Consider the following 72,089-nt stretch of genomic DNA (forward strand, 5'->3'; position numbering starts at 1 on the left):
GGCCAGATGGCGGGGGTCCCACCGGGGGCCAGGCCCAAGATCAGCTTACACCAGCACGCTCTCTCCCTGAGGAGCCAGCCCCTGCCCCTCCATGGCCCCCACACACTCCCTGGTTGTGTTCCTTTCATTTTAATGGCAATAAACAAAACACTCCTCCACAAAGGCCCAGTGTGTGGAAAGAAGGGGCTGCACGTTTCTCAGCGTCACACCCCATTTATCCCACGCGAGAACTGCACCCCCATCTGGAAGTGGGGAGCTGGGCAATTATCAAGAGAATGTGATCGATGGAGACAACCAATTGGGAATAATTAGGTCAAAAGCCCCTCTGTTTCCTAAGCACCACTTGCCTGTGGTTGAGTTTCTGCCGGAATCATCTGGAGATTGGCCTGGGCTCTGCAGGCCCCTGGGCATGGGGGTGTGGGCAGGCCTGGGAGCCCACACAGACCCTGGGCCCCTTCTGGCTCTGGGGAGGCAAGGGTGGGGCCTCTGAGGTCCAGTTCGCAGCAGAGAAGGCAGCTCCCCCGTCCAGGAGTCAAGTCCTAGGGGCATGTTTGGAAGTTGCCTCCTCTGGGTCCCTGGGCTCTTCAAGGCGCTATGGTGGCGGGAACCAGGCTGGGTTGCTTCTCTGGCTCTTAGTGCTACCCGGCAGCTCTTTGGGTTTTCTTATAGTCCCTCCCTGTAGGATGTGGTGTGAGGGATGCGCTGGAGGACATGTCTACGGGACAGGCACCCGGGATCGCGGCTTCCTTAACCATCTGGCTCTGTGTTCAGGAGTGGGTGGTGCCCAGCTTCCCTGAAGGAGATGCTTCTTTCCAGGGAGGATGCTGGCTCCCCAGCACTCACCCCATCGGCTCTCCAGATGCAGTCTGAGCAGGGTGGGCTCTAGCTGGAACCACCAAACTTACACAGATCAGTCTCTGTTCCCTGGGACCGGCTGTCTTTGTCACAACCACACAGGGAGGCTTTTCTGCCTGGGAAGGGATGCCACACATGCCAGGCTGTGGGGTCTTGGTGGTGTTTGCCCCCCTGTGAGCAAACGGGCCACCTCATTCAAAGCACAGTTTTTACAGCCCACAGGCCAATGTCCTAGAGACTGGGGTATGAACACAATTGAAACAGAGTCCCAGGCCTTCCAGAGCATGGAATGACGCTGGGGATGGATGTGCACACTAAGAAGAAGCAATGCAAGTTGGCGAGTGTTTCACAGTGCAGTGGGGGCATCTGCCCACCTGGGGAGTCAGAATCGGCACCCCAAGAAGGCAACCTGCAGGTTGCCTGAAGACAGGGGAGAGGAGCCTCCCTCACAAAGAAGGGGGCATTCTTGGAGGAAGGGTCTAGAATTGCATCTAGGTGGGAAAAGGATTCATGAGTGCCTGGAACAGGGTGGGGCCAGTGGAAGGGGAGGGGTAAGGGTAAGCGGACCATTTCCCATCTTGGAGTCCTACCACCCAAAATTCAGATTTTCAGGAAAGAGACTGTGGGGGGCAGGCTCTGACCCATCCTGTGCCCAGCTCTTGGTCCAGGAGTCCCTCTGAGCAGCAACCAAGCTTGCATGTAGAGGCAGGGTAGTTTCCCCAGGAGAAATAATCCAAGGTGATGCTGGCATCCTGGAGATGGAGTGCTGGTTGTGGAGAGATCAGAGGGAGAAGGTGATTTGTCCCCCAGGCTATGATGGCCTGGGGAGCAAGAAGAGGTAGAGAGTGGGCAGCTCGTTTGGCCACACTAACAGGAAAGCCCAGGAACTCAGGAGTCAGGAGAAGTTGGTGGTGACAACGGCCTGCATCTTTCATGGAGGTCTTCCTTTCCAGGATGGCTGTTGGTGTTGGCTATCTTGTACGGAGCATGAGTCCCTTTACTAAGGACCCTTAATATATTAAGAAGACTCACAATTCTGTGAAACAGGTGATCTTTCCTCATTTAACAGATGAGGAAACCTGGAGACTCCAAGCTGCTCACCCAAGGCCACATGGCTCTAAGGTCCTCTTGATGCCCACATGTCCCTGTTGAGCCTACTGGCTGTTTCCCTGGATATGCCACTGAACTCATAAAAAAGTAATAAATCAGCAAACTCAAATGTTCTTGAAAATGCCATGTTACCCTTTCCAGGAACAGTGATGGGTCCAGGTAGTACCTTAAAACCAGGGCTAAGACCCAGCTCATCTCCCAGGGGGAGCTGCTCTTCACCCTGATGACCCCCAGTGATGCTTGTGGGTATTAACAGGACTTAGCATCCCGTTGGCCAGGGCAGACGAGGAAAATCAAATACGTGGCCAAATAACCAGCTGGGTTGGAGATGCAATGAAGAGTATCATACTTATGCTATTTTGAAATTATTTCTTAGTCTTTTTTTAAAAAAGATTTTATTTATTTATTTATTTACTTATTTGAGAGGGAGAGAGAGCACAAGAGCAGGGAGCGGGAGAAGCAGACTCCCCACTGAGCAAGGAGCCCGATGCGGGACTCGATCCCAGGACTCCGGGATCATGACCTGAGCCGAAGGCAGACGCTTAACCGACTGAGCCACCCAGGCGTCCCTATTTCTTAATCTTGATACTACATTCACATGGGTCAATAATCAAAAGAACACAGGAAAGTACGGAGTGAATGCTCTGGCCTCCCTCGTGCCCTCTCCCTACTCCCTCTCTTCTCATGTATCTTTTCAGAGTTCCTTCAGAAAGCATCATTTACAGACATCCCACATTCACCCTCCAGGCTGTAGATCACCTACTCAGGAAACCCAGCGTGTTTAGTGAATGTGGAATGCACTCTTCAACTCAGAAAAGTCTCTTTCTCAGCCACCCGAAGGAGTTTTAAAACCCTGTTCTGAAGAATCTTTGCTCCGAGGGAGAAACATTTAACTTCATACCTTTGTTCATCGAAGAAGTTGAAGGGAGATCTAAACTCTCATTCTTAAAAATGCAATCTATCACCTAGGAAAAGACTCTTTCTTTGGCTTCGAAACACTGCTGTTTTGTCTAACAGCCAGAAAATATATTAATGAAGCCCAAGGGATCCTTTGCATTTCCAACTGCCTCTGTCGTAACAAGATCCCCAGATGCCCAGTTTCCTTCCCTATGATAGACCCTTCTGTCACTGGCGTAGCCATTGGTGCTGGTCCTATGTGGGCCACTGAAGAAGCACCAGAATGGAGGAAGGCACAAGAGCTCCTGAGTTGAGAAATTGGAGATTGTTCTTTCCTATAAAGTAAAATGACCAGAATCTCCCCTCTCTTCATCTTTACAGGCTTGGCACTCTCTCAGCAAGAGGTAGTAATAAAACATTCTCAAAACAGGGCCAGTTCCTGAGAATTTATAAATGACACATCAGAGAGGAGTGCATTCCTTTGGGAGGTTCTGGGTTTTTAACGAGCAGTGGGGTGCTCTAAAGAACTTGTGGGGAACGGGGAACAGCCAGTCTTGCCAGCAGCCAAGGCTTGGAGGCCACGGTGACCGGCAGAACAGGTGAAGCACCATCTGCCTCCCTTGAGGTATAGAAGTTTGGAAGAGCCCAAGAGACCCTATTGGAAAAGTAGAAAGGGAGTCCACCTGGCTTTGTTCCGGGACTCCAACAGGAAAGCTTCTGACCTTTTAGATTCCTTAACCTCATTGGCCAGGGGTTGGCAAACTATGACTTGTGGGCCAAATCTGGCCCACTGCATGTTTTTATCAATAAAGTTTTATTGGAACAGAGCCACGCCCATTCACTTCTGTATCAAGCAGCTGTGGCAGAGACCCCTGTATGGCTTGCAAAGCCCAAAATATTTACCATCTGGCTCTTTACAGAAAAAATTTGCTGTCCCCTGTTGTAGGCAATAAAAAGGGGGGGGGGGCATTGCCTGTAAAGGAAAGATACGAGGCATTTTCCTGGGCTGTGAGATTACCTGAGGAGCACAGAGAATGAGAAATATGGTGGGTGATTTCCCTTCGGCAGACTCCCCAGCAGGACTGGTTGGAGGACGCTCCAGCCCTGGTTTGTGGTGTGAACTTTACCTGGACGGGGCAGGAGATGGGCCTTACGGGGATGGAGGTGGGAGTTAGAAGGAGAAGGGCACCAGGGCTGTCTCAGGGACACTTGGCGTCAGAGAATCCTCCGAGCTGTTTTGTCTCCAGCAGAAATTCTACAGATGTGTGGCCTTTAACCCCAGCTACCCGGGGGTCCTCAGAAGATGGGGCTCTTAGCACCAATGCCTCAGGCACAGCCATCCCCAGAGAGCTCCTCCTCATCCAGCCAGTATCCTTGGTGTCACTCTGAAGGGAAGCGTTCCGTCCACGGCCAACTGGGGTGCAGTGGGGCCTAGGAGGGTTTTACCCCCTGCCTGGGTCAGGAGGAGGCGGGCCCTTAGGCAAAGAGGGGGCTGCAGGGCTGGCCTGGCTCTCCTCCAGGAGGGAAGACACACTGAGTTGAGCTGAGGAGCCTCTGGTGCTGGGTCTCCCACCAGTGAAGAGCACCCTACATTGGTGTGTCACACCCCAGGCTCCTAGTAAATACTAAAGGAGTCCTTCTAACCATCGGGGTGCACATATGGGTTTCTGCCCGGGATGGGGAAGAGAGGAATAGGACGAGAGAAGAAGGAAGTGGGAGGGAGTGGGGGAGGATGGAGAGTGGGAGAAGCAAAGAGCCTTGAAGGGTGGGGGAGGGGAAGAAAGCGTGTCCTTCCGCCAAGGGCAGCCTCGAGAACCCCACTGTCCAAGCTGTGACGCTCTCAAAACACCGAGGTGATGATTTCTGACACCCTGAAACTCTCTTGGTTATGAACAAAGCAAAATGGAGTCTTTCCTCGATTTACCCAGTGGTTGCATTCCTGGAAAATACGGCACAAAGTTCACCTTATACTCGAGTTAGAGTCTAGGCTCAGACACTCATGAGTAGGTTTCCACGTACACGAATGGTGCGTGGGACAAAGGACAATTTTCCGTGGAGAGCTGATGCTCTGTACGCCAGGTCCCCGGCCGCTGTCGCCTGGATGCGGGAGCCCCTTCTTCCCTCCACCCTGAGGGTGCCAATCAAGCGTGCCTTCGCCGGTCTCCCAAACAGCCCCTAGGGGGCAGTACCGCCCCTGCTCAGAACCCCGATCTACCGGCTCCTCCCTCCCGTGCCAGGCCCCGGGCCAGGCTGGGAGCACAAACGAATCAAGTTTGGTGCCCAACCCACGAAACATGTACTCTCATTAAATGAGGGTTGCCAGATTTAGCAAATAAAAATATTGCATGGGACATACTCACACCAAAAATTATTGGTTGTCTCTTTGAAACTCAGATTTAACAAGATGCCCTGTATTTGATCTGGCAACCATCCTGATCACACAGAGACCAGGGGGCCTGGTGACAGTGCTAGCATAGGGACCGAGGGGACTCAGAGGAGGGGTCTGCGGGACCGGAGCCTTGGTGACCATTTCTGGCATTGGCGATCCGTAGTCGCTCCTTGAATGCCCGCCTAAGCCAACGGGGCGCATCCTTTTCCCCGGCTGGCCAGTGAGGCCACCCAGGTGCTAGGCGGTCATGTGACTCCTCCAAACACACATTCAGTAGGGGCCGGGGTTGGGGGGACACTGACACGGCTCTCCCCATGACAGGCCGTGGGAGCCCCTACACCCCAGGGTTGGGTGAGGGGGGTGGGGAAGGGCAGGCACAGGAGAGGCGTGGCGGGAAAACCTGCCCCTGGATGTGGCCTCCTTACAAGAGAACTGAATGTCGGGAGCCCGGTTTAGAAGTGGGATTTAGGGAGAGTTCTAGAAACCGGGGTGAAGATCCGCTGGGCCGCAGAAGCCAGAAGCTGCCTAGAGTGTGAGAAGAAAATCGTTTCAAGTGTTCTTGCACCAAGAAGTGCGGCCCACCCCCTCCCCCTGAAGAGAAAAGGATACAAGGTGTGTACTTGGCCTGAGGGGAGAAGGGCAGGCCTCCCCTTGGCAGGTGCCTCCAGCCCAGCCCAGCACCCACGGTGCTGCACGCTCAGCTTCCCGGCCCTGGCACCACCTCCTTACCCACCCCTTCCTCTTCAGGGACGAGGCCGGGACATGCTCCCGAGATGCTGTGGGATGAGCCGGAGTGGGAGGACTGTTCAGGAAGCCATGCACCGGGGCAAAGTTTCTCCCCTTCAAGGCTAGGTCTCCTGGGTATACAGCTGGCTTCTCACAGATAGGGTGCTCTCCTAACCGTGGGGTGAACGAGGGCACTCGGTGGGGTCCCCAGAGGCCTGTCTTCAGGAAGGGAGGAGGAGGCCCTGCTAACGCCCTGTCACACAGGCAGAGAGTACGGGGAAGCTGCTGGAATCAGCCGGCCTCATTCCTAGCTGAGGCGTGTTCTTATTTGCACACGGCTTAACCACACCAGCTTCCACTGAAGCTCAGATGTCACATCTTTGGGGGATGAGTTCACAATTAGTCCTGGAATGTTCTCTCAAATAACAGAAGCCGAGAACTTGTTCTGGGACCTACCGTTTCCTCACATGAGAGCTGTAGACTGAGGTCTCTGCTGTGAGCAGTTGAGGGCAACACTCAGGACACTGTGTCCCGGCCCATGGGGACCCCGCATTCTCAGAATGGGGTGGGGAATTCAAAAGACATTACTCTCAAAAAATCCAGAAAGGAAAGCTGAAGGAAGTTGAAGCTACAGCAAAAGCCTCCATTGCTCTCTTTAGGATATTCAGGGGAGAAGCCAGACCAGGTTTGCCAAAAGCCCGGGTGTAGAAATAGAATTGATTTTGTCGTCTTTTTTATTAATGCCAACTTTTCCCCGATTATAAAGACATTTTTAGAGTATATGCCAGGGGCGCCTGGGTGGCTCAGTCAGTTAAGCAACCGACTCTTGGTTTTGGCTTAGGTCATGATCTCAGGGTTGTGAGATCAAGCCCCGTGATGGGCTGGGCGGTCTGCACAGAATCTGCTTGAGATTCTTCCCTCTCCCTCCTTCTCTCCCCCTCCCGCCCTCCCCTGTTTGAGCTCTCTCTCTCTCTCTCAAATTAATTAATTAATTAATTCTTTAAAGTATATGCCAGCATTACAGCATTATGCTTGCTGAAAGAAAATTTAGAAAAAATGCAGGAGTAAATCGCAGTAAGTGAAAATTATGCATGGTCTAGCTACCCAGAGTAACTTTTTTTTTTTTTTAAGTAAAAGGAATAACTTAAACTAACCATTTAATAACTGAAACTTCTATAACATTGCCAGTCCAGTCAGCCCTCTCTTTGTGAGGAGCAAAGAGTCATTTGTCATGAATACATAGGTGGTTTGTATAAACCGAGATACAAAGCTGGCTTTAAAAGGTTCTCGAGAACATAGACATCTCCTCCTTAATCTTGTTTACCTCTGAATTTCCTTTTTTGGCCCTGGTTTTTCATGGACAGCCTAAAGGTAAACTTCACTTCAGCTTTTGTTAAAATAATGAAAAAGGAATGAGGTCTTGCTATATGGGTCCTAATACAGGTCTTGATTATTTCAAAAATAGACCCAAAGTTGCCCATAACCAGAGTGGAAAGAGTGGGAGAAGAAACAGAAGCTAACTAATCGTCATCCCCCAGCTTGGCCAAATTGTAACCAATAGGCAGGACATTTAAACGTCTGACCCTAAGTTTCCCTTTCTGTAAACTGGAGGGTGAGCCGCATCGGTGTCTCACTTGAGGATATTCATTAAAACCACCCTGGTGAGCTTTATAAAATATACATGTGCCGTCCCCACTCTGGGGACCTCTGGCAATTGTGGGGTGTGGGGAGAGAGAGACGGGTCTTGGGTATTTTTAAAAAGCTTCCCAGACAGTGATATGCTGGAGTGGCTTATTCTAACTCGAGCCAATTTTTAAATTTTCAGAAATTTCGTGAGCTCATCGTTGGAGAGTCATTATTGAAAATTAAAATATATCAACTTACAATTAAATAAATTACATTTAAAGCAAAGGTAATAAATCTTTAAACCCATCACTTCCTCATTATTTTAGGACATTTTATAGCTGGCCTTTGAACAACATGGGTTTGAACCGTGTGGGTCTACTTATGCGCAGATTTTTTTTCCATAAATACATTGACAACTTTTTTTTTAAAGATTTTATTTATTTATTTGAGAGCGAGAATGAGAGAGAGAGAGCATGAGAGTGGGGAGGGTCAGAGGGAGAAGCAGACTCCCTGCCGAGCAGGGAGCCCGATGCGGGACTCGATGCCGGGACTCCAGGATCATGACCTGAGCCGAAGGCAGTCGCTTAACCAACTGAGCCACCCAGGGGCCATACTGACAACTTTTTTGGAGATTTGTGACAATTTAAAAAAAATGTTAAAAAAGACAAACCACGTAGCCTAGAAATACCCCCCTAAAAATTTAAGAAAAAGCTAGGTATTAGTAAGAATACAATACATATAGGGCGCCTGGGTGGCTCGGTTGGTTGGGCGACTGCCTTCGGCTCTGGTCATGATCCTGGAGTCCCGGGATCGAGTCCCGCATTGGGCTCCCTGATCAGCAGGGAGTCTGCTTCTCCCTCTGACTCTCCCTCCTCTCATGCACTCTCTACTCTCTCTCTCTTTTTCATTCTCGCTCTCAAATAAATAATTAAAATTTAAAAAAGAATACAATATATAATACATGTAACACAAAATATGTGTTAATCAACTGCTTACATTGATATATCAGTGAGGCTCCAGTCAACACTCGGCTATGAGTAGCTAGATTTTGGGGGAATCAAAAGTTATACTCGGCTTTTCCACTGCACAGTGGGGCGGGGAGGGGGTGCCCCTGAGCTGCACTATCACCTATGCTCAGCCATGGTTGGGTGGAAACAGTCTAAACAAGCAGTGTGCCACTTCACATCTTTCCACGTCCCCCTCAGTGAGTCACACTGTAGCCTGACATCAGCTGCTGTGGGAGGATTTACACCACAGAGATGGGCAGATGCTACAAATCAGGGTTATTTCCCCGCCACACCCCGCAATCCAGCTGTTTCACGCTCCCCAGCAGACCACTGTCCCCAGCCTGATGTAGGGTTAATTCTGAACCCCACTGATAGAGTGAGCCTAGGTTCATTTCTGAACACTTTGGTCTGAAGGTTGGTCTGGGTTTAAAGCTTCATTGGCCCGACATGCTAGCGCCTCCGGGGGGACTGGCTTTGTGGCTACCTGGGTCTCTTTCTCTGCACGTTTCTTTTAAAGGAGACATGTTTGCTCTGTTCTCCCCGGCACTGAAGAAGCAGGTGTGTTTGTGCAGGTCTTTAAGGTACCTTTAAAGTAAATAGGCTTGATAAAATCTTTCCTTTTCTCTGTTCTTCATTCTTCTGTTACTTGTATTGATCCAGGTCTTTCCACAGGCACAGAGTATGCTGGCTGTGTTTGTACATTTCTGCAAATAGATAATTGTGGAAGCCTGTTCTATAGAAACAGGCTCTGTTGCGATGAACCGGGGCCAAGGGGGTGGCCAGCGACTCTCTCCTTTGAGATTTTGGTGTTTGGAAGATTTTCACTTAAGCTCCTTTCTACAACTTGGCCTGGCTCCTTTGTGGCCTTATTTGGAATGCATACCAGCTATTGTGTGGGAAACAATACTGGAAGAGAAATCAATTCACTCCTTGGCCTTTTATGGAAAGTTCAAGCTTGCCTTGGGTTGGGCACTCTCCTTTTCAGCCTCAGGTATATATTTTTTGGCCCCTGGGGAATGAGGCTGGCATGAATGGATGGCGTGTAAAGTGCTGAGAACCTAACTGGTGCGAAGAGGGGGCCCTGCACATCTCTGTCTGCGGTGCCCGATACATGGCATGCTCTTCCCTGCCCTCCCCTGAACCAATTCAGAACTGAAATGAGGGAATAAGGTGTCCCAAAGATCACCTTTATAACTGATAAAGTCTATGTTGGAAGATATGGCTTATATCTGTAGGCAAATAAACTCCCTAATTCTGAAGACCAAATTTAGGCGAGGGTATGTGGGGCACCTGGGCATGCTCCCCCCTCCCCCTTCCAGAGCTCTCCTGGAGGTACAGCTCACTCCCAGTGGTAAACCAAGAAGCTGGGGCCTCTCACTGCTCTTGTCTGGCTTCTTCTTTCCAATGTACCAGTCCAGAAGTTGGGAGTGACGGGCAGAGGGAGCCAGTGTTGTGTTAATGCACCCCCTCACTTGGAGCCAGGAGGTGTGTTTTTTTTGTTGTTTTTACATTTAATATTTACTCAGATGAATTTTGTTGTTTCACAGGATTTACAGTCCCTTTTAAGATTAGATTAGGAGGTGTGTTAATGCACTCTGTCATTCTGAGGGGCCTGGCCCGGCCAACAGATGCTGATAGCACGTGTCCTTGCCTATAGGGGTTTTGGAAAACTCCTTTATTTGAAAGCGGAGCCCTGCCTGTATTAAACCAGGTTCATGGAATGGAAAAAGGAGACCCATGGTCATTTCAGAGTGCTTTTGGGAGGAAGACGGGACACTGTAGTTAAAGTTGGCTATACCTACCAAGTCAAAAGTTCTGGCATTCTTTATCCATAAGTTACCGTGCTGGGTTGAGTAATATCTCGGCAAAATTCATGTCCACCTGCAACCTCAGAATGTGGCCTGATTCAGAAATAGGGTCTTTGCAGATGGAAGTTAAGATAAGATCATCCTTGGGGCTCCTGGGTGGCTCAGTCAGTTGACCATCTGACTTTTGATCTCAGCTCAGGTCTTGATCTCAGAGTCGTAAGTTTAAACCCCATGTTGGGCTCCATGCCGGGCATGGAGTCTACTAAAAAAAAAAAAAAAAGATCACCCTGGATTAGGGTGGATCCTAAATCCAATATGATGGGCGTGCTTATGAGAGAAGGAAAATCTAGACATGGGGAGAATGCCATGTGAGTACGAAGGCAGAGACTGGAATGCTGTCATCAACACCAAGCAACGCCAAGGATTGCCAGCAAACAGCAAGAGCAAGAAGAAACAAGCAAGAATTCTCGCCTCGAGCCTTCAAATGGCAAGGTCCAGCATGTGGCCGCCTAGTTGGCCTCTCCAGGCAAGGGGAGCTAGAGTCTCTTTGGTGGAGAGAAGATGAAGGAACGGCAAAACCCAAGTGTTCTTGGACTATAAGGTGGTGGCCTGCGATGGGGTGTCCTATAGCTTAACGTCCAGTGAGACCCCATGTCTCTGTGAAGCTTGCAGCCTTTCCAGTCTCTCAACCACATCCCTGACTGGTGCAATTTGTCTGCAGAAACAGCTAGATTGCACCTGGGCTGCTATGAAAGGTCCCCAGGCAGGCCCCACAGGTTAGTCAGGACTCTTGGGGTAGCTTTCCCTGAGTTTCACGTGTGATCAGAAGGGCTTTCTCCCCCTCCCTCCAGCCCAGCATCCCCCACTCTCCTCCCAGGCTTGGTGGGAAAGGAAACCTTGCTGAGACTCCGTTAACTCCTCTGTAGCACAGGAGGGCTGGGAAGGGGTTGTGGGGGGTGGTCCCATGTGGGCCAAGCAGGTTGGGGATCACTAGACAGTTGTTACAGGATGCCCGTGTATCTTCCAGAAGCTGCTGAGGACCTGACTGCTCCTTCAAGGCCTCGGCCAGGGGCTCTGTTGTCATTCTTGACATTAAGGAGGGCTGGGGGCAGGAGACCTGAGCTGCAGGTCTTGCTATGTCATTACCAAGTTTAATTTTCAAGGTAATGGAATGTTCTGGAAAGAGCAGCTTCCATTCCTGGAGATTTAAGACCCTTTCCCTATAGCTGGTTTGTTGTAGGTAGAACCTGTGTCAAATTCTTGGTCTGAGACAAAGCAGTGCCTGTTGGATCAACAGTGGGACACGCTGGTGGGCTGATGAGCTGCCTCATGGAAACCAGTCCTTGTGTGGACCCAAGGCAGAGATTAGCAGACTGAATTTCACCTTGGATGTTTGCCTTCTCAGCCCCCGGTGCTGGCCTGACTCCCAGCTCAGCTTTCTCCTTTGTCCTCTGGGGATTCAGTGCCTGCCCACGGCATCTGTTTTCCCTCCTACCTCCTGACCACTGAGATAGAAATCATTTATCAGGTTCCCCTCCACAAAGTGTTCTATTGCTAAAAAATTGCCATTCTCAAGCAGAATAGATTTCCTTGGCAGGTTCTTGCCTCTTTTGGTTAAAGGGGGAAAGTTGCATTTTTCTACCTAATCCTGTTGTGAAATGTTCCCCTTCATTTGATGGATTCATTCAGATAACACCTCTCAGCCTTCCCATGTCTCACTCCTAATCTTTTCTCTTTTCCAAGATTTATAACTTACATATGCATCTGTCTCTCTCTTTAATTTATTGTACTGCCTCCTTCTCTTTCCTGTCACACCTCTGCATCCACCCCGCCTGCCCGTTGTGAGTCCTTGGTGGAGCCCAGATGCAACAGTATGCGCTCTGCTGCACCCTCCCTTCCTTGGCCTGGCACAATCCATCGTTCTGATCAAAATGCACCACCTTTTAAAATGTCTTCACTCTGCTCAAAGACGATGTGCCTTCTCATATTTACAACTTCTGGAATGGACTGAAAACAAAGCAGATTCTAACCTTCATGAAATAAAAACCACTTGCTTTTCCTGCATCTCAAATCAAGGACATTTACTTGAAACAATAAATATATGAAATAAGAATGATCTTGGCATAGTGCCTTTTTTGAAGGACTTTGTCATTTGGCTGGTCCCAGTAGCCCCACCGTCAGTGGGGAAGGTTGACACAGCAGATGTACAGGACAGGTAAACACAGCATAGCCCAGGATTCAGGCGTGTGATCATTCCACCCCATGGGCACCTATCTTAAATGAGTCAGCCGGTCCCAGATCTCTCCCGTTGTTTCTTGCTGTGCATTCTGAATTGATTTAATAAATCGTGTGATTTGAGCATCTTGACTTGGTCTGTGAGCCTTTCTGTTCCATGACAGCCCACCTGGTGGGGCACTTGGAGACTAACAGGGCATCAAATACAGGATCATTCATCTGGCTGAGACCGCAGCCATCGCCCTGATGTTCCCCCGTTGTGTTCTGCGGATGCTGGTAGGGGGTGCATTAGTCAGGGTTCTCCAGAGAAACAAAACCAACAGGATGTGTATTTATATGTTGTGATGGTTAATTTTATGTGTCAACTTGACTGGGCTAAGGGATGCTCAGATAGCTGGTAAAAGATTATTCTGGGTGTTTCTGTGAAGAGATTAATTAGCATTTGAATTGGTAGCAGAGTAAAGACTGAGTAAAGAAGATTGTCCTCACCAGTGCAGGGGGGGTACCATCCAATCTGTTGAGGGTCCAAATAAAACAGAAAAGCAGAGGAAGGGTGGGGCGTCTGGGTGGCTCAGTTGGTTAAGCGACTGCCTCTGGCTCAGGTCATGATCCTGGAGTCCCGGGATCGAGTCCCGCATCGGGATCCCTGCTCGGCAGGGAGTCTGCTTCTCCCTCTGACCCTCCTCCCTCTCATGCTGTCTCTCATTCTCTCTCTCTCAAATAAATAAATAAAATCTTAAAAAAAAAAAAACAAAAAGCAGAGGAAGGGCAAATTTACTTTCTGCTGGAGCTGGGACGTTCATCTTCTCCTGCCCTCCTGCTTGGACTGGGACTACACCACTGGCTTGCCTGGACCTCCAGCTTGCTGATGATAGATTTTGGGATTTCTCAGTCTCCATAATCTCATGAGTCAATTCCTATAATGAGTCTTCTTCTATATATCTTATCGGTTCTGTTTCTCTGGAGAACCCTGACTAGAGCATAGGTAGATGAAAAATAGAAAGATAGGTAGGTAGGTAGGTAGATAGATAGATATTTTTAGGAATAAGCTTACACAATTATGGAGGCTGGCAAGTCCCAAATCTGCAGTGTGGGCCAGCAGGCTGGAGACTCAGGAAGGGCTGATGTTGCGGATGAACTCTGAAGGCCATTTTACTCGGGAGAGGTCAGTGTTTTTGTTCTATCCAGGCCTTCAACTGGTTGGGTGAGGCCCACCCACATTATGGGAGGTTAATCTGCATTACTTTCTAAGTCCACCAATTTAAATGTAAATCTCACCCAAAAGTATCCTCACAGAAATATCCAGGATAACATTTGACCAAATATGTGGGTACTGTGGCCCAGTCAATTTGACACATAAAATTAACATTCACAGGAGGAGCATTTGTAGATGTGCTGGCACCCAATAAAAATATTCTTTGTTGTTGGGGCGCCTGGGTGGCTCAGTCATTAAGTGTCTGCCTTCGGCTCGGGTCACGATCCTGGGATCCTGGGATCGAGCCCCACGTAGGGCTCCCTGCTTGGCGGGAAGCCTGCTTCTCCCTCTTCCACTCTCTCTGCTTGTGTTCTTGCTCTCGCTATCTCTCTCTGTCAAATAAATAAATAAAATCTTTAAAAAAGAAAAAAGTATTCTGTGTTGAAGGGAGTTTAGGAAAGGATGGGTTAAGCAGAATTATGCAGGGCCTGTTTTACTGAAGGACTTCTCAGAACCTTTAATGGGCAAGATAGAGTACACAATGTTTCATAAACTCTGCCCATGGGATCCCTTTTTGCAGGGCATTCTTGGGATGGGTGTACCTCTGAACACAATCTGCAAAATGTAGGTTTAGGCCACTCATAGGCAGGCAAGAGTGTCAGGAAGCCACAGAAGGAACCAACCTTGGGGACACTTTGATCTTGAAATTTTGGCCTTCAGAACTGTGAGAACATAAATTTCTGTTGTTTACACCACCCAGTCTGTGATACTTTGTTAGAAAACTCTAGCAGACTAATATACCTACCCACGACCACCATATAGATATTTATGTTTGTGTTTGTTTTTTGCCTTATTCTTAGTTTCACTATATGTCTCCCATACTTGCACTTTCTTCTTTTACACATACTTTTTAACTTATGCAACTCGATTGTGTTTTAGTTTCCCTTTAAGCTTTCTTTTTGTTTTTTTTAAAGATTTTTTTAATTTATTTATTTTGAGAGAGAGAATGAGAGACAGAGAGCATGAGAGGGAGGAGGGTCAGAGGGAGAAGCAGACTCCCTGCCGAGCAGGGATCCCGATGCGGGACTCGATCCCGGGACTCCAGGATCATGACCTGAGCCGAAGGCAGTCGCTTAACCAACTGAGCCACCCAGGCGCCCTTCCCTTTAAGCTTTCTGAATTCAGGCACAAGAAAATAAATTTTAAAAATTCTTACAATGATACCTACTGGGTGTCTCTGGTGTTGAAGATTTGTCCTGGATACCAGGGAGATCCAGCACGGTGGGCTGAGATGTGCCCAGCAGAGTACCTGGTGTAAATAAACTCTAAATAAATGTTGGTTATTATTACCAGCTATAAGTTGCTGTGTCAGTTAGCTTCTGCTATGGAACAAACCACCCCCAAACTTAATGGCTTAAAATAAACATTTATTATGCCCCATGATTCTGTGAGTTGAGCAAGCAGTTCTTTTCATCTGAGCGGGCTCGGTTGAGGCTGGATGGTCTGGGATGGCTAGGGCCTCTTTCCACATGGTCTCTCATCCCCCACAGGCCCAGCCTGCATGGTTATGTGGTGGCTAATGGACTTTCAGCAGCAGTATAGGACAGCCCCAGCCCACCCCCCCTTCCGATCTCCATTGTCCGGCACATTTTCTAATGTCCCCTTGGCCGGAGCAAGTCCCGTGGCCAAGGCCAGCTCAAAGCCTGGAGGAATAAACTCTGCCTTCCAATCAGAAAATCGGCCATGTCACATTGCAAGGGGGTTGCTGGTATAATAAGAGATATGTTTGGGTTTTATCCCCAGTTCCTGGCACAGAGCTCCTCAAACCCTTGAAATCTCCTGAGTAGTAGAAGAGCCTTTTGTCTTTCATTCGGAGCCCTTTTGAGCTTAGTGCTAAGTTTTAATCTTCACCCTGTAGGGTGAGGTCCCTAGATACCTTCAGGATGGGGCTGGTCACCAGAAAGACCATATAATTACAGAGTTGGAACTTTCAGCCCCACCCTCCTCTAGGAAGAAGAGGTTGGGTGCATAATGAGCCCCACAAAAACTCTTGAATGAGATTTGATTAGCTTCCAGGTTGGTGAATGCATCCACATGCCAGGGGGGTGGTGCACCTGAGTGGGGACATAAGCTCTTGCTCTCGGGACCCTTTCAGACCTCTCCCTATGTACCTCTTCATCTCACTGTTCATCTGAATCCTTTATATCTTCATAATAAACCAGTAAACATAAGCAAATGTTTCTCTGCCTTTGGCGAGCTGCTCTAGTAAATTGGATCAAACCCAAGGAGGAGGTCGTGGGAACCTCTGACAGCCAATCAGTCAGAGCACAGGTAACAACGTGGACTTGAGATTGGTGCCTGAAGGGGGTGGGAGCAGTCTTGTGGGACTGAGCCCTTAACCTGTGGGATCTGATGTTATCTCCAAGTAGATAGTGTCAGAATTGAGTTAAATTCTAGGACACCAGTCAGTGTCCATTGAGAATTGGAGAATTGCTTAGTGGTGTTGGAAAACACACATCAGAGGCATAGATGCAGGAGGTAGGGAGAATTTGGCACCATTTATAATCCCTGAGTGCAAGGCACTGTGCTAGCCACTTTATACCCATTCTTTTCCTTAATCATGCAAGAATTTCCAATTTCATTTTAAAGATCAAAACAGAAACTCAGAGGACATATGGTATTCATGCAAGGGCACACGGTTAATGAGTAGCAGAGCTGGGACCCAAACCCAAGTCTGCTCACCTTCCTAATGGCTTTGCTTCTGAGTCCACCACGCTGAATCACTCTGGTGCACAGGACAAGTCTTACACACCAGATGTACCAATATGCATTAAAGTGTTGATTGGCCTTGAATCGGGGGATACATTCTACAAGATAGGAATGAACAATGAATAAGGATAAGCACACTGTTTTAGGTCAAGCTCTAGAACAACACTGGGGCCTCCTAATGGGCAAATACTTAACCTTTCTGGACCCTGGAAAGGGTCCAGAACATAGGACCAAGCTGAACAACCATGACCATAATGCCTGCCTGGTTTTGGTCATTATGATAAGGCTCATGTGGGAAAATGAGGTGGATTTGCTTGGGAAAGTTATCTGGGCACAGAACACGTGGAGGGAAGAAGTTTCTTTTCCCTCCACCTTTCCCAGACAACAAAACAGTTTTAATCCTAATCTTCAAGTTTTACTCCTTTTTTTTTTTTTTTGGTAATGTTCTTGTCTTTCCCCAGACTTCACCTTTCCTTAAGAAGCCACTTTCTGTGTGTATTTCTCCTCGCTTCCTGGGTGGACTTCACCCACTGGCCACCTCTTCCCTGTTTTCTTCCCCCCTCCAGGGCCTCATTGCCAGCCCTTCTGTAGTATGTATTTCTTCCATGGGCCTCTCTTCACACCCTTGATTTTCCTTCCTGTTTCTTAATGCCACTCAGTCTGGGCTTTCTTCTGAATTTGAACACCAAGAGGCACCAGCAGTGACCAGCAACAATGAGGCCTAAGAAAACAGGTAATTTGAGCCAAGAGAGACGTCAGTGAAACCATCTTAGTATTTGATTGGCCTTTTGTTAAGAGAATAGTGACTCTTTAAGCCGGACCTGAGAGAGACACTGGCCCCTTTTTAGAGTGGATAGAGTTAGGATGACAGGTCTTGAAAGGGCAGGGTTGGTAGCTGAAACTAGGTGTGCCAAACACTTGGACGGTCAGGGGGTCTGAGAGACATCTCGTACAGGAGCAGGTGGGGTACCAGCTGAGAGTCCAGCAGCCTCAGGAAGGATGAGCAAGTAAGGTCCAAGTGGAGGCTGAGGGGACCTGATTGGTGGTGAGGTCAAGCTGGGGGTAGCTACGGAGAGAGCACACACTACCTGGCCAGGCAAAAGTCAGTTACCAGGGGGCACCTGAGCAAGAGGCTGAGTAAGATGTTCAAGAGGAGCCCAGAAGAGCAATCAGATACAGCTCCAAACAGGGTGGGAGACACACCAACACGGTGAGTTGCACTTCTGGTTTGTAAATTATATCTCGGCTCAGTTTTATCTTGAAGTTGGAGTCTGCTGACCATGGAAGGTTGGAATAATTAGAGCAGGCAGGTTAGCTGGGAGCTGGATGGGCAAGAAGGTAAACAAAGGGAAAAAAAGATGGAAGGAAAGAAAGGAGAAACTTCTATGCTTCTTAATGAGTCGGTTGGGTGGTCAATGATTAATTCACCAGCTTTTTTATTAAGTGACTCTGATTGCCTGGAATCTAGACAGATCTATTTATCTAGACTCTAGAGGATGTCAGCAAAACATACTCCTATATTTGTGGAAAATCAGTTTACCATCTGTGTGTTGGTCCATTGATTGACTACCTATTTTATTCAGTTGATTTATATGCATATGTTTATGCCAACACCCTGCTGTCTTAATTATTGTAGCTTTGTAATATACCTCAAAATCACATAGTGTAAGTCCTCCAAATTGACATTTCTTTTCCAAAATCATTTTGGATATTCTAGATCCTTTTGGAATCATCTCATTTGTTTATTCAAAAAAAGCCTGATTTTTATACAGATTGTGTTAAACCAATACATAAGCTTAGGGAAAAGGGACATCTTCAAAATATTGAGTCTTCCAACCAATAAACATGGTATATCCATTTATTAGGCTCTTTCATTTTTCTCAGAAATGTTTTGCAGTCTTTATGTAGAGGTCTTACATGTCTTTCTGTAGATTTATTCCTAAGTAGTTGAAGTTTTGGGTGCCATTGTACTGATTTTTAAATTTTCATTTTTAAGTGTATGTTACAGGTATATAGTAATAAAATTGATTTTTTATATTGACTTTGTATCTTACAACCTTGCTAAATTCATGGAATTCCAGTGATTTATTTATCCATAGTGTTTTCTTGATATAAAATAATTAATAACTAACTAGATAGTAAATAAATTAAGAAACTTAGTTGTTATAGTTTTAACCATCTGTTAGTACATCTTTGCTTCTAAAGGTTTTACTGCTGTGGTGGTGGTGGTGATAGTTTTGATGGGGATGATTAGCTCAGAGAGAAGTTCATAAGACAAATCCTTCATATCAATTGCAAAGATTTCAAAACCATGTGGTTAAGCTTCTAAGTAACCCCCAGACTTAATTGAGTCCCAAGGTTTTGTAGCTATTTATAACTTATACCTTTGTCTAGAGAATTTCCAAATTGCAGTAGCTGCAGTGTTAATATCTAGTACTATAACTTTTCTCCAATTCTTACGGCATGTATTTCCCGCACATGCACGGCAGACACTGTTTTGAAATACCCTCCAACTGTCATTTGGTAAATCCCATGCTCAGTTTGGCATGGAGCAGGAGGAGAAAGATTAGAAATGACAAGAGCTATCACTTAGGGCACACTATGAGAACATGCTATGCATTGCTGTTCTTCACAGTGTTGTTCTAGAGCTTGACCATATACTAGGAACTGAGCTAAGCGACTTACACGCACCACTTCATTTATTCCTCTCAAAGACATTATGAAGTTAGAATCATCATTAGACCTAATTTACAGACCAGGAAACTGAGGCTTATATTCAATTGTTTGCCAGGTCACACAGCTAATGAGTAGCAGAGTCAAGATCTGAATCAAAGTTCTTGACTTTGGAGCCTTCGGTGTCAATCAGTGTCTTCCAAAGCATCTGTTGAGAAAGCAAACATCATTCCTATAGAAAAAGGAATTTAGCCAGGTTTGAAAATTCTTAGGCTGATAAGGAATGATACCAGCTTCCATTTATTACTATGTGATGCTCGAGGTGCGGTAGTAAATATCTTGTATCAGCTGACTAAATGAGGTACTAGGAAGACCAAGATCTCCTCTGCAATCCCTGGTTACCATGGGGACCTGGGTAAGGAGGGCAGAGCTCCGTGGCTGGAGAAACAACACCAAGGCCAACCTCACCCATGGCGCCATATACGAGGGACCACATCAAGTGAATTAGAATGCTGTGTGGCGCACCCTTGGGGCACTGCCTGCCATTGGAAGAGCACACCCAGCTCACATGTACACAACCCACACAAGCCCCCTGCACAGACGCAGACGACGCCAGGGCTGGAATTACACAGCGACCCCCAAACAAACAAAACAAACCCAACCAAGGGCAGTAAAAGCCTGGGATAACAAGCCCAGAAAACATCGGCACCAGAACTGCAAAGGTTGCCCTGTATGTTGCAGATTATAGAATCGTAAAGAGACGCTTGTAAAACAAAGCCTGTTGCGCTGCAGTGCAGGCTGAACTTGGCAATCCCATCGCTGTATCTGGTTTCACTGAGGGAGGAGGGAGTCCTTACGAAACGGACTTGAGACAGTTCAGCCAGATTCCATCTTTTGCAGATTCTTCCCAGTGAACTCCATAGCAGTGTTCTCATGGTCATTTAAATTTTCTTTGTGTTGACCTTTACCCTTCATACCTTAGACACGTAGGGGTGAGGAGAGTATTTTATAACTCCTGGTGACGGTCCAAGAAAATGTCACTCATTGGTACCAGCACTATCCTGGAATTTCCAGTCTGGAGAATGGAATTTGGCAGGGTCTTTCGACATCAATCAGGGCATCGGCAGGTAACAGCGCATTCGCCAGTTCCATCCAAAAGGCATTCCATTCCAAGAATCTCCATCTCTTCATGGCTGTTGGGCTGGAAGTTCACTCTTTGGCAGGCATCTCCTCCTTCAACCACTGGAAGCCTGAGGTGCACTCTGAACCTTGGGTCCACAAGCTTAGCTGTGGAGTAAGAGTGGATACTACTTGCTTCTAGACATTGAAGGACACGTTCTCTTGGGATCCTTTATGCCACTTTAACATCATTGACCACATCGTGGACAAAGAACATAACACAGAAACAATAGTTGGCAAAATTTTGCATTACACTGAACAAGCTCTGTGTTACAAGGCATAGAGGAGGAGGTTTAAAAGTACTTTAATTGTCCTCCCTTACATAATTTAACCACACTTGAGAATTACTTTTTTGAATATACTTCTGTAAGGGTGTTATAGGGAACATGCTATGCATTGCTGTTCTTCTGAATGGCTTATTTTTCCAATTTGAATTCTTTCTAAACTGGGCCAGCAATCTTGTTTTCACAAAACCCCCGAGGGGCGCCTGGGTGGCTCAGTTGGTTAAGCGACTGCCTTCAGCTCAGGTCATGATCCCAGGGTCCTGGGATCGAGTCCCGTATCGGGCTCCCTGCTCTGCGGGGAGCCTGCTTCTCCCTCTCCCACTCCCCCTGCTTGTGTTTCCTCTCTCGCTGTGTCTCTCTCTGTCAAGTAAATAAATAAAATCTTTAAAAAAAAAAAAAAAAAACCCGAGAACATGTGGCTTTCTACACAGTGCCATGAAAATCCTTGATAAAAAAGTAGGTGTATTTTCCAGAAGCTTTTAATTAAAATGTTTTGTCTTGCAACATCTCCCTCTTTTACTTTATATTGCGAACATTTTCAGGCATACAGGGAAGAAGAAAAAATAGTATAATGAACACTTGTATACTCACCATCCAGATTTAACAATTATTAGTATTTTGTCACATTTGCGGCAATCTGGGTTTTTGTTGTGATGTAAAATAAATTGCCGACATTACTACAGGAATATATGAACATATTCCCACAGAGCCGGCACTGCCTTCATTGTCCGCTGGCAATACGCTATCCTACTACTTCCTGCTCCCTGGTAGGTAGGACTCAAGGATTGGTCAATTTCAGGTTAAACATTTTTTGCCAGGAACCCTTCACCGATGGCGCTGTGCACTTCATGACGTGTCACATCGGTGCCAGGCTACCCCACTCTTCGTGACTTGAAGACTGATGGTTAGGTTAAGAGGGTGCCCTGTGGATCTCTCTCCCCATTATAAAGTCATCTTTTTCTCTTACGACTAGCAAGTCACTTGTGCGGCAAGACTTTTACTGTTGGATTATCAGGTTCCCCATCAACTTTCAGTGTCCACCGATGATCCCTGACAAATCACTTATTTCGTTCCAGGTTGCAAAGTGGTGGTTTTCTTTTTCTTTTTCTTTTTTAAGATTTATCTACCTATTTCAGAGAGAGAAAAGGGCGGGGAGGGGCAGAGGGAGAGAATCTTAAGCAAACTCCCCACGGAGCCCGGGGCCCGGGGCTCAATCCCAACCCAACACCAAGACCCAAGCCAAAATCAAGAGTCAGACACCTAACCGACTGAACGACCCAGGCACCCCTCAAAGTGGTGTTTTTCTAATTTGATCATTTACTTGATATTTCTTAGCTAGCATTCTTTCATATTTCATTATTTCTCTCAAAATCAGGGTTGTTTGGTAACCCTGATGTACAGCCTAATACTTTTCCTCTAGTTACCAATTTTTAGAGTAAGCTGACTTATTATCTGGAACCTTTGAAATAAAATAATCCACTGTCCTTATATTGTAAATGCCGTATTATTTACAGTTTACTGGTGTAAATGGCTTTAGCATACCAATATAACTCCAGGTATATAAGATACCAGAGAACCAGTAAATTCAGCAGAATCCCTTAATTCAGCAATAAACAAAAGAAAAGTCAAATTGGTTAATTAAGCTGATTGGTTATTGGATTCAAATGACGGTCAATTCCATCAAATGGCTTGTCTGGGAGCCTCATAGGGACCTGGCCCAGTCTGGAATTTTCAAGGAATAATAGGGAGGGTGGTGTTTGTGAAAAGAGGGAGGGGATGTAGAAAGAGGGACTTCCCTCATTGTTTCCTGCCCAGGATTTCAAGTTTTGCATTGTCATCAGCCAAAAGCATCTGAGTGGCCACTGTGTTCACACTCCCCACCCCCCACTGTGCCAGGGGCGCTAGGAGAGCCTGGGGTGGGGGGAGCTCCAGAGCACAGACGACCTGTTAGAGAAGCCCATGTCAGGTGGTGATGCCTGGGACCTTGTTCCTCCTTCTTGTTCAGCCATTGGCTGGGACAACACAAGGACAGTGTGACCTTGGCTCAAAAGCTGAAATAGGCTTGATGTGACAAAACAAGCCCTTCCCCCCCTTTTTTTAAATTAAAGTATAGTTGACATACAATTTCCTGTTAGTTTCAGGTGTACATCATAGTGATCTGATATTTTTTTTCTTTTTTTTTTATTCTTATGTTAATCCCCATACATTACATCATTAGTTTTAGATGAAGTGTTCCATGATTCATTGTTTGTGCATAACACCCAGTGCTCCATGCAGAATGTGCCCTCCTCAATACCCATCACCAGGCTAACCCATCCTCCCACCCCCCTCCCCTCTAGAACCCTCAGTTTGTTTTTCAGAGTCCATCGTCTCTCATGGTTCATCTACCCCTCCGATTTCCCCCGCTTCATTCTTCCCCTCCCGATACCTTCTTCTTCTTCTTTTTTTTTCCTTAACATATATTGCATTATTTGTTTCAGAGGTACAGATCTGAGATTCAACAGTCTTGCACAATTCACAGCGCTTACCAGAGCACATACCCTCCCCAGTGTCTATCACCCAGTCACCCCATCCCTCCCACCCCACCCCCCACTCCAGCAACCCTCAGTTTGTTTCCTGCGATTAAGAATTCCTCATATCAGTGAGGTGATCTGGAATTTTTATACATTATGAAATGATCCCCATGGTAAGGGTCGTCAAACCTGTCACCACACAAAGTTATTACAGTATTAGTGATTATTTTCCCTCTGCTGCACATGAGATCCCCTTGATTTATTTATTTTGTAATTGGAAGTTTGTAGCTCTTAATCCCTTCACCTATTTCACCCATCCCTTCAAATCCTCCCCCATCTGGCAGCCAAATTTGTTTTCTATGAATCTATTTCTGTTTTGTTTTTTTTCTGTTGTTTTTTAGATCCCACATATGGGTGAAATCATACAGCATTTTTCTTTCTCTGTTTGACTTATTTCACTTAGCATAATACCCTCAAGTTCCATCCATGTTGTTGCAAATGGCAGGATTTCATTCTTTTTCGTGGCTGCGTAATACTCTGTTGTATGTATAAACCACATCTTCTTTATCCATCCATCTATTAATGGATGTTAAGGTTGCTTCCATATCTTGGCTGTAATAAATAATGCTGCAGTGAATGTGGGGGTGCAGATATCTCTTTGAATTGGTGTTTTCATTTTCTTCAGATAAATACCCAGAAGTGGAATTGCTGGATCATACAGTCTGTCTATTTTTAATTTTGGAAGGAAAATCCATACTGTTTTCCACAGTGGCTACACCACAGTAAGGCCTTTCTTGAAGGGGGGTGAGAGTAGAGCACCCCACGCTGCACCCATGGCGTGTGGGACCCTCTGTCTGACTCACCAGCCACACGCCCACCACCCATGCTCCACCAAGCATGGGCTTCCTACGGCTCTTTCTTGGGAAACCAAGTCCCCTCACATGTCCAGTCCTGCTCAGCATGCCCCTCACTCTGCACTTGGCCTTCAGTGTCCAGCTCTAGGTTCTGCAATCCTGGAAATGCTTCCCAGAAGCATTTCCTACTTGCCTTTCCTCAAGGTCTCTCACTTTATTGTAATTACTGATTTTCTCATCTGTCTCCCTGCTTAGACTGGGAGCTCATGTGAAAGGAGACAATCTTATTTCTTTCTGAATCTGACTTGCCAGAGTTGAGCTGCCACATAGTAGGTGCTAAAGAAATGTCCTCTGAGTGGAACAAATGCATGAGAAAAAAAAAAAATAGGACTTTGGCTCATCCTAGGGAATGCACTGACTTCCCTCCTTCTCCATTCCATAAGGAAATGGCTGAGCTGATTTTGCCCAAACCGCCCTGGGTAAAATATACCTGGGGCCAAGGTGTACGAGCCTGGGCAGTCTCAGGCTCGAAGGAAGAAAATGGTTTGCATATTAAGAATAGTCAAGGAGGATCTATGTGAGACCAGGGACGGAGAGATGGAGGAGACTGGGTGGAAACTGTTCTGAGTTTACAAAAATGCATTGTAGTAAAGAGCTTATGAAAGCTGAACCCAGTAAACAGACCCCTCTCCCCACACCCCCAAATGAAAGCGGTCATGTAACCGTGCTATGATTAAGGAATGCCGTGAGTAAAACGCTTGGAATATGTGAATAGACATAAATCAGCAATTCCGGCTTCGAATGCAACATTCTTTAACAGCCATTAATCTGCAGTTGGCTCCTCTTGAGGCTCTGGGGCCCTCTGGGCTTCTCTATCTCTTAATTGAAGCGGTGTGCCTTGGAGAATTATTGCTTTCCTCCATCAATTCTCCCTTCCAAGGGTGGATTGCAAAACAAACACAGGAAAAAGAAACTGGATTCAATTTCTAGGCAAGAGCTCTTTCTGCTCGGGTCTGTGTGAATGCGCATGCCCTCAAACCTGAGGCTAGTGGGCCTCCCGGACCAGGCTCCTGATTGCTGGTGAGTACTGGTCTTCTGCTGTCTTTCCCGGTGACTCCGGGGTATGATGTAGTTGATGCAATGCAGGACTGCAGATCAATTCACAATGGGATGAAGAAGTTCTCTGGACAATGTAGCTCCAGCATCCTTAATATTCTCCTTCTCCGGGCGCCTGGGTGGCTCAGTCGTTAAGCGTCTGCCTTCGGCTCAGGTCATGATCCCAGGGTCCAGGGATCGAGTCCCGCATCGGGCTCCCTGCTTGGCGGGAAGCCTGCTTCTCCCTCTTCCACCCCCCCTGCTTGTGTTCCTGCTCTCGCTCTGTCAAATAAATAAATAAAATCTTTTTGAAAAAATTAAAAAAAATATTCTCCTTCTCCTTTTATCTCAACCTTCACACTCCCGGAAGCTTAAGAATTTGCCGTCAGGGCAGCGGCTACAAGCACCTCCCTCTTCCAGCTGGTAGACAGATGTCTTCCGGTCTCCCTGCCCATCATCGGGCGGCCCCTGATTTATAATCCTGAACCCAAGAAGCAGGGCCTGCTGAGGCCAGACCATCACCTGGTCTTTGGAATTAATTTGGAGGAGAACAAGATGCTCAGAGTAGATGGGCCACCTCATTTAGGTTTGTGCTGTGTCATTGTGGGAACAAGAAAACCCTTCTGCACATGGCAGTCTGCTGGTGCCACATCTGGAAGGGATGGAGTGCGGGCCATCCAAATCATGCCGAGAGCAGCTGCATGAAGCATCTTGTAAACTGTAATGGGGAGAGCTTATGGGGGCAAGGTATGGTGACCCAGGAACCCCCCTCGGAGGGCAAGGTCACTGCAAGTGTCCCATTTCACTGAAAAGCAAAAAAAAAAAAAAAAAAGCTTTGATTAAAAACATAGCGGAGAAATCATTTGGTTATGCCATGATTGCCTTTATAGGGTTGAGTGATATTTGCTGAGTTCTCCTAAGTCACAGACCTCTTAAGTTCTCAGTTTTAAAAAATAATATTTATTTTATTATATTTGTTTAGCAAACCCTTCTAAAACACCTACTAAGGGCCTATGTGCTTTACAAATATTATTTCCTCTTTCTAACAAACCTATGACGTATCTTTCTCATACACCAAATAAAATTCAGTGGTCATATTATTAAGTACATAGGATATCTCTTTTATGTGTGTGTGTTAAACTTCCTCCAACAAACTGGTTTAACATTTCATATTCATACCAATTTACTACCTAATAGATGGTAGTACAATCAATGATGGAAATAGGACTTACTAGATCACTCGGGTATAATGGATATAAAATGAGACACATTAATATGATCAAAGATATCTTAATACTTTTCTGAACACTGATGATTTTAGGTTTCAGTGGTTTTCAAGTAACCTTATGGAATCAACCTAAATTGAAAAATAACTTAAAAAGGGAAAAAAGAATTACAGAAAGCACATTCCGGAGTTAAAACTGGTCTTAACCATTGGCGACTAGGGTCTTTAATCAAATCAAGGCTACTTGTGACTCTGCTTTTTGGCTCTTCAGGATTTCCATTGGTTCTGAGCAACTGCAGTAGGGGAATGAGGAAATTTAGTTACAGGACCATCTGTAAAGCAAAACATAATTGCTTTGAAAGACTCCACAGCACTGTTTATGATAAAAGCCAAATTGCTGCAAATGTGCTGTGCTTTCTGAAGGCCTGGGGCTCTACACTTCCCTCTTGAAGGGTGGGGGGTTTTAGACTTGCTTCAGGGTATGCTTGAGCTTAGCCAGTCCAGACTGTGAACATCTCTTCCCACCTCTGCATTCAGTGATGTTGGTAGTTCGATGCCAGCCATAGTAGAAGCATTTACACCGCAGAAACTGACAGATGCTAGGGACACCTGGGTGGCTCAGTTGGTCAAGCACCCAACTCTTGATTTTAGCTCAGGTCATGATCTCAGGGTCATGAGATCGAGCCCCACATCAGGCTCCATGCTGGGTATGCAGCCTGCTTAAGATTCTCTCTCCCTCTGCAACCGCCTCCGCCCCCCCTCCGCCGACTCTCTCTCTCAAAAAAAAAAGAAAAAAGAAAGAAATTGGCAAATGTTACAGCAGGGCTACTTGCCACCCCCAGAGCCAGCTGACCAGTACACCCCCAGGAAAGGAAATCTGAAACGTATGGATCTTTCCAAAAAGGCAGGGTTACATATTAAAGGAAGGAGGGGGAGAAAGAAGAGGGGAAGAAGAGGAGATGGGGAAAAATAGAAACCATAGGACTTTAAGAAGATTGCAGAGTTAGTTCTTCAGAAGTCACACCAGTGACTCTGGTGTTCAAGATGGCCGTCTTTCAGAAGAACCAGGGAGAGAGCGTGGGGACCTCGTGGCTATCCTCACAAGCCCCAGGAAGAGGCAGGCAGAGAGACGAAGCCACTTACCCATCCAGTCCATCCTGTGTCTGCTTTTAGCCACGTAGTCAGCCTCTGCTCTAAACTTTGTTCCCGCCTGACTTGCCGTGATTCTGAGAGAACAGCAATATCAGCTCTTTCCTTGCTTGTGTCAATCAGCAGAAAACACTGAGGCAACTGAATTCGTTTCCTATTGCCGCTGTAACAAATTGCCACAGACCAAGTGGCTTCATACAAAGGTACTATCTTACAGTTCTGGGGGTCAGAAATCAGTCTCACTGGGCTAAAGTCCAGGTGTTGGCAGGGCTGCGTTCCTTTCTAGAGGCTCCAGGGGAGAACACATTTCCTCGCCTTTCCCAGCTTCTAGAGGCCACCTGCATGCTTGGCTCCTTCCATCATCAAAGCCAGCTATGGCGGTCCAGGCTTTCTCACATCACATCCCTCTGACTCTGACAGACACTGCCTCTGTCTTCCACATGTAAGGGCCCTTGTAATGACATTGGGTCCATCCAGATAACCCATGATAATCTTCTTATTATAAGGTTAGCTCGTCAACAGTCTTAACTCCATCTGCAACTTCACTTGGCCCTTGCCATGGACCATAACACATTCACAGGTTCTGGGGATCATGACATGGACATCTCTGGTGAGAAATGATTTTGCCTATCACAGCAACACACATCACCTAAGGTCTTCAGTGAAACACCCTGGAAGTGACTTTAGAACTACATCTATCTAGGGACGCCTGGGTGGCTCAGTTATTAAGCGTCTGCCTTCAGCTCAGGTCATGATCCCAGGGTCCTGGGATCGAGCCCCACATCGGGCTCCCTGCTCACCAGGAAGCCTGCTTCTCCCTCTCTGACTCCCTCTGCTTGTGTTCCCTCTCTCACTGTGTCTTTCTCTGTTAAATAAATAAAATCTTTAAAAAAAAAAAAAAAGAACTACATCTATCTTTTTCTGGAAGGACCTAACCAAAGTAACTAAACCAACCCCAGCCTCTTTCGTCAGTGATGGCCAAGAAAGTATAGGGGTAAAACCACGTCTGTTCTAGATGCTGGGAATGGGTTTATCTGGTACTTCTATAGTCTAGCTCTGCTTGGCTTAGATAGAGCTGGAAGTTCTCTGGTGCCTGACACTCTTACACATGTTAAAGCCCAGCATACAGCAAGTACACCTAACTTAGAGAACCAGGCATCCTTCTTGACACATAACGCAGATGTGTAATGGAAGACTTATGAACAAAAGAAGGTTAATTGTGCTGACCTCAGGGGACTGAAACACGGCTCTGACCTCCCCCTTCAGTGTCATTTCCCAACCTGCATTGTCTCCAGCACTTGCAAGGACTTCGCAGGATTGGGTGAAGCTGGCTGGGGAGCTGAGGGGGGCCAGACTTAAGAAACATGGCTCTTAGGGTCATCAAACATACTTTCGCGCCAGGGAAGGTCATCAAACGTACTTTCCTTAGAGTTTGGGGGATCGACCAGAATTGAACCAACATCTCTCTCCTGATAACATAATTCAAATATGGTGTAATAATGTCTGGGGGAGTAGATTTGAGGATTATTAGTTTCACTGCTTGGGAATGGGTCCCAGAGGAGACCATGCAGAGGGAGACCCAACCCAACAAATTATTGAACCTCTTTGGATTTGCAGAGCCTTGTCAAAGGGCCCTCTGTGTCACCCACGTCTCTACCATCCCCAACATAAGGCCTCCTCCCTAAACCTCTAAGCCACCAAGTCAGCCAAAATTTTCTAATAATCATTTCCTACATAAAATCAACAAGGGGAAAAATTCCTCTTCAAGCACATGTCTAGATGATTACATTTCTCTTTGACAGAGAATTATCAGTGACGGCCCCATGGCTCATAAGACTGTAGAGATTGCAAACCTCTGATTAATGGGGTAAGACAGATTGTTGATATTCATGGAATTCAATATTCCAACCTCAGACCCATGTTTACAGCACATTGACTTGCAACTTTGAAAAAGGCCCTGCTTTTTTATTTTGGGTTATTAGGAAAGCGCTCTAGAGCGAGGAGCCAGGCCAACATGTCTAGTTGGGTAGCCTAAACCAAACCATGCATTTTAGGTAGTGATTTAGGATTTAAAACCCAAATAACGCATGGAGATACTCTGGCCACAATATTTTTCCTATTGGACCTGTGCCTGGGCCTAGATGAAACCCTTCAAAGTCCAGTGTGATCAGCTTTTCAAAACAGCGTGGCACTTTTCTTGTTCAAAAAGTAGCAGAGAAGGTACCCCATGTGTCCTAGGCAGCAATCTTCTTTGTTTCTTCAGTTCTTTTATTTAAAAAAAAATGAGTGAGTAAAGCATGGAGCTCATCATGAAGTGTGATTCCCCTAAAGAATGATAACATTTCATTCGGCATTTGTGTGGCGCCCAAGCTCATGGGTAGATGAAGGTGACCGCTTTCATTCCCATCATCTTGTTATGGCTTCAAAATCACGCTGTGTTATTATTTGCCCCATTTTGCAGAGGAGCTAAATGAAGAACAGAATGAATAACTTACCCCAAATTACCCATGAAGTCAGGGTTATTAGAATTCCCAGGCCAGTGGGCTCACCACAAAACTACACTGCTTGACAAAGAGACAGTGTGCCAAGCACAAGCCAGCTCTCCAACCTTCATGATCACTGTCTACTTCCCAGGTGGGAAAGAGGCCAGATGTAATTTGCTCATGCAAAAAGAGCAAGAAATGGGTAGGGGGTCCTTTGAATATTTTAAAGATAAGAGAGAAAGTATTTCTTTAGAGGTTACTGAAAATTATTTTTTAAAGCAAAGCTGATGAGTAAATCATAAATACAAGATGACACGTGGGTTGGAAGCTATCCATGATGGAGGATTTGTGGGGCTTTACATTAAATGGATCCTTTTCCTCAGGAATACTCCAGAAGAGGTATTGTTATGTTTTTAGAGCCAGAACGTGGGGGGAAAGTTTAGTATTTAGCTGAAGGATGAACAGAATTATGAAGGGGATAAAGTTTATCCTTGTGCATTTCCTATTTTCCCCTGGGTCCCACCTCTTTGCTGCGGCCAACTTCCTGTCCTTGGATTGTCCTGGTGACTCATGTCTGTTAAGAGGGGTCCCACAATGCAGGTCCCATGGAAAGCTCCATTGTCCCAGATTTCCCACCCCCATCAAACACTAACCATCCAAGCCCTATTTCTTCAGAGTTTCTGTTCCTTACATGAAAATGGTTGTGAGGAGGGGCACCTGGGTGGCTCAGTTGGTTAAGGGTCTGCCTTCGGCTCAGGTCATGATCCCAGGGTCCTGGGATTGAGTCCTACATTGGGCTCCCTGCTCAGCAGGGAGTCTGCTTCTCCTTTTGCCCCTCCCCCCTGCTTGTGATCTCTCTCTCTCACTCTCTCTCAAATAAATAAATTAAATCTTTAAAAAAAAAGAAAAAGAAAATGGTTGTGAGTGGATTAATCAGAGAAATTACCCTGTGGAATACATTAACTAGATGGTATGTCACCTCTTGCCGATGATAATAATAATGACACTCCTCACTGCATTTTCATGCAGGGAGAGATTTAAGAGTACCATGGAAGGAATGCAAAGAAAATTTAAAAATGGATATCGAGCTTTTGTTATTCAAAATAGGATTTTGTAGCAAAACAATAAACTTGAAAGTCAGGTGTTTTTGAGAGAAAGGATTTCCTCGATTCTTTTCTATCCTATTGGCATATCAAGAGCCACCCATGGAGGACTAAACCATAGAGTTTTATATTCAGAGGGAAGGAGGGAGTGGTGCCAGCTCCTTCCAGCCCTAGAGGATTGGGGGACACAGGCAGCAGGCAGAAGGAAGAGTGAGTAGTGAGATGTGTGGGTCCCAACTCATCTCTTCTGGCAGAGAAAGAGAGAAGCGCATTCACTAGATGAGGAAAATACAGAAGGCAGAGGGGTTGGTGTGCTCTCTGTTTGGGGGACATCATTCTGCTGGGTAGTTCCTTACCAACGTAGAAGGCCCCAGAGAAACCAAGATGGAGGAGCATTCACTGGCAGAGAGAGTCTAGTGGCACTAAGTGATGACTGAGTTGAGTGGTGGAGGGTCTGCCAAGTGGCTCAGTATGGCGGGCACCATGCGACCTGCATTAGAGGACATCCAGAGGTAGATGGAGGCCATGGCAGAATCCTTATCTCAAGCCATGGGACGGGGCCACCCAGTCCCAATTGGTCAAGAAGGTTTCATAAGCCATGGACATCAGCTGACCAACTCTACACCAGGGAGAAACAGCCAGACCCTCCCATAGACCTGTATTAGTACCAGTTCACTTCCCCCAATGCCTCCAGGGAACATGTGCCCTCCTCCTCTCTCCATATGCCCAGATTTCACCTCAGAAGGGGCAATGGGGTGAGGATGGAATCAGACAGGTCAAATTAAACCTTTGGAGACTATTTAAATCAGTTCCACTCGAGCGGGTCTGAGCACTGGGGCAGCTCCTCAAACTCTTGCCATCATAGGATGACATAAGTGTAAAAACTTTGAGGATAAAGAAGAGGTGGTACACACACACACACACACACACACACACACACACACACTGGAATATTACTCAGCCATCAAAAAGGATGAAATCTTGCCATTTAAAATAAATGTGGATGGAGCTAGAGAGTATTATGCTAAGTGAAATAAGTCAGTCAGAGAAAGACAAATACTATATGATTTCACTCATATGTGGAATTTAAGAAATAAAACAGATGAACATAGGGGAAGGAGAAAAAAGGACAGAAAGGGAGGCAAACCATAAGAGACTCTTTTTTTTTTTTTAAAGATTTTATTTATTTATTTGACAGAGAGAGAGAGACAGCGAGAGAGGGAACACAAGCAAGGAGAGGGTCAGAGGGAGAAGCAGGCTTCCCGCCGAGCAGGGAGACCAATGTGGGGCTCGATCCCAGGACCCTGAAATCATGACCTGAGCTGAAGGCAGTCACTTAACCAACTGAGCCACCCAGGCACCCCAAGATACTCTTAACTATAGAAAACAAACTGGGGGTTGAAGGCAGGGGGCAGGGGGTGGATGGGCTAGGTGGGTGATGGATATTAAGGAGGGCACTTGTTGTGATGAGCATGGTGTGTTATATGTAAGTGATGAATCACTGAATTCTACTCCTGGAAATCAATATGTTAACCACCTAGAATTTATATTAAAAAATTGAAATAAAAAAGTAAAATCATTAAAACTGAGAAAAGTAAAAATAAATAAAAACCTTGAGGGTGGACATTCAGAAGTTCCTGTAGAAATTTGACAGAATAATTTTGTTTATTGACATAATCATAAAAATGCCTTATGCTTTGTGTGTCTTATTAAATTTTATTTGTAGTAATTCATTTCTATTGGATTTTATGAAAGTATCTGCAACTCGTTGGAAATGAAAAACAGCAACAAAAATGGTCCCTTACCAAAAGTAGCTTGAGAAGCACGGGTTTATGGATGGAGCTAGCTAGCTAGCTTTTCCCTTCAAATCAGTGAAATGGGACTTGTAAAGGAAGATCAGATTAGTTTTGGAAAAAAAATAAAGAAGCGATGTTGTAATGTTTCCTATGTGTCTGAGCTATAATGAGAATACGCATTTTCCCATTTTTATCCCCACTGCATCTCTCAGGCCTTTCCTTTGGTCCTAGGACAGCTGGTCCATTGGGGGAACACATCTGCAGTGCGGGCCCCGGGGGCTTGGGGGACTGGCTCTCTTTGACGTCCTAAGAGCACCCCTCCCCAGGCCCTGTCAGCCCTTCAGGGTGTGTCCTGAGGGGTAACCGGTGTGGAACTTCAACAGGAGCAGGCTGCCAGATTTGACTCAAAGGTGCCAAGCTGGCCCAGCCGGTGGAGCTTGTGAGAACAGAATTAGAAGAAGGTATGAGTCTGGTGTCCCAACGAAGCGCAACTTCACAAAACATAGACCGAGTTCTGAGTTCTGGGAACTTGCATTCCAGGGCGCCATGATCATGGTCTTGGCCTTGTCAATGACAATCATTTCAAAGACAAATATCTGTTCGCAGATCCCATATAGAAAAATCCAGTTACCAGACTGGTCGTTACAGAGAAATATTCTGGAATTTCAAGAACGCCTCACTTTCAGATAGATCTGTTTACCTCTGATTGCCTTAAATAGAGTCCTCTCAAAACACATGTGAGTGATGTGTTGGGGATAATTAACTGAATTTCTCCAGAAGTGATGGAAAACCTCTCACGTACTCATCCAGTAGGAGCCTCCTCGATGAAACCCAATCAGACACAAGGGAGATATTTGGCCAAAACTGGTGTACACCAATGGGGAAGGCAGTCCCATTCACTGACACTTTTCTCAGGAGGACATCTGTGGGTAAAGAGAATTCATAGTAACTGGTATGTCTCAGTCACACAATGCTGTTTTGTTTCAATATAGGTCATCCTGTTTAATGCTAATGCCTCCCCCACCCCCCGCAGAGCCAACACCATTCTCTCGTAGAGGGTGAGACCACACAGAGTCCAGTTAGGGAATTTGCCAATGTCACATTCCTGGATGGTGCAGAGCTAGACTTCCAAACCACGTCTGCTGGACTCAAAAACTACAGTCTTCCTACCACTTCTGTAGCCTGTTGACCATGAGACCCCAGGGAAAGGGACTTGATTGAGTGGCCCGCAGGGTTCATGGCTTGCTTCTGTTGGTGTGTAGACTTCTGGACTTGGTCACCTCCAGCCCTGGTCCAGTCCAATACAAATGGGAGATTTTCCGACCTGTCAGTCGAACAGGAAAATACTGGAGGACACGCTTGATCAATTGAGGACTCCAGAGAAGCGAAGGACAAGTATTTTTGCTCTGAGAATGTAAACTGGAAGACTAAGTGTCCCCCCAGGGTGAGCTGGCTGCCACTATCATCTGCCAGCCCATAAACAAGGCGGCCACACTCAGCATCAGGAAGTAAGGTAACGAAATTACTCACACCCACCAGACAGCTGGGACCCCTGCAAAGTGTCCTTGTTGGAACACCGAGAGTTTGGGGGCTGATGTTTTTGGAGTGGCTTCTCTGGGGATAAGACTGGCGATGAAGGATGGAAATGCTCAAAGCAAAACTTTGATTTACTGTGCAGAGTGACCTGGGGGTGCGTGCACACACGCACGGACTCACACACGTGTACACACTGCCCTACAGAAAAGCAGAGGACGACTGCTCGTATGTTCACATGGGCAGTCTTGGAAGCTTCCATTAAAGTTAAAAGCGCTAGGTGGGACCTACACGTCTTTGGAGATCGTCACAAACACACCACTGACCAGCCTTCACTTAGGAAAGAGAAATTGCCTGTATCCTGTGGCGTTGTAATGGGCTGGCTTTTAAGACGGCCTGGAAGAGTTCTTCGCAAACTCCACATATATCCATCACCCTAGCAAGCCCCAGTGGGCTCTGGCACCCCTTTGGTTTTATAAACCATTGCAAATGTTTGAATATTTGAGAAAACTTATGACCTTGGACCACGTTGACTGTTTTCTTACAACTTAATGAGACTAAATCTTTGATAAATTCTGTTTTGAAGCCTAATCATTTACCCCCAGGCGGGATGCAGGGAGCCAAATCCTACTCTCCATGGGACGGATTCCTGCACCGAGAGCTCACGAGGGTCATTGGCCCATAGCCCCCTCCTCTAGCTTCTATTCTCCGGTGATTTCTGGCAAAACCACGTCGCTTTTAGCCTGATGTATCTTGGCTATTTGTTTGAAACCCCTCCTAATACATTCCAAATACTGGAAAAGCAGCACTCTTAGTTAGACGGCATTCTTACGGATGTTCTAGAGAGCAGTATGGTTAGGGCCCTCAGAGTTAGGCAGAGGTGGAGGTATTCCTTCATTCACTGGTAAATATCCACTCAATGGCTCATGGCCTGCCAGGCCTCTGGGTGCTCTGGGGGCCCCTGGGGATGTCAGAGAGGCTGACCCTCACACTCGGGGGGCCCATAGTATGCTGGGATGGCCAGCAGTGAGGAAACAATTCTATAAACATCGAGGAGTTGGGCAAAAGGCATTTGTGGCTGTATTTGGGGGAGGCTTCAGAATTGGAGGGGGCCCTGGGGAGACATGTCAGATTTGGCAGATCCCTCCCAGCCTGCCTCAGGCCCCTCGATGCTGCAGAGGTAGGGACAGAACATCATCAGTGTTTAAGTGCCTCCTCGGTGATAATACATCCCATGGGGGGATAATATAAGCACCCCTTGCCCTCGAGGAACTAGCTGGAAACAGTAGTTGGAGAGGTTGGACATCCGCAGGCCTGCACTGCTGGAAACAAGGTAATGCAGTGTTTAAAACACCAGAATCCCAGTTCTCAGCCTCAGATCTCAGGTTCACCATCTCAGCTGTGTGACTTTAGGCAAGTTTCTTAAACTCTCTGTGCCTCACTTCCTCCATGTGTGAAAAGGCAATCATAATAGCATCTATCTTCTATGAACGTTGTGAAGAATAGGTAAGAGAAACACTCAGAACAAGACAGGCCTAGGTATGTATTGTGTTACTACCCTGGTCCTTGGGTCCTTCCTTGGGGGCGGGGGCTGTGTTGCTGGGGTGCTGGGACTGGGCGGCACCGGGAGGCAGTCAGTGTCCTTACAAGAAGGAATGAGCAGGAGAAGCACTGGAATTACTGCAGAGAGAGGCAGTGAGGGCTTCCAGGCCAGGAGGGCTTATCATGGAAAGTATGGTCCAACCATGGCACCTGGCCCCTCTCAGGCACAGTGGCCTTCACTGGGGCAGGAGTGAGAATATCTTCCTCTTTCAGCTTCTGTCAACTGTATCCAGGTCCGTTGGTGGCAGACTGGTGAGCCCAGTGTCCCATCCATGGTGGGGAGAGGTTGGCTGACACGAAGAGGAGGGGTGTCCCACTCAATGGCTCCCCCTGGCTCAGCACAGCCAAGCTTGGCCCTTCCCCAGGAGTCACCAGGGCAGGCCAACAGTGGGCTCCAGGGAGTGGGGGGGGGGGGGGCAGGAAATGGAGGAGAAAAGCCTCTGGGTTAGCTGCCAAGGCTCCGCAAGCATTGACCCAGGAAGGGACACCAAGCAGATAAGCACTGGAAGGTGCATTCCACATGAGCCCAGGAGCAGTGACTGGGCCCGAGACCCCCTAGGGAGGGGAGCCTGCCTCACAAGGGCTGCCAGACTCTTACAGTGTTGAAATGCATTCCCCGTCCCACTCACCTTCACCTTCCTCTTGCCCCTGAACCACTTACTTCCGGAAACCAGGAGTCCAGTGAAGGAAGAAGGAACACCAGGCAGGCACTGCCAGTCAGCTCGAAGGGAGGCCTTCCAGTGGATGGGGTCCTCTGAGGCCACAGCAACCTAGAGACACAATGCCTCTGTCACCTCTAGAAGCTTCTAGAAGATTCAGTGCACGTCCAGCCGATGCTGGAATAGCTCCCCTTTGTGGAACACTGTCTCGTCAGGCCCGTGCCCAGGGCTGGGCATATCTTACCTCAGCAGCCTCCGGACGGCAGGACAGCTGAGTTAGAGACCAGGGCGAGGAGGGGCCTCAGCACCCCCAAAGCCCAGGCAGGTAACATGCCCAGGAAACAGCCTGTGAGTGCCAGAATCAGTCAGAAATCCCAAAGCTCAGAGCAGGGAAGGGGCACGAGCAAGGCTTCCTTCCAGTGGAGAGATCAAGTTTTCAGAGCGGAGACTTCACTGGTCCAAGACTGGCAGACATTCCAATACATCATTTTAGCAAATGCAGGCGCCATTTCCAGTTCAGTAGGGCTTTTGTTCCTGTCTTGTTGTGTGATAGAGATGCAAATTTAGTTCACTCAAGTCAGTAAAAAACTAGCAGTGGCCAAAAGTAGGGTTTTTTTTTTTTTTTTTTTTGCTCAGGTGAGCAAATCTCATTCAGCCGTGGCCATCTCTAGAAGGCTGACGGGAGAGCTTCCTGTGTAATAATTTCCAGCAAATATCAATAGTGATCCTTTTAGGATAATGAATCCTCCAGCAGGTCAACTTGGCTTGGCCAAGAATGCAGCCGAGTGCCCATGGGTTTGCCCATTTAATACAACCATCAGCTCCCTCTTCCACACGGGACATCTTTGAACAAGGACAGGGATTCAGAAAGTCCACGTGTCCATTAACGTGAGCAGGAAAAGCACACAAGTCTTTGCGGTTGCTAGAACCATTCTTACTCTATTGTTTCTTAAGGAGCAACGATGGATGCTTTGCTGCTGAGAAAAGCAACTACCGGTCTCCCTATCTTTTTTATGACTTGGGAGAATTTTCTTCTGAAGGCGTTTCAGAGGTGCCTTCTCGTTTTCCTGCGTTTGGCTCACGCCAGCAGGCGGCTTACAAGGAGACCTCATGACTCGGAGCCAGCTCTGAAGACCATAATCAGTTGCAAATGTTTGGGAGCGGGCGGCTGATGAATGGAGTAACTTTATCACTTCGCTCATTTTGTACTGTGAGCAAACTGTAGGAATCTCACATGACACAAGCCCCTTCCCTACTTCCTCCCACCACTCCCCCCTCCCCAGCAGTCCTTTTGAAATGATGAAAACAGCGGTCAAGAGGGATGGCTCATCTGTGGCTGGGGTGGCAGGACCCACGGGATCATGCTCAATGCTCGCTTCGGCCGCAGGACAGGACAGGTGGGCTGAGCTGCTGTCTGTGTCAGTGATCTCGACGGCGGGTGAGAATTGCCCTCCACGTCCTTTTTCCTTTCCTGTGAAACCTGTCCCCCGCTGTGGGCTAAGGCGCTTCGGGGGTCTCCAGGAGGAGTCTTTACGAGGCCGTTGGTTGAGGGTCGCCACCCGAGGGTCATATCTCCGACCCAGATCAGAAACGCAGCCTCCCTGATTGCTGTGACCCATCTGCTCTCCAGATAACGGGCTGGCTACGTTCCAACAGTGTTCATGGTACCTCTACCCTGGGCCGCGGACCCTGCCCAAAGGTGGAACAAAATGAGGATGGAGCCTCAAAGAGCTAGTTTGCGGGCTGAAGAGGGCAGACGGACGAGGAAACTGGGAAGCTAGAAAGTAGCACTAAGTGTGGGTGGGCCAGCTGTGAGAGGACGAGATTCAAGGGACAAAGCCTGTCCGAGGACGACCATGTGTCTGCCTGGACATCTCCCTGGGGGCCACTGCTTCCTCCCAGGGAAAGGCCCAGGGCAGGTGTGCCGGGCACCAGACCACTGTGTCTCTGCGTTAGTTCCCTGGGGCCACCGAATAAAGTGCCACAGATTTGGCGGTGTAAACAACAGACAGTTATTTTCTCAGAGTTCCGGAGGCCAGAAGTCTGAGATCATGGTGTTAGCAGGCTGGTTCCCTCCGGAGGCTCTGAGCGAGAGTCCATTCTGTGCCTCTTGTGTAGTTTCTTTGGTTGCCAGCAGCCCTTGGCTCTGCACGTGGATGCATCACTGCGACTCACAGGGCCTTCTCCTGCTGTCTCTCTGTGTCCCTGTGTCTCTAAATAGCCTCCCCCAAGGACATTGGTTGTATTAGATTAAGGGCCCACCTTACTCCAGTATGACCTCATCTTAACTAATTATATCTGCAAAGACCCTATTTCTAAATAAGGTCACATTCTGAGGTTCTGAGGACATGAGTTTGGGTGTGTTTGGGGGCTGGAACTGGTGAGTTAAATTAAGAATGTGCGGAGTATAACCCAGGGTCACCAGGAAGCTCCCTCAGCATCTGAGCTCCCACTCTGGGGAGTGAAAACCATGGGGTCCTTTTGACTGAAGGTGCGATGTCAACACACCCACACAAAGGAAGTAGAGTCACGAGATTTATTACTTACACATCCCAGAAATGGGGGGTGGGGGTGGGGAGGAAGGTGGTTTGCAAAGAGCCAGGGGAAGTGTCATCCTCTGTCCCAGGTCCCAAGTGGGGAGAATATAGACAGCAGAGTAGCAAACACCTATTACTTAAAAGGCGGTTGGGGCTGAGGTCACTAATTTTCAGGGGGGGCAACTCTAAGTGGTTATTTTATTTTATTTTATTTTTTAAAGATTTATTTACTTAGAGAGAGAGAGAGCTCGCACGAGTTGGGGGGAGGGACAGAAGGAGAGGGAGAGAGAATCTTAAGCAGATTCCCTGCTGAGCGCAGATCACGACGCAGGGCTTGATCCCATGACCCAGAGATCACGACCCAAGCTGAAATCAAGAGTCGGCTGCCTAACTGACTGAGCCACCCAGGCACCCCTAAGTGGTTATTTTAAAAGGTGTCCCTGGAAAAGCAAAGCGGGAACACGGGGCAGGAATCCTAAGCTCAGGCCCTTATCTACATGTCCAGACTCGGGGTGTGAGCAGGGCTATCCTGCTATGAAAGGCCAGGACAACCACTCCAAACGGCTGTTTTCTCGTCACGGAGGACACTTCTCAGCCCACCACAGTCTCTGTAGGGGACATGGCTGGTGGCAAGTGCATCTCCCACCCAGCACGGTGGCTGTTGCTGGCATGAGGAAACAAGGGGAGAGCATGGGGCCGGGACCTGGGAACAGGTCACCAAGAACTGGAGAAGGCCAGGATAAGGACCGAGTCCTACAGAAGGGAAGAGGGAAGAACCAGGTGGGAGCAGATGATCCAGGGCCCGTGGTGGAGATGAGATCGAAAATGGGGACAGGTGTGTATAAAGGGCAGCTATTGGACAAGCGCTGGGCACCCAATGCCATGGACCCAACTTTCCAGAGACTGCCTGAGAAGCCCCAGCAAAGCGGAGGTTAGGCTACCCCTTCTTTGATCTCTCTTGATCAGATGACTCTTAGCAAGCCACTTCCCTTAGGCCACTCAACCTCTCCTCAACTTATAATTATTAAAACTCTGCCTTGAGGGGCACCTGGGTGGCTCAGTCGGTTAAGCGGCTGCCTTCGGCTCAGGTCATGATCCCAGGGTCCTGGGATCGAGCCCCACGTCGGGCTCCCTGCTCAGCAGGGAGTCTGCTTCTCCCTCTGACCTTCCTCCTTCTCATGCTCTCTGTCTCTCATTCTCTCTCTCTCAAATAAATAAATAAAATCTTTAAAAAAAAGAAAAGAAAGGCAGTATCTTTAAATGAATCAGGACGCAGGGTTGTCCCCATTCCAAAAGGCAGCTTTCAATGACAATGATCATTCATCCTTTCAGCCACTCACCATCGACGTGCCAGGTGGGGTTCTGGATGCTGGGGACAGAGCAGTGAGCAGTGCAGATGGGGGTCTTATTGCAGCTTACGGTCTGGGAGAGAGGGATGTTAGAGAATGAGCCACATGCATGGGCTTCAGAGAGCCATCTACGCTCAGCAGGGAGATTAAGCGCCGGCAGGAAGGGAATGTGTGTGTGCCTCGAGGCAGGGAAGTGTCGGAGGTGGGAAGCTGACCAGGGGAGGGCACTCAGTGAAGACCCAAAAAGGGAGAGGAAGTTCGCTGAGTGGAGTTCAGCCTTGGCTTCGGCATGCTTACCTGGGGCAGGTGACTTCCTCTAGCCACAGCTAAAGCCCACCGCCGCCCCCCACCCACCTCCACTGTGCATTTACAGGCAGTCGTGTGGTTGACTGGAGCCTCTCAGAGCAGCCTCCCCTCTCCCTGCTCAGCTCCGCACTGGTACAACCACCAGAAGTAATTCCCACGCCACCCGCCCTTCCTCTGGGAAGCATTCAGGAGGAGGTTTGTTCTCTGTAGAAAGAGAATGAAGGAAAAATGTCCTCCAGGGTCTCCTGGGGAGGCCCTCACACCTGTCAGTTGCTTTTCAGCTCTGGCTGGGCCCTTTGCATCTCAAGGGCAGCTCATCTTACCCAGGAGCCCACACATTTCTTCTACTCATCAATTCACTTTTCAACACCAAATATATCTTTCTCCTTTTACAGCGTTTTCTTACACTTCTACCACTTTTGGCTTCAACAAGAATTCTCGGTAGCTGAGGGGTGTGTGTGTGTGTGTGTGTGTATTTAATGAACACCTGAAGGAATATAAAAGTCCGGCTTGAAGCAAACACCCTTTCTTTTGGTCTCTGTTTCTGCTCCTGGCAACAGAAACTGAGGCAAGATGGACAAGTTAAAAAAAATTCCAAAAATTACTCATCTAGGCATGGTGACGTATGATCAAGTGGGAATTCCATTCCATAGACATTATCGAGCACCTTGATAATTGAGGCATTGTGCATGGTTTAGGGATTAAAAGGAAGGAAAAAATCCTCATAGTCTTGATCTTGGGGGCTCACAGCCTAGTTCAGTACCAGACATTTAACAAGGTCACTATTACTGTTGCTTAGCAACTGGAATATGTCCAGGGTATTGTGGGAGCCCAAGAAGGGGGCATCCAATGCAGTCTGGGGTCCCTGTAGACAGGGAGGGCCTTACCTTTGTAGAGAAGAAAACCCCTCACGCCTCTCATGTGTCAAGTTAGAAGGAGTTTTTGTTTTGTTTTGTTTTCCCCTATTATCCTGGAGATTCTCCTACCTCCCCCACTCCCGCGCTCCCACATCTGCTGACCAATTACCCCTCAGGGGGTAATTAATTCATCACTTGAGCATCAGGGAGGTCCACCTTGCTCCATCAGGACCAGGTGGGAGAGGGGAGAAATGGAAGAAGCTAAGGTGTGCTCAGGGTACCTACCAGGCATGTCCTCTGGCAGAGACCAGACCTGGCCACAAACAGGCCCCCACCCCTGGCAAAGTCACAGAAGATTCCAGGCTGCCCAGGCCCACTTCTTCCACATCCTGGGGGCCCCTCCACTCCTCCCACTTCGTCTACTCTTCCAAGAGTGCCTTTATAAGTTCTTAATGGTACACATTTCTGTTACTCATTTGGTCACTTGGTCAACAGATACTTGTTGACATCCAAGTATGTGTCCAATGCTGCTCCAGAATAGACCAGCAGGGAGACAGACATTTATCACATAATTGCATACACAATATGAAGATGCAGCTTTCCAAATGCTAGGAGAGAGAGGTCCCAGGACCCAACAGCCTGTAAGGAAAGGATTTGACCAACGAGGGGAGTCGGTGAGTGCTATCTGGAGAAGAGCAGACATTAACTAGGAGAGGAAGGAAGGAAGGCTGTGGCTGGTAGAAGGAACAGCATGTTCAAAGGCCCTGTGGTAGAGGGCAGCCTGGCAAATAACAGAAGGCCCTGTAAGCTGGAGTTGAGAGGCTGGTGGGAGCCTGGAGGATGAGGAGAACACAGGGGTGGGAGGGCCTTCAAGCCCACCCAGAACAGTGCCTCTTTGTTGGACCTGTTGGAGAACTGGTAAAGAACTTAGAAAGAAGCAATGGGCTCACCTCTCTTCTGTCACCATTTAGAGATCATCATAGCTATCTCCTTTGGAAGATCAGGAAGAGGGCAAGTGACTTCCCTGGGGTTCCTGGGTACTAGTTCAAGGACTCAATCTCAGGGCTGGGGGCTGGTCCCCACCTACACTGTGGCGGGCAAGACTGCTTGTCACCCCCACGCCTCCCTGCCTGGCCCTGGGAGACCTGCTCCCTGAGTTGAGGGCTCATTAATGTCAGAAGCTTGGCATGGGGACCATCTCATTTAAATTCACTCTCCCACAATTGATCCATCATGCCAGGACTAGACAGCCGCCCCTCCATGTGTTTCTGATTCCCTTAATGGCCCCTGCACTCTTCGAGCCCCACTCAGTGTCCGACAGGCTCACGGTGCTCTGGAAAAGCCTTTCCGTAGGTTCTTTCTGGGCTCCTTACACAACCGTTTTAAAAGCTTTTTTTTTCTAGTAGGAATTTTGTGTTTTTTGATCCTTTGAAAATAGTCACATGTTCCATGTTATTCAAATATACTATCTTAAGTAGGTAAGACACGCACACATTATAAAATATAAAAGACACAAAGAGAAATACGGTAAAAAGTAAGTATCCCATGGCACCCGGGTGGCTCAGTCATTAAGCATCTGCCTTCGGCTCAGGTCATGATCCTGGAGTCCCAGGATCGAGTCCCGCATCGGGCTCCCTGCTCGGCAGGGAGTCTGCTTCTCCCTCTGACCCTCCTCCCTCTCATGCTCTCTGTCTCTCATATAAATAAATAAATAAATAACTTAAAAAAAAAAAAAAGAACGTACTCTCCATCTCTTAAGAAAAAGGGTCTGGGGGACTTGCAAAGATTCAAAACTCCAATAAGAGTAACTATAAATGTTAAAGATCGACTCCAAGTTGAAGATTATTGAAGCCTGGTGATGGATATATGAGGGTGCGTTATTCCATGCTCACCAATTTGTGTGTGTTTGAAATGTTTTCTAATAGCAAAGATAAATGTTGATGTTATGTTTAAAATTTTTCGTGATAAAAATGATTAATGAGTAGGTTGAAGGCAGTGTGACAGAGGAGAAGGAAAGCTGAAGCAGTAAGTAGAAGGTGAACATGAAGTACGTGTGCCTAAGATCTTGTCCTGAGATTCCTACAGCCGACCCAAAGAGAGAGCACGCTCAGTGAGAAGCACCAGTGGCTAGCGATACAAAATAAGCCAGTTGCTCAGAACAAGCACAGCTCTTCCTAGTAATGACAGATAGTGCAGGCGGTTGTCCTGACACAGAATCAGCAGAGGTACATGTTCCTCGAGCTCCTCTGGAAATGCTGAATCAGACTCTAGCGTGGGGCCTGAGAATTTGTTCTCTTAAGGAGTATTCTTTAGAAGTGGGTCAATAAGACGAGATTAGCATGCAACCTAGTACAAGTAATTCTGCAAGGAATGAAAACAAGGCCCTCCTGTACACAGGTCTCCGAACATCTGGATCCAAGAGCACACTTCAGAGCAGCCACAGGTTGGACAGCCTCAGAAATATTATTTCTCTCAACTTTTAGAAAGCCCAAGCTTGGGCGCCTGGGTGGCTCAGTCGGTTGAGCGTCTGTCTTCAGCTCAGGTCATGATCTCAGGGTCCTGGGATCGAGCCCCAGCCCGCTTCTCCCTCTCTCTCTGCCTGCCATTCCCCTTGCTTGTGCTCTCTCTCTGTGTGTGTCAAATAAATAAATAAAATCTTTTTTTTTTTTTTTAAAGAAAGTCCAAGGTTATAACCTCTGCTTCCTGTAAGGCAGCTGTTCAGGGAATGCATCTAGGCTAGCCCCACTGGCTCTTGCAGCTGGAGGGAGGGCTTAAGCTTCGTGGAAAAACTGACCACCCTCAGAAGAGTTCAGGGTACCCTATCCCCCCCTCCTCCACTCAGGCTCCCAAGAGGGCTGGCCAGACATCTCCTAAGGATGTCCCAGTGGAAACAAACCTGGTCTTTAAAATTTCAAAATTTCAGGCCATGATCATTTTAACTGGAAAGAAATAGTTAAACTGCTCATTGAAATGATAAAAACATCACAATAAAGTACCAACCGAACCCTCAATTTTTGAAACATACCTTCCCATAGATGTAGAGTCAAACACACTGTAGAGGTAGATACAAACGTATTTCAAAAACACCTTTGGCCTATTTTTTCTGAATATTTAAGAGAGAGAAAAAAATGAGGATTGGATGATCCAAATCCTTGAAGATTAAGGCAACTTTAAGAGAAATGTGGGCACAAAGAGCTCATCTACTTAGGGAAATTGCAGTCCTGTGCATACCTGTGAGCTCTTGAAAGTGGCATGCTTGGTGGCTGTCTTTGATCTTCTGGAAGGATAAGGATTGTTTAGGCTCCAAACATACTGCATTTATACCTGATACCAGGGTGCAATGCCTAATTTCTGATGAAGAATCATCTGTAAGAAGCAGCCCCAAAGACCTGGGGACCTAAAGACTGAAGCCTTTTTACCCAACCTAAGAATGGCTCCCTCCATCCCTGCATCTAATTTCTACCCATTCAATCTTAAAACTCCAACACTCCTCAAAATATTGCATTTGAGGGGCGCCTGGGTGGCTCAGTCGGTTGAGCGGCTGCCTTCGGCTCAGGTCATGATCCCAGGGTCCTGGGATTGAGCCCCACGTCCGGCTCCCTGCTCAGCGGGGAGCCTGCTTCTCCCTCTCCCTCTGCCTGCTGCTCTGCCTACTTGTGCTCTCTCTCTCTATCTCTCTGTCAAATAAACAAATAAAATCTTTAAAAACAGATATTGCATTTGAATCTCAACTTGTTAAAAATCAATTCTTAAGCCTCCCAAATCGGAGTAACTCCCATCACTCTAGTTTAAACGTAGAAAGTGATGGAGAGCAAGAGAGACATAGCAGGCGAGAGGGGTCCTGCCTCCTTCCTCTCTCTCCAAGGTTTAAGAAATGCCTCAAACCCCTGCGCCCCTTGAATTGGTTTGAGGCTAGAGAGCCATTTGTTTTTCAATTACCAAAAGTCATGCAAGCTTTTTTGCTTGATATCCACAAACACTGCAGCCAATGCCTCCAGCAAGCAGTATGGCACCTGCTACAGTAGCTGGGATTAACAGCAGAGAGCATCGTGGTTTTGCTATTAAGTTACTTTCAGCAATTAGTAAATTTATTGTCCTAATTGTTTTCACATGGCTGCTCTCTGCACATGTCTTACCTCGAGGATGTCCTTACAGTCTTGCCCCTGTCATCATATTTCAGCGTGATCGCTGCCCATCTCTCCAAACTGTCCAACCCCATCAAAAGCTGATTTGCAGTCAGGTCAGCAGGAAGGAGGAGGAAGAGTTCATTCCAAAGTCCACGGCGTATTTGGATAAAACACAGAGAAATTTCGTTTTGGCTCACTGGGGGCCTGAGAGTGAACTCTGGGGGAGCGGAGGGAATAGCTGTCTGTGGTTAATGCACAGGAAAGTCCAAATTCTCCTCAGCCTTGAATTTGCTGCCCTTCCAAATCCCAACTCCAACCCCACTTAATCCTCCTATGGAAACAGTCAGGTGGTGGGGGCAGGGATGACTTCCTCGGGCTGGGAGAGCTTTGTTCTAGTCTCGGTGGCTGAGTCCGATTTGGAGGGTGCACAGAATCCAGCCAGACCTCTCTGCAGAGGGGGGCGGGGTGCCTGGGAGTCTTGGCTTTCCCTGGTTCAGGACCTTGATTCCCTGGCACCCTCTGCTGTGGAAAGGTCATTATCTTTCCCACTGCCTTCCTCAAAAAGCAGGGTGGATAGCCCCAGAGTGGGGCCTATGCTGGGGACCTGACCGGGACAGGATATGTGCAACGCTGGTTCCTGGAGGGTACCCACCCCCCTCCTGACTGGCAGACAGCACCCTTGTAATGGAAACTTGGTTGACATGAGCCAGGAGCTGGTGTGACTCCTGTCTTCTCGAGTGTCACCCACTGGGTCCCCAAATTGAAACCCAGCTATTAGAATCGTAGCCAGAACAGATGCAGCTCAGCATAACAGGCAGAATCAGTGACACCTCCAGCTTCAGGCAGCTTGAAGATATTTGTGTGACTCACCTAGTAAATGGTCCCTATGACCATGCCTTCTCTTGCTGCTTTAGGAATCAACTAGAAATCTAGGCAAGAAAGAAGGAGATGGGATGGGGTGGCCCTTTACTTTTCAAAGAGCTTTTATGCATATGAGGTTATTTTGGTCTCACCACACATTAGGAAAAGAGGGGGAAATTACACATATATAATTTATAAAATATATATATATATATATAATATAAAACTATATGTATATGTAGATCCTAGCTTAGCATTTCAGAATGGGGTCCTGGAGCCAGCTGCTTGGGGTTCGAGTCCCAGCTTGACCATTCGTTAGCTAAATGGCCTTGGGACCCACTGCCTCCGTTTCCTCTTCTATAAAATGGCCACAGATCCATGTCATGAGGTCACTGTGGCAACTGCATAAAGCAAAAGTGCTTAACTCGTTCCAGTGCCGAGCACATGCTAAGTGCTCGGTAAGGGCTATCATCAAATACTAACATTTACTAAATTACTGTAAAAATCTACGAATTGCTAGACAGAACGGCATCTCTTGAGCACCTTCAATAACTCCTCCAACATTCTTTTATGGGTAATTATTCTTATCATTCCCATCCACAATGTTATTTCTTTATTGTCTGCCCCCCCACACACACACACTCAAATGGAGGCTCCATGAAAGCAGGGACTTGTTTTGCTCACTGTTGTATCCCCCCCCTCCCCCCCTTTCACAGGGCTGGCACATAAATGCTCAATAAATGTCTGTTGGGAAAGAAATGAAGGGCAAAGCACGGAGAACGGAGGAGCAGCTCGTTGCTCTCTTAGCGCCTTCGTGGAGATTGGTGTTCCTTCCACCCCAGACGGCAGCCCCGGCCCCGGCCCCGGCCCCGGCCCCAGCAGATGGGTCCCTCCGCCCGCCCTTGGGACCTGGGGTGTGTCGCAGCCTGCTGGGGGTTTCGCACTCCTCCTGCCAGGCAGGAGAGGAACCTCGCCAGACTGTGCTCATTAATCCTGTTTCATGCGCACACATTTGAACCTGAAACGGAGAATGCAAATGTGCTCCCAGCCAGAAGGCGATGCCTCTTGCGCGGGCTGGCGGCGGAGCCCGTGGTGAAGAGAGCAGGGCTCCCCAGGGTGGCGGAGGGGCAGCCACGGGCCGCGGCGGGCTGAGGGCGGGCTGGGCACCCACAGCCCTAACTGCACGCGGCGCGTCAATTACTCACCCCGCGCCGCGCGCCGCGGTCTCGGGCCACCTGCGGGCCGCGGGCGGCTCCGGGGCTCACCCCGCTTCCCGCCCCCCGGGCCGGCGAGGGCCGCCGCGGCGCTGCAGCGACGGACCCCAGCGCGCTCAGGAGCCGGTGGGAAGCCGCCCAGCACCGGTGAGTTCGCGGGTGCGCCCGCGCGTGGCCATCCCAGGCCCCTCCAGGATGCGACCCCCGCAGCCCGCGGGCCCTCCCTTTACTCAGGGCACTTAGAAGGGAATGTGGTTCGGGCTAGCCCTGAGGGCTTGCAGCGCCCGAGGTCCCCCGGGAAGCAGGTGGTGATGTAAGAGGGCGCCCCGAGGAGGAGGCCGGCTGTCGCGGGAGGGTCAGCTGATCAGAGGACAGAAACAAAGGCGTTCATGCGTCTTTATTTTCACTGTGACATGGAAGAGGGCTGGAAACTCTGTTGTGCGAGGTTTGTTTTCCCAAGGCAAGTGAAGTCAGAATTTTCCAACCGGGGGAGGGAGCGTGGGAGTGTGTGGGTTTTATTACAAGGTCTTAGAAGGGGGCGCCTGGGTGGCTCAGTTGGTTGGGCGACTGCCTTCGGCTCAGGTCATGGTCCTGGAGTCCCGGGATCGAGTCCCGGGATCGAGTCCCGCATCGGGCTCCCTGCTCGGCAGGGAGTCTGCTTCTCCCTCTTAACCCTCCTCCCTCTCATGCTCTCTGTCTCTCATTCTCTCTGTCTCAAATAAATAAATAAAATCTTTAAAAAACAAACAAAACAATGTCTTAGAAGGTCTGCAGCTAACTCTCAATGGCACGTGCGTGTCTGCATTCGTGCCCGCATTCGTGGGGCGCGCACACACACACACACACAGAAAGAGAGTCACAAAAGAGCTGTACATCCTAAGACAAAAAATGTAATTAAGTCAGTGGATACCAAGATAGCCATCACAACGACACTATTTTTTTTATTATTATGTTGTTGGTCACCATATAGTACCACAATGACACTATTAAAAACAAAACCAAGAAAGAAAGAAAAAGACCTGTGTCCTTGACCAATGCCCCCAGTGGCCCATTCTCCTGGACATTTGGGCTTTTTTCAGTTTTTATATAGAAGGCCTTTGTATTTTGTGTTAAATTCTCATTGACAAAGCTTTTTGCCATACTGATTACTGGCCCTGAGAGAAGTTTTGTAGTGATAAAAAATGCTTTCAGGGTGCCTGGGTGGCTCAGTCGTTAAGCGTCTGCCTTCGGCTCAGGTCATGGTCCCAGGGTCCTGGGATCGAGTCCCACATCAGGCTCCCTGCTCAGCAGGAAGTCTGCTTCTCGCTCTCCCACTCCCCCTGCTTGTGTTCCTGCTCTCGCTATCTCTCTGTCAAATAAATAAATAAAATCTTAAAAAAAAAATGCTTTCAAAGTAGAGAATAAGGACAGTTTTACTTCTCCACATAAGCCAGCATGCTTCCTGTTAAGAAACAATGAACTCTATAAAACTCGCCTTCCCCTTTTTGCTTTGGCTGCTGAGAAGCTCAGAGCCAAGTTTCTTGCTTGCCATCATTGTAACTTCTCTCAGAATTAGGACTAGAGTATTATTATTTCCATCCTTTTGTTATTTGGCTCTTGTGTTTACACACACACACACACACACACCTTTTCAGTAGTTTCCTTGTACCTGTGATTTTTATTGCAAATAAATCATCATCACTGAAAAAAATATGGTCAAGGTAAATGTGCAGTTTGATACATGGTGAACCCTCACCAAGTAAGGGAGGAGGTAGTCTTCCAAAGATGGAAAGCTCTGTCTAAACTCTTGACTTCAGTGTTTTCGACACCAGCCTGTTCCCTTCAGGTTGTCCCTCTCTCCCTAACTGGCACCACCATTTGCTTAAACCAGAAATTTCTTCCTTTCTCAAGCCTAACATCCAATCCATTAGCCAAACCTGTCAATTTAACCCACTTCTCTCCTACTCCACAGTCACTGTCCTACTTAAGGAATATATGACCCCCTCAAATGACAGCGATAGCTTCTTCCACTCTTGCCCACGGGCAATCAACTGCAGGATGGTGTTTTAAAACCTGTCACATCATGTCGATGCACTTCTTAGAATTATTCAGTGGGCTCCTATCCACTTAGAATAATGCAGAGCTGGTTATTGCCCGCCACTGACAAGATCTGGCCCAATGTCACCTGACGCACATCTTCAGTCATTCTCCTCCCACTCACACTGGCCCGCTTCCTGCAGGTTCTGCACTTGGTGTTCTCCCCAGCTCTTGCCACACTGACTCCCTCCTTCCCTCCTCTAGATCCCCAGTGCTTCCTCAGAGACTCTCCTCAACCCCTGCCTCACCCCTGTTCATGGCACAGTAGGGATGCGATTTCAGAGGGTGATGCTGCCCAGCGCCCACCACTAGTCAATGGTACTCTGTTTATTTCCTTTTGAGAACAAATCAATTTGTACTGAGGTATATTTGTATGTACATGTATAAACACACATATATTTGTTTGTTTGCTGTTTTATTATTTGTGTCTCCCACTAGACCTTAGACACCACCAATGCAAGACCTTTGTCTGATTTATTCACAAATGTAAGCTCTTGTCGAGCGCAGTGCCTGGAACATAATAGGTGCTCAGTAACTGTTCTTGAAAGATTCAATGAAATGATTTGAAGCTTATTCTCAGCATCCCTTAAATTGATGTGAGGGGCAACAGAGACCCTCTAGCCAATAGTTTGGAGTGAATCAGCATAAGATGTGTGGCTCTGAATCCATGGTTAGCAGCTGGGTCATAGCTTCACTGGTCAGGCGCGAGTGAGAAGCATGTTTTCTTTGGTGGCTGGAACTGGGAGGGATGAGACTGGGATGTTTTCAGCCTTCAACGTGGTGCTGGTGGTCAGGTGACAAGGGCTTTCTTTCTTTTTTTAAGATTTTTATTTATTTTTTTGACAGGGTGAGAGAGGGAACACAAGCAGGGGGAGCGGGAGGGGGAGAAGCAGGCTTCCCGCTGAGCAGGGAGCCCGACGCGGGGCTCGATTCCAGGACCCTGGGATCATGACCTGAGCTGAAGGCAGACGCTGAACGACTGAGCCACCCAGGCGCCCCCCCCCCCACTGCTTGTATTTCTATATTGGGGTGTGGGTGATCTCCACAGCTATAAGAGGTGGTCCATGAACGTCTTGGTGCTGGCTAGGTGGCAGATGTATAATGAGCCTGTCCATGAAGACGATGGAAATAAATAGGTTTTTAATAGAGTTGGCTTCATTTGGAACTACAGCATCCCAGTTCTGATGCATGTCTTGTTGGACCACTGAGAGGCTGCCAAATCTAGTTGCCCCAAGTGAGTCAGTGTGCGGAGCATGGAGGGAATGCGGCGGTCTCTCTCCTACCTATGGTAGCCATCGGGCACCACCACCCTCCAAAATCCCGTCCCTTCCTGCCATGGATGAAACTCCAGCAATGGTCGCCTCCCTTTCCTGCTAAGTTTTTGTGACTGTTCCTTGAACCCCACTAACATCTGCCCCAACCATTTAAGTTTGGGGTACAGCTGGGATTCCAGAGAATATTTGCCATCAGGTTTAATATATCTTTGGATCTATATTATAAGTGTTGGATTTTTGTGGTAACTTTGCCCAAACTACTGTGGAAATTTTCAAACACACAGCAAATATCAAAGAAAACTATGCTGAACAACTGGAGACTGTCCCCCTGATCTAGCAATTATTGACATTTTGCCCTATTTGCTCTCTCTTTGCATGTATATAATATGTACATATATACACACACATGTATGTTTCATGTTGTTTTGCTTATCCATTTACAAGTAAACTGCAAACAATCATGAAACTTCACAATAAATATTTCACTCTCCCCAGGACGTTCTCCTGTATCATTGTTAGACCTATTAAAATTAACTTCATTTTACCATCACCTACCATCTCGTCGATGTTCAAATTTTTCCAATTGCATCAAAATCACTTTTATAGCTAAGAATTTTGTTTGTTTTGTTTTTTTCCCCTTGAACCAAGATCCTATTAAAGGTCAACATGTAGGTTGTTGTGTCTCTTTATCTCCTGTAATCTAGAACAATCTCCCAGCCTTTTTGTTATGGTTTTGACTTTTGAACTGTCTGGTCCAGTTGCCTGATAGAAAGCCCTGTGTTCTGGATTTGTCCTGGCTGTGGATTTGCTTTTGGTTAAGTGGTGTTAACAACCTTGCTTAATATATGAAACTGTACCTCTGCCAATGATCAATTTCCTCAAGATATGGTACTATGTGGGTTTATTTATAAACTGTCTACACCTAAAAAGAATTTAAGGCAAGTTACAATAGAATAGGAAGCCTGTTGAATAAAAGAGAGAAGGTTTTTAACCATGTAGGAGGACGGCAGATGGGATGAAGTGGGCAAATATGCCATAAACACACATTATTGTGGTTAGTGTAACTTAACATGAGATTTGATAGCGAGTTTTCTGGCTACCAAAGCAAAAATGAAAAAAAAAAAAAACTAAACTAAAAAGTCATCTTCAGGAAATATGAGCTTTACCCACACTAGATTGCAAAAATAATTTGTCCCGTGGAGCCTTAGACAAATGACATCAAACAAAATAACGAGTAGCATCTTTAACAGTTTCATCAGTGATTCGGGAACGTTCTTCACTGAGCTGCTTCTGTATACACAAGGTCAACGCCAAGGACACAACATTAAAATGGAATGCAGTGAAGTGTTTTTTTGTTTTTGTTTTTTTTTTAATGAGTCCAGTCTAGGTAAGTTGATTTCCTGATACAAGCAGAGAACTGGCATACCCTGAGGATGGATAGACGAGAGACCACCTGACCTTGACTCTTGTCCTCAATTCCCCACTGTTGATGCTGGCTTCGCCTGGCCAGGTCCTCAGGAGGAGGCAAGTCCCCACTGGACCCTGGGGGTAGACATAGAGCTAGTGCCAGGCTGGCCGCAGAGATGAAGCCGAGAGAACCTGAGGAGTGGGCTCCTGAGACTGACAGCCCCTTCCGCCCCCACCCCCATCCCACCACCTCTGTACAAAGGTGGCCACAGCTGAACTTGCAAGCTCTACCAAGATGTTCTGATAATTTTATTTCTGTTTGCATAAGTGCAGACCCCAAGCTCAGAAGAGCACAGCCATGCTACTTTCCCCCATCCCCTGGAAAACACTTAGAGAAGATAGAAGAATGAGGATGGATTTCCATTCTCCATGAGGAGGGAGGACCTGTCTGGCCCCCTTCGTGCCATCCTGCCTCCACATCAAGTCAGGCCACCAGGGTGGGTTAACTGCAAAGCATACCCTGTGCAACCACCCAGTTTAGTATTCCCATTCAGACTTTGGAAAGTGTCTGCCAGAAAACCAAAATACATTAAGTTTCAATTACATGTTACATAAGATGTCACCAAAATTCTGGGCAATAGAGAAAATATTCTCCCATGATCTCACCACTCCTGAAAATCAACTAGGCCACTTGCTCTTACAGACTTTCCATGAGCCTTCCTGTTCTCTGTCAGTGGACCTGTTTATCCGTTCTGCAATAAAACTTGCAATTATCCATGTATTGATATTTAGATGTATACTATACACACATATCTGTATTCATATTTCTTTCCAGTCTTTAAAATATTTTTTCATATTTATAATCATAATTTGTTTTTTTTTTTTAAGATTTTTATTTATTTATTTATTTGAGAGAGAGAATGAGATAGAGAGAGCATGAGAGGGGGGAAGGTCAGAAGGAGAAGCAGACTCCTGCTGAGCAGGGAGCCCGATGTGGGACTCGATCCTGGGACTCCAGGATCATGACCTGAGCCGAAGGCAGTCGCTTAACCAACTGAGCCACCCAGGCGCCCCTATAATCATAATTTGTATACAGTACCTTTTCTCACTTAATTTTGTATCATGTGCTTTTTTCCATTACTGCATAGTCTTTACAAAATCATTTTTTAAAATAAATAAGTGATTTTCCATCCGACGGATATACTGCAATTTAATGAACCACGGCCCTGTTTTGGGGCCAAATCTATGGTTTTACGACCCCTTTTCATCCTACATAAATGACACTCCTGTAGCGGTAATGGTAAGATCAGGGCTTGCTGCTACCCTTCCTGGCTTGCGAGGGTTCAGTTCTACCATCCTTGGAGGGGAAGGCGATTGCATTTGCTCCGGTCGTGGCTGCAAAAAACGCAACCAGCTCATCTGAAGTTGTGTCATGTTATTAACACGCAAGTGTTGGGAGAAGGGGGGAAGACATGGGCTGTAGCATGAATGAGAACCCAGGGCTGGGCGGCATTGTGAGAATGGAGCACGGAGCTGGTAGGCACGTTGGAGGCTGCCTGGTCCTGGCGTGGGGTGTTGGGGAGATGTGGCTTCGAAGGAGTCTCTATCACCGTGGTGGGATAGTGCCCTGGTGACTCAGCCACCCCAACCTCTCTCCAGTGCATTTACACCCAGAGCACATTGTGTATTCATATGAAAGAATGACCTGAAGGACCTCTGGGTATCAGCCACACTGGAAGATGGGGTACTGTGAGCTCTCCGGAAGCCATATGTTTTTATCATCCTGTACTTGTCAAAGAGCTTTGAAGTTCCTGATCTTGCTCCAGCTCCCATGGGACTTGTCTTGTGCTTCTCTCATAACTCTTCAGGTTGACCTTGTGTTTTTTCGTATGGAGCCCCCACACCTCCCGCAGGACTCTAGGATTCCTAAAAAGGAGGGATTATGTCTTTAAAAGGATTAATCTCCATTAGTGTAACTTCCATTAATGTAATAAAAAAATTTTCATTTCCATTAATAGACTTCTTCTCTTTACAAGAATCACTTCACCCCAGTAAACGGAACTATTGCTCTTTTTCTGTGTTCGGCTCTGGCCCTGGGCTGCATGTGTATGTCAGGTCTTGCCAAATTATTACCGTTGCATTGTTGCTGCCCAGGGTCCTGTCTGTTCTTTGTCTCTGGCTTAGTCTGACCATCAGTATTTTCCCACGTTGGTACAACATACAGGTAGCCATCATTTTTAAAGGCTCTGTGGGGCGCCTGGGTGGCTCAGTCGGTGAAGCACCTGACTTCGGCTCATGTCATGATCTGGGATCGAGCCCCGTGTGGGGCTCCCTGCTCAGCAGGGAGTCTGCTTGTCCCTCTCCCTCTGCCCCTCCCCCCACTCATGCTGTCTCTCTCTCAAATAAATAAATAAAATCTTAAAAAATAAAAAGTAAAGGTGCTGTGATAGCCCACAGACAGGTGGAGCTCACTTTTGCTTAACTCTTTCCCGTGCTGAATACAAATCTAAGCCCGCAGTTACAAACTGTGAGCCTCTCAAAACACAGCCACAGCACCGGGGGGTCAAGTGGGTAGTGCCCCGTTCTCTACAATCTGGTACTTACAGGTGAGCTGCCCTCGAACTCCCTTCCCGAGGCCGACTGTCCCCACCCCTCTCTGTCCAGCTGGACTCTGGCGCCCCCAGTTCCTCCTTCCCACACTTGCTGAAGGAAGGTGCAGCCAGATGTGCGGTGCCGCCTGAGCTAAGCCCTGCTCAATTTCCGACCAGCCCCCCCGAATGTATTTTCTGTACAGTTGGTTGCTATGCTCTGGAATTTCAGACCGTGCTGAATTTCCTTGTTTTATGGCTTGGAATTTCAGGAGCAGCACCACAGATGTTAAATGTGTGAGTCTCTTGGTGCTAGTAAAATAAACCTTAATCAAACAGGGGTGTCGTGACTTGCAGAGTTAGATAGCCCCTAATACATTATGTCAATCACCAATACAGATGTTGCAAGTTGAGTCATTTGGTAGCATAACTTTATATGGTCAGGGAGCCAGCTGTGAATATTTAAGGGGGGGGGAGTCCTTTTTTTATTTCTCTGCAAATATATTTCCGACCGTAACTTAAATATTTTCTTTAGTCAAAATACTGATTTCTCTCTCTCACCATATTCTCCAGAGAAGCCCATACTATCCTCCTCCTGTTTCTCAACCCCACCAAACAAGCTTGTATCCGAGATCTTGAGAGACTAAGTTAGAGTCTTGTTCTAGAACGTTGGGAGCATATTTTTGAAGGCCAGCATTCTATCCTCACAGGTGTAAGCCTCCCCCTACTTTTGTTGTGAGGTAATGGTATCTCCTGAGGGCTCAGAAAATCCCCAGTGCTGGGATGGGGACACTGAGGTTGGCTTCTGTCAAGGTCTCGTGGTGGCTCCTGGGCAGAGCTTGATTCCTGACCCAGTTGCTAGTGTGTTTCGCTCAAGCGTCGTACCAGAGCATCCTCTTTGCAGAGAAAATGGCTTTTGCGGTTGGGCAAATGAATTTTCTGAAAAAAAGAAAAAAGAAGAAAAAGAGCACTTTAATGTAGTTTTCATAGCTGCCTGGAAAACCCAAAGGCAACAATGTCTTCTCCATGAATTATTTTGCATACTTCTTCCTGTATCTATAAACAAAAAGACCATGAGAAACCCACATTTCCTCATTTGTAAAATAAGGGAATTGGACCTGGTGAACTTTAGGTTTTATGGACCAGGAATTCTGTTTCTCCGGAATGCATTCGACTTTGAAATCCCTAACCTAGACATAGTCAGACATAATGCAATATTCTTCAGTGCCATGGGTTATAATGAAAAGTAAACAGTTTACTGGTTACATTTAAAATATATATATTCTAATTACATAGGTAATACAGAATATGTTCTCCTTAATTAAAAAAGTGTCAACGTAACTGAAGGCCACCCTGTCCCTCACCCCCAACTAACACGCCCTTCCTAGAGACTATTATTGGTTTGGGAAATATATATAATAGAGACCTTTAAAAATGCATTTACAGACATAATCCTATATATATCCCTAAAATATGTACTTACACACACATAAATATATATTGCTTTTAGTGGTTTTTAAAAAATGTTATTTGTGGGGCGCCTGGGTGGCTCAGTTGGTTGAGCGACTGCCTTCGGCTCAGGTCATGATCCTGGAGTCCCGGGATCGAGTCCCGCATCGGGCTCCCTGCTCGGCAGGGAGTCTGCTTCTCCCTCTGACCCTCCCCCCTCTCATGTGCTCTCTATCTCATTCTCTCTCTCAAATAAATAAATAAAATCTTTTAAAAAAAATAAAAATAAAAAATGTTATTTGTTTCACATCTTGTTTTCTTGGTCAACAGTCTGTCTTGGAGAGCTTTCTGTTTGTTTATAGAGATGTACCCCTTATTTCTTTATTGGGGCTGTTGGAAGATCTGGTTCTGGCCTCCTTCCTCTGGGCCTCCTTCTTGCTTCCACCTTACCTCCACCAGGTGCATCTAAAACATAACCTCCTCCCACTCCTCCCACTGTTTGGAAATATTGCCCCTTTTCTAGCTGCTCATTCTGCACAGCCCTATCAGCCATCCTCCATGCCTGGGGAGCTCTCTCTGCCCCTCTGTCTCTGTCTCAATTCGTCCTTCTCTGCACTGTCTCTGTGATCTACACATGTATCATGTTATTACTTGCACTTCACTTAGGTCTTTTTTTTTAAGATTTTGTTTATTTATTTTTATTTTTTAAAGATTTTATTTATTTATTTATTTGAGAGAGAGCACAAGAGAGGGAGAGAGGGAGAGAGCACACGAGCAGCGGGGAGGGATAGAGCGGGAGGGAGAAGCAGACTCCCCGCTGAGCAAGGAGCCCAATGCGGGGCTCCATCCCAGGACCCCGGGATCATAACCGGAGCTGAAGGCAGACGCTTAACCGACTGAGCCACCCAAGTGCCCCAAGATTTTATTTATTTATTTTGGAGAGAGAGAGAGTGCGCATGAGCAGGGGGAGGGATATAGGGAAAGAATCTCAAGCAGACTCTGCGCTGAGTGCCGAGGCTGACACAGGGCTCATCCCACGACCCCAAGATCACCACCCAAGCCAAAACCAAGAGGCAGTCACTCTACCAATTGAGCCACCCAGGTACCCCTCATTTACATCTCTATTATCACATGGCCTTCCCTTAATTATAAATATAATCAACCTAACCCTAACCTAATAAATAATTTTTTTTCCTACGGCTGTCTCTTCTACCAGATGATCTCTGTGAAGATGGGGTCCATGTCTGTGTTTATTGATCTACCCAGCACCCATGCTCAAAGTCTGGCACATAATAGGTGCTCAGTAAAGGGTGGCGGGCCTGCTTGAGGTGGGGCAAGGGAGCTTGTCAGAAGAAACTACTGCACAAAGTTGAAAGCAGACAGAAGGCAGACTGCAGCTGGGGCCGCTGCGCGGGGAGAATTGCCGCAGAGCTCCCCCCAGCACACTTTTTCATTAGGGAGACTCAAGGCGGCTTTTTTCTTTGCAGAGCACAGTCTGTCAATGAAATGGAATCTGCAAACCAGCTTCCCACAGTGCTTCTGTTCCTGTTAAAAATAAACCTAACTCTATCTATGAGGGTTTGTTTTTTTTTAATAAAGAAAATACTCCACATCCCTCCCAAACATGTCTTTGAGCTACAGCCTGATGCGAAAACTTAATCTTTAACTGAAATGGAGGGTGAAGCATAAACCAATCATGGAAATGTTAACCTTTTTTTTTTAAAGATTTTATTTATTTATTTATTTATTTATTTATTTATTTATTTATTTATTTGACAGAGAGAGAGTGAGAACAGGAACAAAAGCAGGGGAGTGGGAGAGGGAGAAGCAGGATTCCTGCCAAGCAGGGAGCCCGATGCGGGGCTCGAGCCCAGGACCCTGGGATCATGACCTGAGCCGAAGGCAGACGCTTAATGACTGAGCCATCCAGGTGCCCCAATGCTAACCTTTTTAATAGTCCTATTAAAACCCACCTCTCTGCGAGTTGGCCACTGGATATCTATTTTGCAGGATCCTTGGGAGAGGGACAGATTTAGCAGGCATGCAAACATGACATTAACATCACATGCAAACTATATGTTAGGAGTATAAAGCATTTCCTTAATACATGTATTTCATTTGTCGGGTAATGCTAACTTTTTAGACTAACAAATACAAATAAGGGATAAAGGAAAATATTATAGAAAAATTTCCATAGTGGTTCATTCTTCTGAACCCCATATAAGTTATCAAGGCCGACTGATCAAAAGGGCACATCAATGGGATAAGGATTGGCTTTCTCACCTGCAGGGGAGGTGGATGAGATAAAAAAATAAAGCAAGCTTTGCATTCTCTCTGTATTAGAACCGCCAGTAAATGTAAGTACAGCTCAGGGAAAGTTGTTTTTTTTTTTTTCCTTTGGTTGAAATAAACCCTTTGTATGAAAAGATACATCCTTTCAAACATGATTAATATGTCTTGCCTGTAGCTTTCTGCTCAAATTATTTGTAATTCTAGTGAGGAGGGAGCATTTCTTTCTAGCCAAAACAGCCGTCTGGATGAATACAAATGAGTTTATAAAAGGTTTGAGTTACTAACGGGGTAAACTCGCGGGCAGGTGACCTTCTTTGTTTAAGTTCTGTTGCTGAACGCTGTCAGGCACAGCCCGGCTTGCATTTTCCTTGGGCTTGGTGGATGGAGAGCCCTGGCAAGGTTGCAGCTCACTCTGTAACAGACCGTGCCTGTGGTAGGGATGGGGGAGAGGAGGAAGGAGGAAGCCATTTCCAGAAACTTCTGCAGCTTCCAGAACCTTCTGCTGCCTCCAACCTGCAGATTATTTCATCGAACAAAATTTGCCAGAGGCCAACCTGGAGCCTGGTGAATCACCCATCTTCAGGACAGGGACAGATGCCCCTTATGTGGATGGAATGGTTCAAGGGACCCACATTCCTTGGGACTGACTCATGGGGAAAGGACCCCAGCCCACCTCCTCAGCTCTGTCCTCCTGTGAGAATCAGTCAGGAAGAGACCTGCAGCCCAGCAGGAAGAGCAGAAACTGGGAAGTAGCTGAGTTACCTTCTTTCTGAGAAGGGAAAAATTGGAATGTTCCAGAAAGAAGAGTTGCCTAGCACTTTGGCTTCCCCAGTGCACAGAAGTTAAAAGCTTGAAATCAGGGTTCGGTGTGGGTTCAAATCCCAAGCAGACTGCGGGACCTGGGCAGGTTAGTGCTTCTCTCCAGTCTCACCTGTTCTCCCTAGAAACGGGTGGTGCTAACAGTGCCTGTCCCAAAGGACAGCAGGCTCAATGAAATTGTTTAAGTGGGCATACTCTCACCACACCGCCTAGCACATGTTAAGGACTGAAGAAACGTTAGCTTTAATTGTGCATACTTTATTAATAATGTTACCATTACTATTTACTCATCTTTAACAATAATTAAGGGGAGCATTAGTTTAAAAAATTAACTTCAAGGGTGAGATCAAACAGAGAAGCTGAAAACCAAGGACGACAACATTGTGTCAAACATTGAGGAGTGATAACTCATATTTTAAAAAGTAAAAATTCTAACACAACTTTGAACAAGAATCCAGTGAGTTTGAGTCAGTCTAGATGATCCAATTGGACTTTTTTCCATTAATTTCTGTTACCCCAGCTCTGCATCATACTGGTGTTTAGAAAAAGGACATCCTGGTGATGGACCAAAACCAGAGTGTCTAAGGACCCCTTCTCAAACCTGAGCTTAAATATCTTAAGCAGTAAAAACAAGCTTTTCTTTCCCTCTAAGTAACAGAAATAAGCAATAAGAAAAAAAATTAGAAAATTAAATTTAGTTGTCCTGATGAATACCTTAACACTGATGGTTCCTTTTCCTGCCAAACACGATGAACTGTTGTTTCTCCTATTTTCTCCCTAGAGAGTTAAGAAATGATTGCGTGATAAGTCATTTATCTTTAGTGCAGGTACAAGGCTATAACCACATATTACCCAAAATGGGGAATTCACATCACATTATTTTCCATTGGTGAGTAATGGACGGGAAATGGGAAATGTCACTACAAGGCTGGCTGGCCATCTGGCCAAAGCCGCTCTATGAATATAGCAGCTGATCTACGTGGAAATATTAAAGCAACAAAGTCTGAATCTGTTTTGCTTCTCCAGGGAACCTCAGTTCATGCATGGAAGGAAGGCAATAAAGTCCAATTATTCTAGACGGGGCTACACAAGGCATATGAAAATTATCTCATGTAGGGTAACTCTAAAGCTAAGTATTTTTTAAAATAGCCATCAGTCACTCCGAGTAACAAAATCAAACAAACTGATCAATCTCTGAGGAACTACCCATTAATCAAAAGATGGTGGTGAGATGTTGGCAATTTTTCATTATTCCACGTGTAATATTTTAAATCTGACATGCTGACAGGGTGGTCCAAAAATATGAAATTATCACATCCAAAAGGAAGGACAGTTAAGCATCTTGACGTTGGTCCATTTGTGCCAGGGAGTCCCACGTTTTCCCCTTTAGAGTGTTGCTTTCTTCTTATGTGGGGTGCACAGTCCCCATAGTTGACAATGGCAATAGTAAGAGGCTCTTACTGGGAGCACGACCGAAACTTTGGGGAAACCCAGTGCTTCTGCAGTGGTCCTCAGAGTGGCGGTTTTGCCCATCCAAGTCCCACATCTCAGGAGTAGGCATATTGGCCCTGCCATACAAGAAGGAGCCTGTCTGTGCTGAGCTTCTCACACAGCACAGATGGAAGACTTCAGAAGCGAGATGGATGGTGCCACTCAGCAGGTGATGCAAGATTAGTTATAATCAAACTGGAGTGAAATTTGTCTCAGGTATTATTGCTGGGTCCAATCTCATGTGTGTGAAGAGCTGGTAGTTATGTGGCAGGATGTTAGTCCATTTGAATGACTACCAAAAAAAAAAAAAAGTCCATCTGTTTTTTATTTTCTCCACCTCAGTGAAAATACACACATCCCAACAGGCCCTACTGGACCTTCCCTTCTCTGAGTCTTTGGTCGAGTCAGTTCATTTCTCTGGGTTCAGCTTTACCATCTGTAGAATGAAAATGTCAAACCCTAAGTCAGGGATTGGCAAACTATGACCTATGGGCCGGACCCGGCCCTCTGCCTGTTTTTTATAAATGAAGTTTTACTAGAACATAGCCATGCCATTCGCTTCCTCTTTGTCATGGCTGCTTTCACACTATAACAGCAGACTTGAGCAGTTGCGACAGAGACTAAAATATTTACTGTCTGGCCCATTACGGTAAAAGTTTGCTGACCCCTGGACTAGGTGATCCTCCTGTTAAGTTCCTTCCAACTCTGAAATCTATGATTCTGGGAAGAAGGAAAGAATAAAAGGCTTCTGGGTGCCTGAGTGGAAGGACAGCACTGATGGAGAAAAGGTCAGAAAGGGGAGGCTGGATTGGCCAAAATAAAGGCACCTTACCCCTCATGTATGCTTCCCTCTGGCCCAGGGGCCATGCTTTGGGAGCCCACAGTGGAAGTGTAGTGGGCCAGGCGAGGGGTGCCAGCTCAGGTTTTAAAGCTGCAATAACCCTTTAGCAGCGGACGATTCCCAGGAAGGAAATCGATGGTACCGTGGCTCTTCGGCACCATTCTGAAAGCCTTCCGCATACAAGACAGTTGTGTAGCTGGTGGGTCAGCTCTTGTCAGTGGTGCTTCACCAGGCGGCACCTGATGTTGCCCAGAGGGCATCTTGCTCTGGGCATCCCACATGTGCCTGCCCTTCCCAGCCCTCCCTCCCCTGGCCAGAGAGTCGCCATTTGAAACCTCGGCTCAGTTTCCAAAGCCCCCCTCAGCCCAGCCTCCCTGCTCCGTCCAGCCCCATGTGGGTTCCTCTACTGTCACCGGCATTCCCTCTCGCCCCACCCTCAGCCCCTCCCTGATCACTGTTCTGCTCCCCAGCTCCAGAATCTTCTCTTTCTCCCTGCTGTGAGCTTCGGCTTCATCTCTCAAGACACAGCGCACAGTTCACCTCCTCTAGCATATTCCGGCACACTGACATCTTCTTGTTCTGGGCTCGTCAGTTCTGGCTCCATGCATGACTACACGTTCTTTTTTTTTTTTTTTTTAAAGATTTTATTTATTCACGAGAGACAGAGAGAGAGAGAGAAGCAGAGGGAGAAACAGGCTCCCAAGGAGCAGGGAGCCCGATGTGGGACTCGATCCCAGGACCCTGGGATCATGACCTGAGCCGAAGGCAGACGCTTAACCATCTGAGCCACCCAGGCGCCCATGACTACACGTTCTTGACCATAGGGTCTCTGTCTTATATTTCTCTTGAGGTCGCAGGATTGGGCCTTGACTCGGGAGCCAGTGTGTAATTGATTATTGAGTGGTCTGGCCAACCCTGCCTTTATTCTCCACGGGATGTAATTGACTGGCATATTTCACAGAGCACCTGCGTGCGGCTGGAGGGTCCGCTCAGCGGTGCAAAGATCCACAGAGCAGCTGCCGTGGGCAGCAGGAGAGGAGAGGCTCCCAAAGGGCCCAGAACTCCAAAGGTGAGAGTCAAGGTGGCCCAGTGGGGGAGGGAGGGCCAAGGAGAAAGTCCCTTGCATCTGTGCGTTGCATCCCAGCATGCACGGAGAATGACCTGAGAAGAGATGTGCATCTCTGGACCCTCACTCACCCTGGTCCCAGTCCCAGTCCCACTCCCACTGTGTATCATGGCCTGGTGCTGAGGGCATAGGGCAGGACATCTCCACCCGGGTCCCGTTTCTGCTCCTAACAAGTGCCTGCTGGTCCTACTAGAAAGTGACCCGTGGCTGTGTCTGAATGTAACATTTGAACACCAAATGGCTGCATTTGCCCCAGTGGGCTCAGGTCCAACAGGGTCTGGATATATAATCCTGGCTATCACATGACACCCATATTGGCCATTCTCCTGGTTTCTGGGCCTCCACCAGGGTCATATGAAGCCTTGTTTGCAGGGAGGGGAGCCTAATTTCTCAGTGTAACTGACTCCCCATTTCCCTCATGCAGGTTAAGATCCAGGGCAGAGGAACATGGCCAGCAGCTTGCCCTGCTGCAGGAGCTGGATCTACAAGAGGGCTCCTGTGCTCATAGAGGGCAGTCAGCCCCAGTACTGAGGTCACACGTCTCCCCATTCTGTCCACTGTCTGTCATATAGGATGGTGCCTAATCCACCTTCCACCTAAAGTGGGAAACTTCCTAAATCATTTTATAATAGAGTTTTTAAGTCCTGAGTGCCACAATTCCTTGTTTGCGAAAGTTTAGGTGAACACAGATCATCTAACCAATTTAGCTGAAGAGTGTCCCACTTGTCACACACACACCCCATTTACTTGTATCCCAGTGAAATTTCAAGAGGAGAATCAGTGCCTTCTAAAACCTGGGACAGCCATGGCATGATGCGCAGGAAACCAAGCTATTATTTTAAGCCGTCTGTTTGCTCTGTACAAAGGCAATCAGAAAGACACAAAGGGTGACAGAGCCTGTAGCCGTGTGTGGGGGGGACTCCTGGGGGCACTCAGGCTCATTCGCTGCTCCTTGTAGCTGGGAGGGTGGAAGCACGGGGTAGGGAAAGTGTCCATTCGGGACAGTGAGTGTTGCTGGACAGAACGGGGTGGGGTGGGGTGGGGTGGGGGATGGTCCGTGCCGAATGCCCTGGTTGGTCTCAGGCTGTGTCTCTGCAACAATATGGATGTCCACCTCCCTCTGTGCCTACCGTCTCAACTTCCCCTACCCTCACCAAATCCCTCTGCTGCTAGGAAAGACCATGCATGCACACTAGGGACGGCCCTCACTGCTCATGACCTCGTCACTGACACAGACGTACTTACTGTTTGTGGTGGACCCAACTGCAGAGGACTGAAACAGGATAGGAAGAAGTCATCTTGGGTACAAGCTACACTCCTCTCAAACTAACCTTGAGCACAAAAGGCCAGAGTTAGGGAAAGAGAGAAATGTCAATACTTTCCTTCCAATTTGGGAACTTGTGGTTTGTAATTTATGTGTTGAGCTCTGGGGACAGAAGCATCTTCTTGCACTGTTCTCGGGTTACCCTCCCCCGCGCATCTGCATCCTGTTCTCTGAAAGGTACCATATATCACAGCGTCCTCCAGATGCTGTTGCATGGGGCTTGTGAGAATGGAGTGAGCATGGAGGCAGCTGGAACGGGCAGGGCTGTAGTTCTGTCTCCAAAGGGGCTGGGGTGAAAGCCAGGGGAGTTCTGGGCTCTGTTCCTCAGGCCTTTGCAGGGCTTGGGGCAGGAATGTTTGCACCCCTGCCTCCCCCATCCTGGAGAGCTCTCGGTGCCTCCCCAAGTTAACAAGTGAAGACAAGGAAGGACATGTGTGCCAAGTCAGGATGCACGATTGGGGTTGGAGTCTCTCCCCTGTGGCTCTGATGTTTTATTTCAAGACAGGCTCCGAGCCCACCAGGGTAATTATATATATTCTCACACAAAGTGGGTTCTGGAATTGGGGAAATAAAGGCCAGACTGGCTGAGCATGGGGTGTGGCTGCCTTGATTATATTGGACATGAAAAAAAGATGGATTTTATAATAAGCGTAGGTGCCAGTGAGCTTGCCACTTTCTCAATTTGGGGATCAGTTTAATCCACAATGAGGAGTGCAAAGATTCTGCTTGGAGGCCCAGGCCTTTATTTTTAAAGTTACAACATGAATAAACTTCCTATAATGATTTGATGAGGAATTTTTTAGCTGACCTTTTGCTCTTGATAGAAAATTCTAAAGCCCAAGGGCATGAGAATAGCCACTGGCCTTCGTGCATAAAACACTAAATATTGGGGCGGCTGGGTGGCTCAGTCATTAAGCGTCTGCCTTCGACTCAGGTCATGACCCAGGGTGCTGGGATCGGGCCCCGTGTCAGGCTCCCTGCTTGGCGGGGAGTCTGCGTCTCCCTTTCCCTCTGCCCCCTCCACTCGTGCTCTCTCGTGCTCTCGCTCTCTCTCAAATAAATAAGTAAAATCTAAAAAATAAATAAATAAAACATTAAATATTCTCCAGTGTGATTTTTAATTGGGAAATCATGACAATGCTGCCATTTCCATCGAGAAGTAGGCAGTGGGGATGGGGAGGATAAACGCATTCCTGAATCTTTACCCTGCTGCTCCCCATCTCTGGCCTCAGGCCCCTGGCCCAGGAGTGTCTCTGCAGGAGGGGCACTTCGCCCTCCCGCCTGCATTCCAGCCCCCACCCCCAGCACTGACCACCAGCTTTCAACCTCCCCCCCTTGGTCCCAAGACATCTGCCCACACAGATGCACCTCTGATGCGTGGAATATTATTTCCTTGGCCAAAAAAATTCCAAGCCATCTACAGGACTCAATTTCAGGATTTTCTTGGAATGTTGTGAAAATCTGTGTCTTTGCCATGGGAACATTCAGAAGTAGAGGTTTGTATGTGGCTCTAGTTACAAGATGGTATGTCTGAGGCTGTATTTCCGAATTAAATACATAGTCGGCAGGTCCCTCCCTTAACTCTCCTGCGTATCAGGAAGCCGGAAGAGGATGAAGCCAGCTTTAGAAAATGCTTCCACCCACTCCCTACCTTTGTTCTCCTTCTTCCCCTCCATGCCCCTGTTCCGGAACCAGCAGGGGCCATGTGATTCCAGCTTCTCCCAGGCAAGCCGATGGCAGCTCAGGGGTAACCAGCAGCCTGTTGGAGGGCCTGCTGGTTTAAGAAGAGGCTGATCTTTACAGGCCAGGTCCATTTGAGACATTGTGTGGTCCTAGCCAAGTTTTTAAATCTTTGATTCTCAGCGCCTATTCAAAAAGGTGGATTTTTTTCCCCTTCCTTTCTGAAATGACAGCTTCTCGAGCAAGTCTGGCCGTCCCCCAAGCCCTGCCACTCTGGGCTGCCTGCTCAGGAATTGAAGTAAGCAGCTGCCCAGGCCGCAGGACCCGGCCTTCCATCGGATCCTGCAAGAGCCGCTCTGTAGAACAGCAAGGCTGCTCCGTGGGGAGAGGTAAAGGAGCGCATACTAGCTACTAGCCCCTCCCACCAGACATCCAATACAAGTGGATGACTCCTTTTCCATTCTCTGTCCCGGGCCTCGGGCCTCGGGGATGGCCCCTGCACACACACAACAGGCTGGAGGGTGGGGCTTCACAGGCCTCAGGAAGAGATGCTCTATGCGGGGCCTTTGTGGCTTCTGGTGGATTGTTTAGAAGTATGGAGCCTGCCTCTGTGGTGGGTGGAATTGCATCCCCCCAAAAGGGTTGCTCAAATCTCAACCCCCGATAACTGTGAATGTGGCTTTGTTGGGAAGTAGGGTTTCTGCAGATGTAATGGAGTTGAGATGAGGTAATACTGAGTAGGGTGGGCCCTAATCCATTGACTGGCATCCTTATAAGGAGAGGGAAATTTGGACACACGGAGGGAAGATGGCCATGTGAAAACGGACTCGGAGACCGGAGTGTTGAGTCTAGAAGTGAAGGAGCGCCGAAGATTACGGATGATCACCAGAAGCCCCGGAAGAGGCAAGAATGGGCCCTCTCCTAGAACCTTTAGAGGGAGCATGACCCTACCAACCCCTTGATGTCAGCCTCGCAGCCTCCAGCACCATGAGAGAGTACATTTCTATTGTTTTAAGCCACTTAGTTTGTGGTGATTTGTCACAGCATCTCCAGAACGCTGAAACACTGTCTCTGATGTCTGTGGCTCTTGCATTGAACCCCATGTCCTCCCACGACTCTGTACTCTATGAACTCTCTCTCGGGAAAGCTCCAAACTGAGTGGTAGGAGGCAATGGAGAAGCCACTCTGGCCAATGGTATCAACATCAGCAGGTTTCCTTCCCTGGTAGCAGGAAAGGCTGACCAGATGAAAGGTTTTGGTTGCAGTAAAGAATGAGATGAGGAAATGGAAACAGATGTAACAGATTTCCACATTTTACTTTCTGAAGAGTTGCAGTTTGAATCCAATGGTCACTTGCAGGGTAAAATTCCTTCTTGCTCAGGGAGGTTAGTTTTTGTTCTAGTAAGGCCTTCATGTGATTGGGTGAGGCCCACCCATATTATTGAGGGTAATCTGCTTTACTCAAAGTTCAAAGAATAATGTTTGACCAAATATCCAGTCACTTGGCCAATCAAGTCAACACATAAGTTTAACCATCACAGTGACTATCTGGATCACTGTTTATCAATGGACGTGCCATTGATGTTTAGGGCAGAAAAGTTTTGTGCAGATCTGTCCCATCCATTGTCAGGCATTTAAGATCCCGATTCCCTGATGGGGCGCCTGGGTGGCTCAGTTGGTTAAGCGACTGCCTTCGGCTCAGGTCATGATCCCGGAGTCCTGGGATTGAGTCCCGCATCGGGCTCCCGGCTCGGTGGGGAGCCTGCTTCTCCCTCTGACCCTATCCCCTCTCATGCTGTTTCTCTCTCTCTCTCTCTCTCAAATGAATAAATAAATAAAATCTTTAAAAAAAAAAAAATCCCGATTCCCTGTCCACATAACATCCATGGTATTCCCATTATTGTAACAACAGAAGTTGTGTCCACACACTTCTGGATGTTTCACTGCAGGCTGGTTCTGCCCAAGCTGGAGAGCCACTGATCCAGATTTACTGACTCTGCAGTAATGTGCCCCCCCCCCCACCACTACCACCGTGCTGGCAACATCAAGACTATTGGTGGGCTTCTCAGGTCTTGATATTCAGACTTCACCTGATATAGCCATTGTCTAATCCAGGGGTTGGCAAACTCTTTCTGTAAAGGACCAGATAGTAAATATCTTAGGCTTTGGGACTACATGGTCAATATTACAACTACTCAACTCTACAGTGGTAGGACAAAACCAGCAAGGACAATACAAAAATGAATGAATGGGACTGTGTCCCAATAAAACTTTATTTATGAACACTAAAATTTGAATTCCATATAATTTTCCATGTGTCATGAAATAGTACCCTTCTTTTGATTTTTTTCCCCCAACCACTTAAAAAGTAAAAACCATTTCTATCTTGCAGGCAATGTGAATTGAACTCTCTTACTTTTCATCCCCCATGAACTTATTGTGTGTTCAGCTAATCATTGAACAAGGGCTTTGATAAATGTTTATCAAATTGAACCAAGTGGGATTTGAGCAAATACAGTGGTTTTCAAAATTCTTTCAGCAGAAATTTTTTGGAATTCAAATCTGATAGAAACCCCAATATTTAAAGCAAACATAGTATTTTATTAGCAAAATTTTATTTTATGAGTTCAAATGGATAACAATTTGTATGTTTTGATGAATATGAAAATCAAGGGAAAGTTCCAGATGGCTATGTCAAGATGTTCTTTGATTAAACTGTCCAATGCTTGAAAGAGGAGAGAGATGGAAGTTTCTGTTCCAAAGCAGAGCACTGACAAGATCTAATGGTAGTTTATATTCTTATTTGTAAATATAAAAGTCATATATAATGCACCAGAAACTTAAATAAATGACAAATATAATATCATGATTGTACACATCATAGATATAGAATTCAGTGACATTGAGTATATTCACACCATTGTGCAACCATCACCACCATCCATTTCTGGACTTTTCCATTATACCAAATAGAAACTCTGTCCTCATTAAACACTAACTCCCTATTCCGGCCTCCCCAGCCCCTGGCAGTCACTACTCCACTTTCTGTTTCTATGAATTTGACTCCTCTAGGTGCCTTATATATCATGGAATCATGCAGTTTGTCCTTTTTTTTTTTTTTAAGATTTTATTTATTTATTTATTTATTTTTAAAGATTTTATTTATTTATTTGACAGAGAGAGAGACACAGCAAAAGAGGGAACACAAGCAGGGGGAGTGGGAGAGGGAGAAGCAGGCTTCCCACAGAGCAGGGAGCCCGATGCGGGGCTCGATCCCAGGACCCTGGGACCATGACCTGAGCCGAAGGCAGATGCTTAACGACTGAGCCACCCAGGTGCCCCATGATTTTACTTATTTATTACAGAGAGAGAGAGCATGAGGGGGGGAGGGTCATAGGGAGAAGCAGACTCCCTGCTGAGCAGGGAGCCTGATATGGGACTCGATCCCAGGACCCTGGGATCATGACCTGAGCCAAAGGCAGACCCTTAACCGACTGAGCCACCCAGGCGCCCAGCAGTTTGTCCTTTTGTGCCTGGCTTAGTTCACGTAACAAAATGTTTTTGAGGTTCTTTCATGTTGTGGCACGTATCAGAACTTCATTCCTTTTAAAGACTGAATAATATTCTATTGTATGTGTATCCACATTTTGTTTATCTGTTCATTCATCAATGGATATTTGAGTTGTTTCCCCTTTTGGCTATTGTAGATACTGCTGCTGTAAACATGGGAATATGAATACCTGTCTGAATCCCCGCTTCCAGTTTTGGGGATATACATCTAGGAGTGGAATTGTTAGATTATATGATAGTAATTCTATGTTTAATTTTTTTGAGAAATCTCCATACCATTTTTCAAAGAGGTTGTACTATTTTACATTCCCCCCAGCAATGCCCAAGTGTTCCACTTTCTCTACATCCTCACCAACACTTGTTTTTTATTTTTCTTTTATATGTATTATATATATAATTATATATATGATAGCCATCCTACAGGGTGTGGAGTGGGAAAATGTTTTAATGAGATTGGAGTTGAGCATTTGGGGCCCCTGGGGCACAGTCACATCACTTTAGAGTTCCACAGAGCAGTTTGAAAGCAGGGGGCTCGGTTTTTTACCACCCCCCCCAACCTCAGAGTTTGTGATTTAACAGTAAGCCTTCCTTGACTTCACTCCAAGAAGTGAGCAGGGTGATTGATTTCAAGCTGGAGGTGAGACTGGGAAAAGAAACAGATACCACCATGCAAGGTCTGGTGTTCAGAGCCCAAGTCGAAACCAGCCGCCCCCCTGGTGAATGTTTAAGACCAGGTTTAGGACCAGAAATCATCCCTCTCTTTCGTTGTTTCTCCCCACCTCCTCTCTCTCTGTCTCTTTCTCAAGCAACCACAATAAGTAAGACTTCATTTCCCTGCCCTCCCTTCAGGGGCCTAGCTCCAACACACTGCAAGGAATTATCCCAGTTTAAAACCTTTTAAGTCAATAGCAGTTTGGGGGCTGGAGTTTAATTCAGGTAGACCCCTCTACAAACCAGTCAAAACCATTAGCACTTCTAGGGAATTTGTGGGGGATCCTGGGAACACCTGCAGTGGGCAGACTCCCAGCCTTTCCCACATCTTCCCCAGTGTCCACTGCTGTGAGCCCCCTCCTGACTGCTTGACCCCACTGCTGCCTGGCCTGGGCTCTGCAAGGCTGCAGTCCTGCTAAGGGCAGCCACCACCCCAACCCCACACTAACTCCCACTCCCGGGAATCTGTTGATGTCCTCCTTTCCCACTCCCCCAGAAGCACTGGGCGGCTTTCTGTTCCAAGAAAAAGGAAACACTCCCTTCAAATAGCCTTTGGTGTGGTGGCTCTTTTGGCCTCCCAGGTGCAGCTCCTGCCTCTGTTAGGAACTTGTATCAAACACCCCAGGGGCAGACTGTGGAGCTACTTGTCTTATATCCCCCTAACTCACACTTGCAGCCCTGCTCACCCACTGACATGCCAGGATGTCAGGATGTGTTTCCAGTCTCCTCCTCCTGACATCCTGATGAGTTTCCAGTCTCCTCCCACCCAAAGTGTTCATGACCCCTTCTCCATTTGGGATTATGTCCTAGTACCCAGGAGGCATGGTGCTGAGGACCCAAAGGTCCCTCCAGATGTGCCCAAGGGGCTTGAGGCCACAGACAGGACTCCTGTTGACTGATATGTCCATCAGGCTGCATTGGGCTGCAAGTAACAGATGATCCCACCTCAACAAAAAGAAAAATGTGTTCTCTCACTGGAGCAGAAGTTCTGAGGCAGGGCAGCTCTGGGTCAGTTGATTTAGTGGCTCAATAATTTTTTCAAGGACTCAGGTTTCTCCATCTTTTTGCAAGCATCCTAAGTGTTTGGCTTGGTCCCTGGGGTAGCTCCCTAAGGAACAAGGTGGCTGCCACCCACCAATACTCACATCCAGACACTGCAATATCCAGTAGAAGGAAGAAGAAGTGCTTTATCTTTTTTTGCTCCTCTCTTCAAGAGCAGAGAAGCTTAACCAGCAACTCTCTGGGCATCCCTTTAAATCTCACTGGCCCTGATTACATCATATGATCGAGCTCAAGGAATCACTGCAGAGGGATGGAACCTCCATTGTTTTGTGTTTTTTCTGGTATCTCCGGAGATATATGCACCCATTCCTGAGCAAAGCTGGGCTCTGAGGACAAGGAGAATGGGTGGGGGCAGTTGCAGAG

The sequence above is a fragment of the Mirounga angustirostris genome, unplaced genomic scaffold (genome assembly GCF_029215605.1).
Source record: "Mirounga angustirostris isolate CCGP_5_RB_7025 unplaced genomic scaffold, mMirAng1.0.hap1 SCAF_1, whole genome shotgun sequence".
In the NCBI taxonomy this organism is placed as follows: domain Eukaryota; kingdom Metazoa; phylum Chordata; class Mammalia; order Carnivora; family Phocidae; genus Mirounga; species Mirounga angustirostris.